The sequence below is a fragment of the Leopardus geoffroyi genome, chromosome X (assembly GCF_018350155.1).
Source record: "Leopardus geoffroyi isolate Oge1 chromosome X, O.geoffroyi_Oge1_pat1.0, whole genome shotgun sequence".
Lineage (NCBI taxonomy): Eukaryota > Metazoa > Chordata > Mammalia > Carnivora > Felidae > Leopardus > Leopardus geoffroyi.
Window position 1 is genome coordinate 90,363,590 of NC_059343.1, and position 72,089 is coordinate 90,435,678.

Sequence of the window (72,089 nt, forward strand, 5' to 3'; positions counted from 1 at the left end):
TACCCTGTTGTAGGGATTAAAGAAGATGGTGCAGGGCACCTTGATGGCTTAGTAGGTAAAGCATGTGACTCTCGGTCTTGGGTTTGCAAGTATGAGCGCTCACAATGGGTGCAGAGACTACTTTAAAAAAATAAAGAAGATAGTGCATATTAACAGTCTGGCACAGGGGTACCAGGGTGGCTCAGTTGGGGGTTAAATGTCCAACTTTAGCTCAGGTCATGATCTCACTGCTTGTGAGTTCGAGCCCCACGTCAGACTCTGCACTGACAGTATGGAGTCTGCTTAGAATTCTCTCTCTACCTCTCTGGCACATAGTAGGTGCTCAAAACATATGCAAGATATTTTAAGACCATGCTAAACACTAAGCACCCTTGCTTTTGGAGATGTCACCCTGCATCTTACCATATATACTTTAACGTGTACCCATATCCTACATTAAATACATCTTTTGCTAAAAATTTGAAGTAAATTTTAAATTTTGTTTTTGACAGTGTAGAAGTTCCTACTGGGTACTCACCCAAAGGATCTGAAAATACTGATTCAAAGGGATACATGCACCCTGGTGTTTATAGTAGCATAATGAACAATAGCCACATTATTGAAAGAGCCCAAATTTCCATCGGCTGATGAATGGATAAAGAATATGTGGTTTTTCTAGATATAAAACGTAATAATTTATAAAAATGTTACATTTTTCGACATTTACTTGAACATTTGTTGACTTTAATTTTGCAGTTATCTTTATGTTTTCAAGCCAGTAATTTTCGTCAAACTTCAGCTACCTTTGTAGGTCCTTGAAGAGTTCATAGGACTTAGGCATTGTGCCCATATTGATCAGTGGATTAAAATAAATGTCTCTGGGAGCACCTGGGCAGCTTCGTCAGTTAAGCATCTGACTTCAGCTCATATTATGATCTCATGGTTCATGGGTTCAAGCCTCGCATCGGGCTCTGACAGTTCAGAGCTTGGAGGCTGCTTTGGATTCTGTCTCCCTCTCTCTTTCTGCCCCTCCCCCACAGGTGCTCCCTCTCTCTCTCTCTCTGTCTCTCTCAAAAATAAATAAATTAACTTAAAGAGAAGAAAAGTCTCTGGTAACATGATCATTTCACTTATGCATTATTTTATGGCTGCAAAACATTTAATTTTGTATCTGTTCCAAAATTTACTTAACCATTCCCTTATTATTATATATAGTTAGGTTGTTTCCAACTTTCCCCATTATAAATGATGCTACAATAAATATCTTTGAATGCAAACCTCTTTTCAGTATATTAGGAATATTACCTTAGGATAGTTTCCCCAAACTGGAATTACTGGGACACAGTATATGACTATGAGTAATGACTCTTGACATATATGGTCTCTTTATTTTCCAAAATATTTGGACAGCTTTATGCTGTCTCCAACAGTAAATAAAAGTGTCCATTTTATTGCTCTGTCACTAGTTTTAAGTTGTGTCTAACTTATATTAATTAATTTTATAAGCCAAAAAGGAGATACCTGATTTTACTACTGATTTTGAATCACCGATGAGTTGTTTAAAAATTCTTCTCCCCTAATCTTGTAAGTCATATGCATTTCCTGTCTTGAGAATTGCCTCTTTGTCTTTTCTCTCACTTCTAAAGTCCAGTGGTAGGCAGTGAATACCCGAACTTAGTGTCTTATCCAGCCTTATGCAGAAGCGGGTAGTCAGTAAAACTACATAATAATCACAGACTGTGCTAATACTATGGATAGGTTTACTCCACTTCCATCCCAATTCTCAATCCCATGGAGCTCGGGTTTTGCATGTGAATTCGAGATCACCAAGTAGATGCACTTAAGTGATGTCTGGCAGGTGGAAGGAAGTGAGCTCACAAGCTAGAAAGAACAGTCCTGTTTGTATACATGAGGTTTTTCTGCAGTGTTTCTCTTCCAGCTTCCTGGGCATCAAAAAAAAAAAAACAAAACAAAACAAAACAAAAACATGAGGGGTTACCCATAGCAAAGGGTTTCTTGATCTGGCTTATAATTGCTGGATCGCGGCGACAGTTTCTTGATCTTGCTTATAATTGCTGGATCGCGGCGACAGATGCTGTTCATCTATCTCCCTGAGTATTTAGAAGTGGCTGCAGCAGGTACAGAGGGGACAATGGCAGGTTCTTGACTCTTGGCAGAGCTCTAGGGGTGACATCAAAGGTAGTAGCTCCCTTGGGTTTTCAGTTCTGTATTTTACTGGACCTGTTCTTTTAAATCTAGCCTATACCCTGCTCTTTTAGAACTTCCGGCAATTTGGTAAGACTTCAATTCTCTGTTTTAAATCTCTTCCCATAAATTGTTATAAACTTTTTGGAACATAATCTAATTCTGTCTGTTACAGTTTAAAAATATTGAGGCGGAGGGGGAACAGGGTTTGGGGCTGGGAGGGCGAGCAGGCAGGCACGGGGCGGGGCAGACCTGGAGGGGCGGGTCCGTGTGGGCCTCGGAGCCTCCCGCCCAGCTTGGGGGAGAGGTCACAGCGGGAGCCTGCCACCGCCTGGGCCGCCGCCACCGCTCTCGCCGCCAGGTCTCAGTGCCGACGCTGCAGCCATGGCCTATTGCCGGCAGGAAGGGAAGGATCGAATCATATTTGTGACCAAAGAAGACCATGAAACTCCAAGCAATGCAGAGATGGTGGCTGATGACCCCAACGATCCGTACGAGGAGCATGGATTGATCCTGCCAAATGGAGACATTAACTGGAACTGCCGGTGCCTTGGGGGAATGGCCAGTGGCCCTTGTGGGGAACAGTTCAAGTCGGCCTTTTCCTGCTTCCACCATAGCACAGAGGATGTCAAGGGGTCAGACTGTGTAGACCAGTTCCTGGCCATGCAGGAATGCATGCAGAAATACCCGGATCTGTATCCCCAGGAGGATGAGGATGAGAAGGAGGAGGAGGAGGAGGAGGAGGAGGAGGAGGAGGAGAAGCCAGCAGAATGTTTAGAAGAGACAGCTCCTACTGAAGCCACTGCAACCAAAGAAGAGGAGAGGTCAAGCTAATGAAGACCATAAGGCACTGGGCTCCAGTCCTCCTTCAGAGTAATATGAACCTTTTGTAAGATGCCTTTTGGTCATTCTTCGAGAAAGTGTCTTTCCCTCTGTTGTTCTGTGCACTATAATGTACAAAATAACTTATTTTGATGATCAGGGGTCTTCGTCCTTTGACATATACACTGGAAAAAATGTATGTGTGCCTCACATAAACCTATCAGCAAATGTAGCTGTCACTTTTGAATGCTCAGATTATCCTGAATTTTTCCTCTTTGAAATAATGTACTGACTATGCTCAGCAACTAAAAATCATTATCTGGGAGTGTCTTGTGAGTGAGCTGATTTATTCTGATTGATTATATGCCCTTGTAGATTTTATACCCCTGTGGGAAACGAAACAAAACCATCTTCCTTTAAAAATGCTGGAGTGGGGCCATTCCCAATACAAGGCTACATGATCAGATACTTATTTCTCATGAACCATCTTGACCTTGAGTATGTGAGGAGTACTATATTTCATTTCTGATGCATTTTGGTTTCCATTTTCACTTTGAGCTGCAGGTTTTCTGTGCTTGGAAATTGGAACTTTGGACCCTCTGATTCACAGTCCCTTTCTAAATGAAGAGAAAGGCTGGTTTTGCTGTTGTTGTTCTTCCACAAGCCCTGGTTTGGGGCCTGTGTTCACACTGGCTCTGTGTCAACCTGTTCAGTGCAATGTTCTTGAGAGGTGGGGACCTAATTGTTACCAAAGTAGCAGCCAAGAGAAGAAACGGTGTGAATTAAGTAGTCAATTAAAAAGAAAATATTATTTTTAATAAATAAATAAATAAATAAATAAATAAATAAATAAATAAATATAAAAATATTGAGGCACCTGGGTGGCTCAATCAGTTGAACGTCCAACTCTTGATTTCAGCTCAGGTCATGATCCCAGGGTAGTGGGATCGAGCTCCGAGTCAGGCTCTCTCCTGAGTGTGGAGCCTGCTAAAGATGTGTGTGTGTGTGTGTGTGTGTGTGTGTGACCCAGCAATCTCACTTAGAAACTTCCACTGCACAGAAATAAAAGTACCAGGACTCACTGTCACAGAGGCATAAAGACATTTACTGTAGTGTTAATTTTAGTGGCAAAAACCCTGGAGACAACATGAGTGTCCATCAATAAGGGAATGGTTAAATTTATTACAAGACATCCACACTATGGAATATTATAGATCAAACTGAAGAATAAGGCTGCATATGTATTGCCCTGAAAGTATGCCATAATACATGATATATTTAATGAAACAAGTTGTATAATTCCATTTTGAAAAAAAAAAGGTAACGGGCATCACTTCTTAAATTTCTGTTTTTTTTAATTTTTTCAATGTTTGTTTACTTTTGAGAGAGAGTGTGAATAGGGGGAGGGGCAGAAAGAGGGAGACACAGAATCCGAAGCAGGTCCAGGCTCCGAGCTTTCAGCACACAGCAGACGCAGGGCTTGAACTCACAAACCATGAGATCATGACCTGAGCCCAAAGCAGACGCTCAACTGACTGAGCCCCCCAGGGGCCCCTCACTTCTTAAATTTCTTAGAGTGGTTTCTATTTCCTGCACTTAATTCTGATACACACAGTGTCATACTCTCATCATAATAACTAAAAATTATATATCTAAGGTATTGCAAATATCTGGTTTCCTATCCAGTTAAGGACCTCATAAATGAGATAAATATACAAGAAAATTCTTGGAGGCCCAATACTTATTAAAGTATTATATGTATACAATGGAATATAAACCATAAAAAGAATGAAATCTTGCCATTCACAACAACATGGTTGGATCCAGAGGGTATTATGCTAAGTGAAATAAGTCAGGCAGAAAAAAACAAATACCGTATGATGTCACTGATATGTGGAGTCTAGAAAAGAAAACGAACAAACAAAAACAGAAATAGACTCATGAATACAGGGATCAAACTGGTGGTTGCCAGAGTGGAGGAGGGTGGGAAGATGAGCAAAACAGGTGAAGGGGACTAACTTCCAGTTATAAAATAAATAACAGGAATGAAAAGTACAACATAGGGAATATAGTCAATGATATTATAATAACTTTGTATGGTGACGGTAACTACACTTATCATGGTGAACACTCATAATATATAGAATCATCTATGCTGTACACCTGAAACTAATATAATAATGTATGTCACCTATACTTCAATTAAAAAATATATTGTAGCACTCAAGGGATTTCTGCTTCAAGATGGAGTAACTTGGTGGCAACCTGCTGGCTCAGTCAGGAGAGCATGTGACTCTGGATCTTGCCGTTGTAAGTTCAAGCCCCACGGGTATAAAGATTATTTTTAAAAATAAAATATTTTTTAAAGTAGATGAAAATTTTTTTTTTAAAAAGGGGGCATCTGGGTGGCTCAGTCAGTTGAGTGCAGACTTTAGCTCAAGTCATGATCTCATGGTTCGTGGGTTCGAGCCCCGCGTTGGGCTCTGTGCTGACAGCTCGGAGCCTGGAGCCTGCTTCAGATTCTGTGTCTCCCTCTCTCTCTTCCCCTCCCCTGATCACGCTCTGTCTCTTTCATCTCAAAAATAAAATAAACATAAAAAAAATTTTTTTAAAGATGGAGTAACATAACCAACGAATGCTGTTCTGAGAACAACTAGAAAAATCAGGTAAAATATGAAAAAGAATTTTCTTTTCTGAAGGCATCAGAGAGCTAGGACTTCAGAGGTGAGATCCCAGAAAGAAGGGAAACTCATCAAAGTAAGACCAACTTCTTGCATGTTGCTTTTTTCCCTTAGAATACCTGCCAATTCTTGGACCAGACACTGAGTAGAAAGTGTCTCTCAAGAGGCAGAGAAGCCACCAGGGTTTTAGGTAATACCACAGAATCCAGGGGACAAAAAATGGAGTTTAAGGTCTGCAAGGCCAGCTAGAATTTGAATGACCAAGATCTAGAGAGTGAAGAAGCACAGAAAAGTGAACCTGACACTCAGCACAGGTTTTCCCCTCCGGGAAATTGCTGATTAAGTGCACAGAGTAACAAATTAGAAGTCAAGGAGAGTGGTCAAAAGTAGAGAGGAGTGTTTGGAAGTTTCACAGAGCTGAAGAGACAAAAATTGGAGTTCAGAACTTCCCAAGGAGGAAAATCCTTAGGAAACATCTACCTCCTGGCTCTCATTTGGGACCTCTTAGAGAGCTGTATCCTAGCAATCAGGTCAACTGAGGATATGATGAGTCTAGCAAATGCTATAAATCAGCCTCAAGTCACCACAGTGGTTGATTGGATTAAGGTAACTTGCGCTTCTGCTGCCTTGGGGAAAACAGGGTGAATCCTCTCTGAAGGGATATAAGGTCATCTAGAGCCTATATGCCTTTTCAGACACAAAGTCTGGTGGTCAATAAAAAAATAACTGATGTACCAAGAAACAAGTCCAAGAAGAAAAAAAACAAAACAATAGAAACAGACTCATAGTGGGGCGCCTGGGTGGCTCAGTCGGTTGGGCGTCCGACTTCAGCTCAGGTCGTGATCTTACGGTTTCTGGGTTCGATCCCCACGTTGGGCTCTGTGCTGACAGCTCAGAGCCTGGAGCCTGCTTCAGATTCTGTGTCTCCCCCTCTCACTGCCCCTCCTCTGCTCATGCTCTGTCTCTATCTCTCAATAATGAATAAACGTTTAAAAAATTAACAAAAAAAGAAACAGACTCATAGTGACCCAGTTATTGCAGTTATATGACATAGACTACAAACATTCAAGAAAATAAGGGACAACATGATCACTTTCACCAGAATGCTAGAATCTATAAAAAAGAATCAAATGAAAATTCTAGAATTGAAAGTACAATAACTGAAATTAAGAATTCAATAGATGGACCACATAAAGCCCAGGATTTACTGCTCCTTTGCTGGACATATCAAGTGCCAGCTATGTCATCCCCTTTGGAAGACTCCCCACCCCCACTGTATGCAGCATTTGGGGACTGCCAGTCAATATTCCCTGCATTCCTCTGGTCAAAAGGTGGGCACAGGTTCTAAGCCAAGTCAATTAGATTCTCCTAGGAATTTGAATCTTGAGCTGAGCGATGCAAAGATGGAAAACAATTAGAGCTGATTGACAGTGCCACTGGTGCCCTGGAAAAGTGATCCATTAGTTCTCTCTATCTAGATCCCAGAAGATGCCTTGTTTCTGAGACCTGGTTGTTTAGTTTTTCCCTCTGTGAGCTAACCCATTGCCTTCCAAATAAATTCCTTTAGCCAGTGTAATAATTTGGGTAAGAAATAAACAAACTCTGAAATATTAGTGGCTCAAAAAATGTTTATTTCTCATTCATGCCCTATCCAAAGTGAGTCAGCAGAAGGACTATGTTCCATAGTTACTCAGGGACCCAGTCTCCTTTCATTCTTTGGCTCTTCTCTCCTCTAGATCTTAGGAGTAGTTATGAATTGGATGTTCCTGTGTCCTCAAAATTTATGTGTAGAAGCTCTAATCCCCAGTGTGATGGTATTTGGAGGTGGGGTCTCTGGGAGGTAATTAAGTCATCAGTGGGGAGCATTCATGAATGGGATCAGTACCCTTATAATAATAGACAAGAGAGATGATTTGTCTCTCCACCATGCAAGAATACAGAAATAAAGTGTCCATCTTCAGACCAGGAAGAGAATCCTCACCAGGAAGTGAATTGGCTGACACTTTGATCTTGGACTTCCAAGCTCCAGAACCATGAGAAATAAATTTCTGTTGTTTAAGTCACTCTGTTTATAGGAGTTTGTCACAGCAGCTTGAACTAACTACAACAGGCAACCTCTGCATTCAGCTGGCAGGATCAGATGTGGGAGGTTTTTATGGAAAAATGGCACATATCACTTTTGTTCATATTCCATTGGCCAGAACTCAGTTACATGGCCACACTTCACTGCAAGGTGGGCTGGAAAATGTAATGTAGGTGGGCGTCCAGAAAAAAAGAACACTGATATTCATGAGCCCCTGCTGTCTATACTACAGCCAAAATCAGTTCTGTTGCTTACAAACAAAGGACCCTAATCAATACACATACATAGGGTTGTAATAGACAGAGCTTGAAGAGGAGGGCAATTCAGATAAAAGAATGAGTGTAAACGAAGAGCATCATATGGTTTGGCTGGAGTGTTTGAATGGGTGATTGATGTTAGAGGAGGTCATCAAGAGGACATGACCACCGGTTAGCTTACAAGTTGGACCTAGGCACTTGGAGGCTCCTCGTCCCCTCCCCTGTCCTTGGAATGTGTGTTCCACTTGCCTCACCCAGGCTAGAAGTTGCCCCAAGGACATAGCCCTGAGATAGTAATGTGTTGAAACCATCTAGATGGTATACATGACTGAACCCAGTCAAGGCCTTTGTAAAAACTTAAAATTCTGGTGGGCAGGTATGGAAATCTACTTGTCTTGTGGCCATCCAAGACAAACCTTGTAAGTAAGCTCCTTGGCTTATTAAACTTGCCATTTACCAATCTGCAGTGGCCTGTCTATTTCTTTGATCTCTCCTCTCCCTCCATGTACAGTTTGTGAACCAACAGTTGGAAGCAGTAGGAGGCAAGACTGTAAGAGGCAGATAGAGTCCTGAATGCCAAACTTAATTCTGTAGGCCAGGAGTTGACAAAATATGGCCTGTGAGCCAAATCCAGCCTTTTCCATGGTTGACTTGGTAAGTTTTATTGGAACACATCTGAATGTGTTTGCTCTACGATGGCAGGAATGAGTAGTAGCAACAGAGAACACATGGCCCACAAAGCCTAAAAATATTTACTATCTGGTCTTTTACATAAAACGTTGGCCTATCACTGCCATAGGCAATTGGGAACCACCAAAGGATTTTGAGCAGGTGACCAGTATGTAAGATCACAATGACACCACTGCGTAGCGGTAAATTGGACTATGTGAGCCAGTTGTTCAGTCTGGGTTGGAGGTGCAGCTGGAGAGGGAGGAGTCATGTAGGCCAGTTAGGAAATTGTTACACTAGCCTAAGAAGTAATAATAGCAGCTTCCATCTACCAAGGGGCTACTACTTGACAGACACTGTGATATGTACTTTGCAAGCAGTATAAAATTGTATCTTCACAACAGCCCTGTGAAGTACACTATTTTTATTTCCACTTCCTGGATGGAAAAACTGAGGTCATGGACATTATATTACTTCTCGGTCTCTTACTAACCCTTCCTCCTCTCTCTTTTCTTGGAGGACAGTTTTCTTCATGGAAGCTAAGAACATGGACTCCAAAACAAGGCTGCTTAAGTACAAATCCCAGTTGTACCGCTTGCTATCTAGATGACGTTTGGTGAGTTACTTAACCTCCCTGTGCCTCAATTTCCTCATCGGTAAAATGATGATAAAGGTCAAAGTGATACCTGTTAGGGTTATAGCAAGGATCGAGGGAATTACTGTATGCAATACACTTAGCACAATATCCGGCACTTAGTAAAAGCCATAAATACGTTTGCTATTATTTTTCCCCACTTCTAAATTTTATCATGTCCCAGAGCATGGCCCAGGACTCTCTTCTCCTCTCTAGCCACACTTCCCTATGATTCTAAGATTTCCTCCTCCCATGACACTTATTTCCCATTACCCCATTTTGTTTTCTTCTGGGCACAATCTGAAATTATTTATTGTTTTGTTCATGTATTTAGAACCTGTGTCCCCATTGGAATGTAAGCCTCATGAAGACAGGGATTTCGTGTTTTTCATTGCTGAATCCTCGGGGCCTAGAACAGTACCTGGCATGAAGCCGATGCTCAATAAATATTCATTGAGTGGAGGGATGAACTTATTCAAGTGAGCAGTAGATAATGGAATTCAAGCCTATGTCTGACTGAGGCCAATGCCCATGCTCTTCATCACCATGCCGTATGGCATAGTAGCCACGGAACTAGAAAGGACAGGGTGGATGGCAGTGGAGGTGAGAGTGGGAGAAGGTTATGAGTCAAATATGATTTTGAGATTTAGGCCTGTATGCCACCAAACTATAGATTCAGGAGTCATCTGCTTAGAGGTCATAGTTGAAATCCTAGTAAATACCTACAGTATTTACAGAAGAGAATTAGAGGAGAAAAGGGATAAAACAGAGAGGAAACAAGAAGGAACATATTGGAGTCCCCAGAGGAGACAGATGACATATTTGAAATAGGAAAATTCAAGGAGGGTTTAAAACAGAATGGTCTACAAGGTATGGGCAGGGTGTAGCAAAACCACACGGGATAACGCTAGGCAATGAGCTGTTAAAACTCCTCTAAGCTAGAAGGAATGAGGGAATGAAGTGATTTTCAGAAATCAAAGATTCATGTAGAATGAACTCTGAAAACAATTGTGACTTTTGGTCGATGGACACAACCAGCTCTAGGTGACCCTACAAGGGCAGAGCTGGGGGTAATAAATAGCCTAATTTTACTCTCTTACCTCTTTATGATATCCTGCCATAGACTCCCAATGGGCAAACCTGACTAGAAACTAAAGGACAAGGAAGCTTATTGATGTAATCCATAAAGGCCAGGCTCCCAGGGATGAAAGCAGGGTGAAACAAAATAGAGGAGTGGATCTGGGGGATCCAAGTCCAAAGGCAGTATGTTGGGAAAATCCTTTCTTGCTTGGGGCAGGTCAGTCTTTTTCTACTTCAGCCTTCCACTGATTAGATGAGGCCCATCCATGTTACATTGGGCATTCTGCTTTATTCAAACTCCACCAATTTAAATGTTAATCTCATTCAAAAAACACTTTCAACAGAAATATCCAGAATAATGTTTGACCAAATGTCTGGGCACAATCAAGTTGACACATTAAAATGAACCATCACAGTGTGTTGGTTCTGGCACAGATAGATTATTCTCTAAATCTTTTAATGATGGCAGTTGGGAAGAAACTTTGTGAACGGGATGGGTAACTCTATATCAGGGTATGTATCTATCCCTGTGGGCACAGGGATGGTGGGAGAAATCTAATGTAATCAACCAGCCACCAGGAAACCGACTGGTCTTCCCAGGGGATGGTGCCATATCAGAGGCTCAGCACTGGCCTATGCTATTGGCAGGTTGGACATCCAGCAGGAGCAGTAGCCAGAATCAACGTTACTAAGCTTTACAATGCCAGGCTCAGGCTGAACCTCTAACCCTGCTTGCATGTCCTTTCTAGTCGTGAGTCAATCAGGCAAGCACCGGGGTGTCTGAGGAGAGAATCCAGTTGATATCCACAAGCTCAGTCTTCTTTCTCACCTGATCACTGAGAACCTCCTCTGGACAAATGCCCTCTGGCAGGCATTTATATAGGGCATGACCATCTTCACACTCTGTGCCCATTGTGAGAGGTCCATCTACATTTCTTGTCCCTAGATCTTGTGTCGTCAGTTGTCCAGTTATGGTCTTTCCACATCCCTGACCAGCAAGTACATACCTCCGGCCATTTCTCCTTCCACACCAAGGGGATAACTTGGTGCTTCACTGTATTTCAAGGCCACTCAGAGTGGGCTTATAGTGCAGTGATATCCACTTCTAGCTGGTGATGTCCTACTGTGCCGATCCATGCATAAATCAGGCTTGTACTTCCTCTTTGACCTTTACCTGTTCATAGGGAGCTCCCCATGAGGCCATAGGAAGGGCTTGAAGGGACATGGTGAAGGAGTGAAAGCAAGTACCATAGGATTATTGGATCACCTGCTCAAGCAGTTGCCTTTCAGACCTGATTGTGTTCAGTCCTGTATATAGCGCATCAATTTTATGGTGGAATACTGATGCCTATATTCATTTTATGATCCAGTGAATCAGTTAAATATGATCCAGTGAGTCAGTTAAAATATCCAGTTCATGATGGGAAATTTCAAGTCACATGATCTCCGTGTGCTGCATCATCAGAACTTCAGTCCCTCCAGGGCTTAGTAATGAGCCAGGAGCTCCCTTTCAAATGGGGAATTTTTGTCAGTCAGGGAGATCATGGCCTTACTCCAAACCCTTATGGTCTGTGATGTGATTGTATTTTTTTTTCAAAAAAAGTTTTATTGATTGACATATAAGCATTATATATATTTAAGGCATGCAATGTGATTTTTTATATGTATGCATTGTGAAATGATCACCACAATCAAGGTAATTCATATATCTATTACCTCCTCATAGTTACAATTCTGTGTGTGTGTGTGTGGTGAGACCACTTAAGATCTACTTTGTTAGCAATAGATAATACAGTATTGTTAATTATAGTCACTGCTGCATATTAAATCTTAAGAACTTCTCATCTTGCGGTTCATGGCTTCGAGCCCTCCATTGGGCTCGGTGCTAACAGCTCAGAACTTGGAATCTGCTTCAGATTCTGTGTCTCCCTCTCTCTCTGCCCCTCCCCTGCTTGCACTCTGTCTCTCTCCCTCTCAAAAATAAATAAACATTACAAATTTTTTAAATAAAAAAGAACATATTCATCTTGCATTACTAAAACTTTGTGCTTTTTGACCAACACCACCCACTTCTCCCTCCCCACCCCCCGGCACCAGCACCTGGCACCCACCATTCTACTCTCTGCTTTTTATGCGATGTGATTTTCTCTTTTTCTAATGTTTATTTATTTTGGGGGAGAGAGAGAGCACATGTGGGGGAGGAGCAGAGAGAGAGGGAGACAGAGGATCCAAAGCAGATTCTGCACTGACAGCAGAGAGTCTGATGAGGGGCTCAAACCCACAAACCGCGAAATCATGACCTGAGCCAAAGTCAGACACTTAAATGACCAAGCCACCCAGGTGCCCCTGAGATGTGATTTTCTTATGGGTACTCGCCAGAGGCTTCATTCAGAAATTACATTTTCCACAGCCCTTCCTTATGACCCTCTATTTGTCATAAGGCCTAAGTGGTGGACAGCTTACCCCACACTCTGGACCCTTTTCTGTTCTGGGACCTACCTCCAAATAGGCAAGAATATCATACTCAAATATAGTTGGTGTATATTGCCTTCAAAATCCAAACGGGCCCACCAAGCATTGAGCCTCTTCCTTTAAGATGGACATTGGGAAGTACAGCAACTTTTCTCTTCTTTTAGAAGGATCCCTCAGGTGCACCAGATTGGATCCCTAGAAACATCACCTATTTGGCAGGATCCTGAGCCATCTCCCACCCTATCTATGGATATGTCTTCCCTAGGTATCTATGTTTCTTTCTACCTAGCGATCATCACATCTAATAGGTATAATATTGGCAATTTAATGGAACCGCGTGATCTTCTGTGAGATATAAAGATGATCAACCTCCCCCCCCCCAAAAAAAAAAAACTATATTGTGACCAAGAACAGGAAAATTTGATTCACTCTGGGGTTAAGGCAGTAAAAATGCATAATCATACCTACTTCTGATTTTCATCACTGAGAGGATGGGAGGAAGAAGCATTTTCCGGGTCAATGGCTGGATACAAAGGGCCCAGAGTTGTGTTCATTTGCCTTCGCAAAAACACTACATGCAGAACTACACCTGTGGTTGATATGACCAGTAGATTAAGTTTGTAACCATTTGTTGTCATTCCCCTGAACCTATCTGACTTTTGTACTGGTCAAGCAGATAAGTTAAATGGTGATGTGGTAGACATCACCACAGCTGCTTCTCTGTAGCCTTATCTCTGTAAATCCTTCAGGGATGCAGTATTGCTTTTGGTTTAGCCTGGATGTGGGATGGAGGAAACTTCCAGGGGCTTTTACTTGCCTACTTCCTAGCATAAGAGTGCTCATCCCTCAGGTCAGTGAACTAATGTGTGGATTCTATCAGCTACTAGGTATATCTAGTCATACTCTACATTCTGTGGCTATGGGAGAGAAAAAAAAACACACAGAATGGATCTCTCGTCCCACTGTAGCAAAGCCAGTATTTAATAGACAATCCAAACGTCGGGCATTTTCCCTTTCCCACTGCACAGTCACTTCCCCCCTGGAGAAGGCTTAGGTAAACACTGACAGTATATAACTGTGGTCATGTTGTGGGGTACCTTTTCTTTCTTTTTTTTTTATGATTTTAATGAGGGTTTTATTTTTTATTTTTTTTAATGTATGAAATTTATTGTCAAATTGGTTTCCATACAACACCCAGTGCTCATCCCAAAAAGTGCCCTCCTCAATACCCATCACCCACCCTCCCCTCCCTCCCACCCCCCATCAACCCTCAGTTTGTTCTCAGTTTTTAAGAGTCTCTTATGCTTTGGCTCTCTCCCACTCTAACCTCTTTTTTTTTTTCCTTCCCCTCCCCCATGGGTTTCTGTTAAGTTTCTCAGGATCCACATAAGAGTGAAACCATATGGTATCTGTCTTTCTCTGTATGGCTTATTTCACTTAGCATCACACTCTCCAGTTCCATCCACGTTGCTACAAAAGGCCATATTTCATTTTTTTCTCATTGTCATGTAGTAGTCCATTGTGTATATAAACCACAATTTCTTTATCCATTCATCAGTTGATGGACATTTAGGCTCTTTCCATAATTTGGCTATTGTTCAGAGTGCTGCTATAAACATTGGGGTACAAGTGCCCCTATGCATCAGTACTCCTGTATCCCTTGGATAAATTCCTAGCAGTGCTATTGCTGGGTCATATGGTAGGTCAATTTTTAATTTTCTGAGGAACCTCCACACTGCTTTCCAGAGTGGCTGCACCAGTTTGCATTCCCACCAACAGTGCAAGAGGGTTCCCGTTTCTCCACATCCTCTCCAGAATCTATAGTCTCCTGATTTGTTCATTTTGGCCACTCTGACTGGCGTGAGGTGATATCTGAGTGTGGTTTTGATTTGTATTTCCCTGATGAGGAGCGACGTTGAACATCTTTTCATGTGCCTGTTGGCCATCCGGATGTCTTCTTTAGAGAAGTGTCTATTCATGTTTTCTGCCCATTTCTTCACTGGGTTATTTGTTTTTCGGGTGTGGAGTTTGGTGAGCTCTTTATAGATTTTGGATACTAGCCCTTTGTCCGATATGTCATTTGCAAATATCTTTTCCCATTCCGTTGGGTGCCTTTTAGTTTTGTTGGTTGTTTCCTTTGCTGTGCAGAAGCTTTTTATCTTCATAAGTTCCCAGTAATTCACTTTTGCTTTTAATTCCCTTGCCTTTGGGGATGTGTCGAGTAAGAGATTGCTACGGCTGAGGTCAGAGAGGTCTTTTCCTGCTTTCTCCTCTAAGGTTTTGATGGTTTCCTGTCTCACATTCAGGTCCTTTATCCATTTTGAGTTTATTTTTGTGAATGGTGTGAGAAAGTGGTCTAGTTTCAACCTTCTGCATGTTGCTGTCCAGTTCTCCCAGCACCATTTGTTAAAGAGGCTGTCTTTTTTCCGTTGGATGTTCTTTCCTGCTTTGTCAAAGATGAGTTGGCCATACGTTTGTGGGTCTAGTTCTGGGGTTTCTATTCTATTCCATTGGTCTATGTGTCTGTTTTTGTGCCAATACCATGCTGTCTTGATGATGACAGCTTTGTAGTAGAGGCTAAAGTCTGGGAATGTGATGCCTCCTGCTTTGGTCTTCTTCTTCAAAATTATTTTGGCTATTCGGGGCCTTTTGTGGTTCCATATGAATTTTAGGATTGCTTGTTCTAGTTTCGAGAAGAATGCTGCTGCAATTTTGATTGGGATTGCATTGAATGTGTAGATAACCTTGGGTAGTATTGACATTTTGACAATATTTATTCTTCCAATCCATGAACACGGAATGTTTTTCCATTTCTTTAAATCTTCTTCAATTACCTTCATAAGCTTTCTATAGTTTTCAGCATACAGATCTTTTACATCTTTGGTGAGATTCATTCCTAGGTATTTTACGCTTCTTGGTGCAATTGTGAATGGGGTCAGTTTCTTTATTTGTCTTTCTGTTGCTTCATTGTTAGTGTATAAGAATGCAACTGATTTCTGTACATTGATTTTGTATCCTGCAACTTTGCCGAATTCATGTATCAGTTCTAGCAGACTTTTGGTGGAGTCTATCGGATTTTCCATGTATAATATCATGTCATCTGCAAAAAGCGAAAGCTTGACTTCATCTTTGCCAATTTTGATGCCTTTGATTTCCTTTTGTTGTCTGATTGCTGATGTTAGAACTTCCAGCACTATGTTAAACAACAGCAGTGAGAGTGGGCATCCCTGTCGTGTTCCTGATCTCAGGGAAAAAGCTCTCAGTTTTTCCCCGTTGAGGATGATGTTAGCTGTGGGCTTTTCATAAATGGCTTTTATGATCTTTAAGTATGTTCCTTCTATCCCGACTTTCTCGAGGGTTTTTATTAAGAAAGGGTGCTGGATTTTGTCAAAAGCCTTTTCTGCATCAATTGACAGGATCATATGGTTCTTCTCTTTTTTTTTGTTAATGTGATGTATCACGTTGATTGATTTGCAAATGTTGAACCAGCCCTGCATCCCAGGAATGAATCCCACTTGATCATGGTGAATAAATCTTTTTATATGCCGTTGAATTCGATTTGCTAGTATCTTATTGAGAATTTTTGCATCCATATTCATCAGGGATATTGGCCTGTAGTTCTCTTTTTTTACTGGGTCTCTGTCTGGTTTGGGAATCAAAGTCATACTGGCTTCATAGAATGAGTCTGGAAGTTTTCCTTCCCTTTCTATTTCTTGGAATAGCTTCAGAAGGATAGGTATTATCTCTGCTTTAAACGTCTGGTAGAACTCCCCTGGGAAGCCATCTGGTCCTGGACTCTTATTTGTTGGGAGATTTTTGATAACCGATTCAATTTCTTCGCTGGTTATGGGTCTGTTCAAGCTTTCTCTTTCCTCCTGATTGAGTTTTGGAAGAGTGTGGGTGTTTAGGAATTTGTCCATTTCTTCCAGGTTGTCCAATTTGTTGGCATATAATTTTTCATAGTATTCCCTGATAATTGTTTGTATCTCTGAGGGATTGGTTGTAATCATTCCATTTTCATTCATGATTTTATCTATTTGGGTCATCTCCCTTTTCTTTTTGAGAAGCCTGCCTAGAGGTTTGTCAATTTTGTTTATTTTTTCAAAAAACCAACTCTTGGTTTCGTTGATCTGCTCTACAGTTTTTTTAGATTCTATATTGTTTATTTCTGTTCTGATCTTTATTATTTCTCTTCTTCTGCTGGGTTTAGGCTGCCTTTGCTGTTCTGCTTCTATTTCCTTTAGGTGTGGTGTTAGATTTTGTATTTGGGATTTTTCTTGTTTCTTCAGATAGGCCTGGATTGCAATGTATTTTCCCCTCAGGACTGCCTTCACTGCGTCCCAAAGCGTTTGGATTGTTGTATTTTCATTTTCGTTTGTTTCCATATATTTTTTTAATTTCTTCTCTAATTGCCTGGTTGACCCACTCATTCGTTAGTAGGGTGTTCTTTAACCTCCATGCTTTTGGAGGTTTTCCAGACTTTTTCCTGTGGTTGATTTCAAGCTTCATAGCATTGTGGTCTGAAAGTATGCATGGTATAATTTCAATTCTTGTAAACTTATGAAGGGCTGTTTTGTGACCCAGTATATGATCTATCTTGGAGAATGTTCCATGTGCACTCGAGAAGAAAGTATATTCTGTTGCTTTGGGATGCAGAGTTCTAAATATATCTGTCAAGTCCATCTGATCCAATGTCTCATTCAGGGCCCTTGTTTCTTTATTGACCATGTGTCTAGATGATCTATCCATTTCTGTAAGTGGAGTGTTAAAGTCCCCTGCAATTACCACATTCTTATCAATAAGGTTGCTTATGTTTGTGAGTAATTGTTTTATATATTTGGGGGCTCCGGTATTCGGCGCATAGACATTTATAATTGTTAGCTCTTCCTGATGGATAGACCCTGCAATTATTATATAATGCCCTTCTTCATCTCTTGTTACAGCCTTTAATTTAAAGTCTAGTGTGTCTGATATAAGTATGGCTACTCCAGCTTTCTTTTGGCTTCCAGTAGCATGATAAATAGTTCTCCATCCCCTCACTCTCAATCTAAAGGTGTCCTCAGGTCTAAAATGAGTCTCTTGTAGACAGCAAATAGATGGGTCTTGTTTTTTTATCCATTCTGATACCCTATGTCTTTTGGTTGGCGCATTTAATCCATTTACATTCAGTGTTATTATAGAAAGATACGGGTTTAGAGTCATTGTGATGTCTGTATGTTTTATGCTTGTAGTGATGTCTCTGGTACTTTGTCTCACAGGATCCCCCTTAGGATCTCTTGTAGGGCTGGTTTAGTGGTGACAAATTCCTTCAGTTTTTGTTTGTTTGGGAAGACCTTTATCTCTCCTTCTATTCTAAATGACAGACTTGCTGGATAAAGGATTCTCGGCTGCATATTTTTTCTGTTTAGCACACTGAAGATATCGTGCCAATTCTTTCTGGCCTGACAAGTTTCAAAAGAGTTCAGTCACGAGTCTTATAGGTCTCCCTTTATATGTGAGGGCACGTTTACCCCTTGCTGCTTTCAGAATTTTCTCTTTATCCTTGTATTTTGCCAGTTTGACTATGATATGTCGTGCAGAAGATCGATTCAAGTTCCGTCTGAAGGGAGTTCTCTGTGCCTCTTGGATTTCAATGCCTTTTTCCTTCCCCAGTTCAGGGAAGTTCTCAGCTATAATTTCTTCAAGTACCCCTTCAGCACCTTTCCCTCTCTCTTCCTCCTCTGGGATACCAATTATGCATATATTATTTCTTTTTAGTGTATCACTTAGTTCTCTAATTTTCCCCTCATACTCCTGGATTTTTTTATCTCTCTTTCTCTCAGCTTCCTCTTTTTCCATAACTTTATCTTCTAGTTCACCTATTCTCTCCTCTGCCTCTTCAATCCGAGCTGTCGTCGTTTCCATTTTGTTTTGCGTTTCGTTTAAAGCGCTTTTCAGCTCCTAGTGACTGTTCGTTAGTCCCTTGATCTCTGTAGCAAGAGATTCTCTGCTGTCCTCTATACTGTTTTCAAGCCCAGCGATTAATTTCATGACTATTATTCTAAATTCACTTTCTGTTATATTATTTAAATCCTTTTTGATCAGTTCATTAGCTGTTGTTATTTCCTGGAGATTCTTCTGAGGGGAATTCTTCCGTTTGGTCATTTTGGATAGTCCCTGGCGTGGTGAGGACCTGCAGGGCACTTCCCCTGTGCTGTGGTGTATAACTGGAGTTGGTGGGTGGGGCCGCAGTCAGTCCTGATGTCTGCCCCCAGCCCACTGCTGGGGCCACAGTCAAACTGGTGTGTGCCTTCTCTTCCCCTCTCCTAGGGGCGGGATTCACTGTGGGGTGGCGTGGCCCGTCTGGGCTACTTGCACGCTGCCAGGCTTGTGGTGCTGGGGATCTGGCGTATTAGCTGGGGTAGGTAGGCAAGGTGCACAGGGGCAGGAGGGGCAGGCTTAGCTCGCTTCTCCTTAGGTGATCCACTTCAGGAGGGGCCCTGTGGCAGCGGGAGGGAGTCAGATCCGCTGCAGGAGGTTTGGCTCTGCAGAAGCACAGCGTTGGGTGTTTGCGCGGAGCAAGCAAGTTCCCTGGCAGGAACTGGTTCCCTTTGGGATTTTGGCTGGGGGATGGGCGGGGGAGATGGCGCTGGTGAGCGCCTTTGTTCCCCACCAAACTGAGCTCTGTCGTCCGGGGGCTCAGCAGCTCTCCCTCCCTTTGTCCTCCAGCCTTCCCGCTTTCTGAGCAGAGCTGTTAACTTATGACCTCCCAGACGCTAAGTCGCGCTTGCTGTCGGAACACAGTCCGTCAGGCCCCTCCGCTTTTGCCAGCCAGACTCGGGGGCTCTGCCTGGCCGGCGAGCCGTCTCTCCGCCCCGGCTCCCTCCCACCAGTCGGTGGAGCGCGCACCGCCTCGCCGCCCTTCCTACGCTCTTCCGGGGGCCTCTAGTCTGCGCTTGGCTCCGGAGACTCCGTTCTGCTAATCCTCTGGCGGTTTTCTGGGTTATTTAGGCAGGTGTAGGTGGAATCTAAGTGATCAGCAGGACGCGCGGTGAGCCCAGCGTCCTCCTACGCTGCCATCTTCCCTCCGACTCTGTGGGGTACCTTTTCAAATAGGTCCAACAGCCTCCTTGGTTGAGAAGCCCTAGGTCTATTAACAAGTGTAAAAACTGAGTAAGAGGTTGTGATTCCCCACTTTGGTGACTCGTGTTACATTTTTTTCCAACAGATCTAAAATTTGTACACCTATATAGAACAAGAAGCACTATAGTAAGCTGTCCATATATTTCATTTTGAGGGATTCTATTATCAATTAGCCACCACCACATTTCCTTCCATTCCAAAACACTCCAGTTGCCATTCCATCCCTGTGGTTCTCTGTAATGATCTGTTTCTGGTGGTTGTTACCGTTAGGGATCTATCACGCTGGAAATCCATTATTCCCAATGTGATCAGGGAATCCAGCTGCACACCAATGTGGACTCCTTCCTCTATAGTGCATCAAGGAAGTTCAAATGTTTCTACCTTAATAATTAGGCCATCATTGAGACATTGAGACCAAGGCTTGATTAGTAGACTACTAGTGCCAGTCCCCAGTACTTGAGTCCCATTCAATCTTGAATCCTGGGAGAGTGCACTTCCATCAATATATTTCCTTCAGCCAATCTTAGGTTTCCTCCTCTTTGATCTAACACATTTGGCAAGTGGTAAAGGGGTGCCTGGGTGGCTCAGTTGGTTAAGTGTCTGGCTTCGGCTCAGGTCATGATCTCACATTTTGTGAGTTCGAGCGCTGTGTCTGGCTCTGTGCTGACAGCTCAGAGCCTGGAGCCTGCTTCGGATTCTATGTCTCCCTCTCTCTCTGCCCGCCCCCTGCTAATGCTTTGTCTCACTCTGTCTCTCTCTCTCAAAAATAAATAAACATTTAAAAAGGGTAAATATGTGAGTAAGCCAAAATACACATGGACTCCATAAAACAATAATAATGTCTGATTTGTGGTATCAAAAAATGATAGATAATAAATATATACAAATAAGAACAGAGTGATCAGAGTTATAGTGTTCTATGCTCCTTGGGAGGATGGAAAATATATTGATTTACTTTAAACTTTATTAAATAAGCATGCTAATATTTCTAGGATAAGCATTAAAAGAATAGAAACATGGCATTTAACTTCTAAAGGGAAAAAGAAAAAGTGAGACAAACAGACACATATTTTTAAATATCAGTACAAATGGAAGCAAAAAGTGAGGTAGAGGAAGAGAAACAAGATTAGTAAGATAATGAGAAAGATCAAAATTAGATGTTATAATGTAGAAGTAAATCCAAATATACTAGTAACCACAGTAAACATAATAGACTAACCTCTTCAGTGAAAGCCAAAGACTGGATGTGAGAAAAGACTTCCAATTCCAGGTGTAAAGGAGTAGCATTTAGCAGACTAATTCTCCCCCAGGAAAAAGTTATAAAAATTACACAAAATATATACCTTAAAAAGTGTTTGGAGATACTAATAAGCAACCAACAAGAAAGTGTCAGCAGTTCTGGGATAAAGAGACAGATGTAGAGTTCAGGGCTACCCAAGTCTCTGAAAGTTGGGGAGCAAAAATCACAGAAAGAAAGGAATCACAGAGAAATGAGTTCCAAAATATGCATACGAATTCCCCTCAAACTGTTGGGAGACTCCTAAGCTACACATGTGCAGAGGGAGACTCCAAGAAACAAGCGATATTTTGGAGCCAATTCTCACCAGATGTGTGATTGTGCACATATCTTCCCAATTTCGCATTCCACTATGTCACATTGGTAACTTCACATTACCCATGGTGGGTGTATGTATGCCATGTAAATCAGAAAATACTACAAATCAAGGTTTCTTCAACCCCTGGAGAGCTGACTTCTCAGAACACAAAGGCATCCAACAATATATAGCCCTCTGGTAAAGATAAATATGTGGACAAATACACAATCCTGTAATAATGCAATCATAGTGCAAAAATAACCTTTAACTCAGGTATGGAATTTAAAAGATAAAACTATAAAACATAACTATAATTATAAAACTATGTTAATGGATACAAAAAATAAAAAGATATATTTTATGACATCAACCATAACACAATAAAACTAGAAATCACTACCAGGAGGAAAACTGAAAAATACACACGTATGTGGAAATTCAACAACACACTCTTGAACAACCAATGGATCAAAGAAGAAATCACAAGTGGAGTTAGAAAATATCTTGAGACAAAGGAAAATAAAAACAAAGCATATCAAAACTCATGGGATGCAGCAAAAACAGTGCTAAGAAGAAAATTTATAGCATTAAATGTGTACATTAATGACGAAGAAATATCTGGTCAATATCATAACTTTACACCATAAGGAATTAGAAAAAGAAGAACAAACTAAACCCACAGCCAGCAGAATAAAGGAAATTGTAAAAATTAGAGTAAAAATCAATGAAAGAGAACAGAAAAATTAGATCCAAAGAAAGCTCCAGGCTCTGAGCTGTCAGCACAGAGCCCGACATGGGGCTCAAACTCAAGAACTGCAAGATCATGACCTGAGCCGAAGTCAGAGGCTTAACCTACTGAGCCACCCAGGCACCCCAATAAGGGGGATTAATAAACTAAAAAGTTGTCTCCTTGAAAAGAGTGATAAAATTGGCAAATCTTTAGCTAGACTGACAACGAAAAAAGAAAGAACAAAGGTCTACTCTCATAGCAACTTTCAAGTATACAATACAGTATTGTTAACCAGAGTCACCATACTGTTCACTTTTAAAATGGTTAATTTTGTGTATGTGAATTTCAACTCAATTGAAAGAGATATTTTCTTTTTTATAATTTTAGAGAGGGAGAGAGAGAGCACATGTGGAGGAGAGGTGCAGAGGGAGAGAGAGAATCTTAAGCAGGCTCCATGCTGAGCAGGGAGCCCGACATGGGGCTCAATCCCAAGACCCTGGGATCATGACCTGAGCTGAAATCAAAAGTCAGACGCTTAACCAGCTGAGCCACCCAGGTGCCCTGCAAAAAGAGATATTTTCAAATAAATGGGTTTTTGCTTGTTTTGGTTTGGTTTTGCCAGCAGATGTGCACTACAAGAAACATGAAGGGGGACAACTTTAGGCTGAAGAAAATGATCCAGATGGAAGCAGGAAACTGCAGGAAGGAACAAAGAGCACTATTTACAACAACGATAATAATATCCTGTAAGGTTCTTTTATTGTAATATAATATACATAACATAAAAACCAACTCCCATACAAATGTAAACACACATAGAAATACAATATATAATAACAGCACAAAAGTTGAGAGATCAGCAAATGGAGTGAAATTGTTATATGGTTCTTACATGTTCGGGAAATGGTGAAAGTATGAATTTAAGATCAACTGGAATAAGTCAAAGACACATATAATAATCTGTGGGATAACCACAAAAGGAATTTTAAAAGAATGAATAACTAAGAAGTTATACGTGATAAAATGGGGTAATAAAAATACTTGAATAATAAAAAGAAGGCAAGAATGGAAAAATAAAGGATATGGCAAATGCACAAGTAGCAAGATGGTAGCTAGAAACCCAACTGTATTCAAGAGTTACTTAAAATGTAAATGGACTAAGCACTTCAACTAAAATACAGAGACTAGGGGTCCCTGGGTGACTCAGTCTGTGCTATCAGCACAGTGCCTACTTGGGATTCTCTCTCTCCCTCTCTCTCTGCTCCTCCCCCTCTATCTCTAAATAAATAAACTTAAAAAATAACTAAATAAAATAAGGGTGACTGGGTGGCTCAATGAGTTAAGCATCTGACTCAATTTCAGCTCAGGTCATGATCCCACAGTTTGTAGAATTGAGCCCCGTGTCCGGATCTCTGCTGACAGTGAGGAGCCCGCTTGGGATTCTCTCTCCCCGTCTCTCTCTGACCCCCTCTGCCACTCACGTTCTCTCTGTGTCTCTCAAAAATAAATAAACATTAAAATAAATAAATAAATAGATAGATAGATAGATAGATAAAATACAAAGATTATCAGACTAGTTTTTCTTTTTCTATTTTAGAGAAAGAGAGAGAACATGACTGGGGGAGAGGGGCAGAGGGAGAGAGCAAGAGAAAGAGAATCTCAAGCAGGCTCCATGCTCAATGTGGAGCCTGACTTGGGGCTCAATCCCATGACGGTGGGATCATGACCCAAACTGAAATCAAGAGTCAGATGCTTAACCAACTGTGCCACCCAGGAACCCCTCCTTTCTTTTTTTTTTTTTTAATGTTTATTTATTTTGAGGGGGTGGGGCAGAGAGATATGGAGAGAGAAAAACCAATGCAGGTTCCATGCTGTCAGTGTAGAGTCCAATATAGGGCTCGATCTCACAAACCGTGAGATCATGACCTAAGCCCACATCAAGAGTCTGACGCTTAACTGACTGAGCCACCCAGGCACCCCCTGCCATTTTACTTTTATAGAAAACAAAATGCAACTACATACTGCTTAAAACTCAAATTATGGGCACCTGGGTGGCTCAGTCGGTTAAGCATCCGACTTTGGCTCAGGTCATGATCTCACAGTTTGTGGGTTCCAGCCCCATATCAGGCTCTCTGCTGTCGACACAGAACCTGCTCAGGATCCTCAGTCCCCTCAGTCTCTGCCCCTCCCCTGCTGTTCTTTCTCTGTCAAACAAATAAATACACTTTAAAAAACCTCAAATTAGGGGCTCCTGAGTGGCTCAGTTGACTAAATATCTGACTCTAGATTGTGGCTCTGGTCATTATCTGATGGTTTGTGAGTTCTAGCCCTGCATCGGGCTCTGCAATGGCAGTGTGGAGCCTGCTTGGGATTCTCTCTCCCTTTCTCTCTACCCCTCCCAGCTCGTGCTCTCTTTCAAAAAAAAAGTAAATAAAAATAAACTTAAAATTTTTTTTAACTCAGATTAAATAAAAGGATACAGAAAAGTTGAAAGTAAAAAGGGTATTACTATATTGTATATATTATATGTATGTACTATATATTACTATATACAATGCAAATAGTAAAAAAGAAAGCAGTGCAGTTATATTCAAAGAGGCCAGCAGAACCCTGATACCAAAACCTAACAAGGATATACCAAGAAAGTAAAATTGCAGGCCAATGTCTGTCCTGAACATAGATGCAAAAATCTTAAACCAAACACTAAGAAATGAATCCAGCAATGTATAAAATGAATTATGACTAAGTGAGGTTTAGCCCAGTAATGGAATCTTCATTAAATACTTGAAAGTCATCCAATGTAATTTATTATATTGGCTGAATAAAGGAGAAAGCTGCCAATAGATGCATAAAGGACATTTGATAAAATTTGACACCTGTTCATGATTTAAAAAAAAAAAACACATCAAACTAGGAATCGAAAAGAACTCCTCTAATCTAATAAGGGATTTTTTTTAAAGCTAGGATCATACTTAATGGGAAAATAGTGAATTATTTTCCCCTGAGATCAATTTATTTGTCCATTATCCCATTGATTGACATGTGCATTGTTTCCAGTTTGCAGCTATTATAAATAAAAAATGCTTAAAATGCTTAAGCCAGGGGCGCCTGGGTGGCTCAGTCAGTTAAGCGTCTGATTCTTGGTTTTGGCTCAGGTCATGATCTCTCAGCTTCATGGGTTCGAGCCCCACATAGGGCTCTGTGCTGACAGTATGGAACCTACTTGGGATTCTCTCTCTCTCTCCTCTCTCTCTGCCCCTTCCCCACTTGTGCTATCTCCATCTCTCTCAAAATAAATAAATAAACTTAAAAAATAAAAAAAATGCTTAAAGCCACTGCTACAATGCAATAATATGGGTGACTCTCACACTATTTTTGAGTGAATGAAGGCAGATGTTAACGAGTACATACTCTATGAATCCTTTTATATGAAGTTATATAACTGGCACAAACTACCCATGATCTTAAAAGTCATTATAGTGGCTACCTTTTGGAAGTACTGACCGGGAGAGAATAAGAAAGAGCCCTCTGGCACAGGAAATAGTCTCTGTTGCGATGCAGTTAGTGGTTATATGGGTGTATACTTTTTGAAATCCATCATGCAGTACACTTAAACTTTTTGGACATTAGGTAAATTATATACCATTAAAAAAAATAGATATCAGGGGCACCTGAGTGGCTCAGTTGGTGAAGCGTCTGACTCTTGACTTCAGCTCAGGTCACGATCTCACAGTTCATGAGATCAAGCTCTGCATCGGGCTCTGCTCTGACAGCATGAAGCTTGCTTGGGATTCTCTCTCTCCCTCCCTCTCCCCTGAACTCTCTCTCATTCTCTCTAAATAGACATTTTTAAAATAAAATACAAATGCAAATATTAAAAAAAACAGATACCAGGCCCAAAAAAAAAAAATCCACCTACATACAATTTACAAAAGACACAGCTCAGCATAAAAACTCAAAACATTGAAAGTAAAATGATGGAAGGGCACCTGGGTGGCTCAGTCAGTTAAGCGCCCGACTTCGGCTCAGATCATCATCTCACGGTTTGTGGGTTCGAGCCCGGCATCCAGCTCTGTGCTGACAGCTCAGAGCCTGGAGCCTACTTCAGATTCTGTGTCTCCCTCTCTTTCTCTGCCCCTCCTCCACTCACGCTCTGTCTCTCTGTCTCTCTGTCTCTCTCGAAAATAAATAAACATTAAAAAAAGGAAGTAAAATGATGGAGTAAAAGTTTCACAAAGCAAATACTAGCAAAAATTTGTGGAGATCTATGTTAATATCAGGAAAACATATACATAGGGGCGCCTGGGTGGCGCAGTCGGTTAAGCGTCCGACTTCACCCAGGTCACGATCTCGCGGTCCGTGAGTTTGAGCCCCGCGTCAGGCTCTGGGCTGATAGCTCCGAGCCTGGAGCCTGTTTCCGATTCTGTGTCTCCCACTCTCTCTCTGCCCCTCCCCCGTTCATGCTCTGTCTCTCTCTGTCCCAAAAATAAATAAACGTTAAAAAAAAAATTTAAAAAAAAAAAAAAAAAACATATACATAAAGGTAAAAAGAATAGAGAAAAACTAAATGACTACAGGAAGCCCCTAACATTTTCCTTCTTTTTTTTTTTTTTTTTTTTTTGGAGGGGGCACTTTTTGGTTTGCTTATTTTGGTTTGCTTATTTTGCTTATTATGGTGGGAGCAGGAGAAAGGTTGGAACTAGATGGGAGGGAGAAGTTAAGGAAGAAATAGATGTTTAGTATGAAGGTGACTTCTCAGATAGAGCCAAGTGGGACAAGGAGATTTTCAGATTTTAGTTTCTCATCTTGCTAATTAAATGTATGCCCCTGTATGAACCTTACATTATGATGTTCTGACAATGATAACTCACATTTGTCTAAGAAATTTGCCGAGTGGTTGAGCCAGGGTCTTAGTGGAACTTCCCCAAACTTGAGAGTTCAACCAATACAAAAGCCTTATTGTACGTTTTGCTTCTGGAAATAATTACTTAAAGAAAAAGAAGTTTCCAGCAGAGTTGAAAGAATTGTTCTCCCCTGAATATAAGACTTGTGAATACCCCATAGAGGAGGCAATTGAAAAGTAATGAGGTGAAAATGGATTATTTTCTCACTTCTTTCCTGAAAGGAAGAAAAAGTTCCTTCATAAGAAATTAGTTCACACCTTCACTTCCTTCAGAACTGATTCGGAATGGGGATAAAAGCAAGCTAAAAGGAGGAGAAATTTTCATTTGGTCATTCTCTTTTGACTACTTACTTTGCGTAAGTTTTTTTTACTCAGTGCCAGTGGTATGAGTAAATGTTTAATATATGAGAAGCACATAAAGTTAGCCCCTTAAAATCCAGTAAATATATAAATAATAAAAGGCATACCATAACAGTGTCTTTCAAAAGGTATACTAGAGTGGTATCTAGACAGAGCTCTGGAATGGCAGAGTTGAGGACCTCTGTAAATTCACTCCTCCATAAAAGCAACGAAAACACTGACAAACATTGACAAAATTAAGTTTTTCAGAACTCTGGAAATTAAGCAAACACTTGCAAAAGTGTGAGGAGCATGTATTCAAGAAGGACATCAGGGTTTGTAGTGTTGTAACTGGACCTACGCACCCTCTCCACCGCTCTATGGTAGTGAAAAGACAAACCACAGAATGAGACAAAATATTTGCAAATCACATGTCTGATCAGGGACTTGTATCTAGAATATATAAAGAATAACTAAAGCACAATAATAAAAATACCAGTTAATTTTTTAAATAAACAAAGGATCTGAATAGACATTGCTCCAAAGAAAATAAACAAATGGCCAATAAGCTCAGGAGAAGATGCTCTAGATCATCAGGCATCAGGGAGATACAAATTGAAAGCACAGTGAGCTATCACTTCACACCGACCAGGATGGCTATAATAAAAAAGATAAGCAATGGCAAGTACTGGTGAGGAAGTGGAGAAATTAAAACCCTGACACATTGCTGGTGGTGTAAAATGGTGCAGCCACTGTAGAAAACAGTCTGGCAGTTCTCTAAAACATTAAACAGGTTTAAAACAAGACAACAGGCCCCAAATGAGTTGCTTATCCTAAGCCCCACATCATCAAACCAAGACTTAATTATGCTTTTGGCTCTCCCGGAACTGGAGTCTCCAGCTAGTCACCAGGAATCGCCTGATCAACTCTAGCTGGGGAACCAGCACCAGGAATCGCCTGATGAGTTACTACTAGCAAGTAACCTTGGAATAACGAACCTGCTTTTTTGCCTAGTAGAACTTCCTGGTTCCTTTCCCTTTCTGCCTATGAAAGTCTTTCATTTTGCACGGCTCCTCAAAGCTCCTTTCTATCTGCTAGATGGGATGCTGCCCAATTCATGAATTGTTGAATAAAACCAATAAGATCTTCAAAATTTCCTCTGCTGAATTTTATTTTTTTAACATATAAGTTACCATATGACCCAGAAATTCCACTCCAAGACTCTCTATCGAAGAGAACTGGGGACATATATCCACACAAAAAGTCGTACACAAATCTTTATAGAAACATTATTTATAATATCCAAAAATTGGAAACCACCTAAATACCCATTAATGGATGAATGGAAAAATAAAATGCGGTAGATCCATACAACAGAACACTACTCTGCAATTAAAAGAATTGGAGTATGGATAGATGCTACAGCATGGATGAACTTTGAAAACATTATGCTAAGACACATATTGTCTGATTCTATTTATATGAAATGTCCAGAATAAGCAAATCTATAGAAACAAGAAGTACATTGGTGGTTCCAGGAGGTGGGGGGCAAGAGGAGAGGTAACTGACTGCTAATGAGAAGGAAAGGGGTTAGGGGTGCCTGGGTGGCTCAGTCGGTTGAGTGTCCGACTTCAGCTCAGGTCATAGTCTCACAGTTCATGGGTTTGAGTCCCGCATCAGGCTCTGTGCTGACAGCTCAGAGCCAGGAGCCTGCTTCGGATTCTGTGTCTCCCTCTCTCTCTGCCCCTCCCCCACTCACGCTCTGTCTCTCTCTGTCTCAAAAATAAATAAACAGTAAAAAAAATTTTAATGAATAACCATTATATGAAAAAAAAAAGAAGGGAGGGGGTTCTTTCCAGGGCATTGAAAATGTTTTCAAATTTCATGGTGGTGCTTATGTGACTCTGTAAATATACTAAAAACCACTGACCTGTTCACATTGAATGGGTAAAATGTAAGGTATGTTACTTGTATCTCAATCAAGCTGTTTTTAGAAGCACTCTCTGATGTGAACAGGACAAGGGTGACTAGCCAACTTAGTTGGTAGGGCATGAGACTTAATGGGAACAGTCTGGTTGCCAATCAGAGACCCAAGAGGAAGGCCCTGACTGCTCGGATCACTTCCCTGATTGTTCTAAACTAGCCCATCTCAAACTCAGAGCAAAGTGAAGATTCAGATAGGGATGGTAGTAATTCCAAAAGGCCTTAATTCCATTAGGTCTGTGGTTGGCCAGGAAAAATGGCTGCACAGCATAGCCATAAACAATCCAAATCAACCCAGCATATTGTTACTAAAGAGCACCCAACCTTCTCCCAGATTGTACAGGTGCCTCTCAATACACCAAGGCTATCTAATATGTCCCAACTTCATACTCTCGAATAGATGGCTGCATAATCCCTGCTGAGGGTAGAGGAAAATTATATTCCTCGAGCAGGGACTGTATACCCATAACAACAATGTTATGGAGTATGTGTTAATATTATTATTTCTATTTTACAGATTGGTAGACTGAGGCATGGAATGGTTAGGTAATTTGGCCAAGGTCACAGAGCTCCTCAGTGGCATGGCGAGCATTTGAACCCATGCTGGTACCAAGAACAGTATGCTTAACCAGGATGCCATTCTGTGTCCCAAGAAAAGCCTTTTCATACCCTTCCTAGTCAATCTCCCTGCTTTTTACATGTGTGCAATTATCTAGTGAAGAGCTATTCCATGTCTTGTTTGCCTGGTTCCCATTTGTCCCCCTAAACATAGTTTTCATTTGGTTTAAATTCACGGTTTTGAGCAACCAGAACCCAACATTGTTTCCTATGATGTTTGCCCAACGTCCTGCCCTTGTAACACATCAATAAAAGTGCACACAATTCTGTGCAAACACTCAGGGCAAAACTCTGACCCTTACCACCACCTCTAGCTCAGCTTTCCCCTTTCAGTACTCCCAACACTCTAGTTCCCAGCACTATTGTTCCCCCACCAATAGACAACATGGCCATAGAACAGGCCACAGCCTTTGGTGTTCTGGGGACATGAAATGAAGGAAGGCTTCACGGAGAAGGTTGCATCTTCTCTGGTCCCTGAAGGGCAGGTAGAAATGTAGGGAACAAACATTTTATTTTAAATTTTTTTTCAACGTTTATGTATTTTTGGGACAGAGAGAGACAGAGCATGAACGGGGGAGGGGCAGAGAGAGAGGGAGACACAGAATCGGAAACAGGCTCCAGGCTCTGAGCCATCAGCCCAGAGCCCGACGCGGGGCTCGAACTCACGGACCGCGAGATCGTGACCTGGGTGAAGTCGGACGCTTAACCGACTGCGCCACCCAGGCGCCCCGGGAACAAACATTTTAAAAGAAGCATAGTTTAAGCAAATGCATGACTAGCAGAGTGTTCTGAGAGCAAAGAGTTTGGGATCAGACAGCTGTGGGTTGAAAGCTGGGCCATCTTAACCAACTTACTTAACCTCTTTGAACTTCACTTTAAATTCTTAAAAACCTAGATAATAATATGTCTCTCTCCAGGGGTGAGGATTGAATGAACTTATAATAAACACTAGACACATTCTAAGCTCTCAGTTAAGAAATACAATCACCTATAAAGCAGTAAACATGACTCATTTTTGGCAAGCAGTGGTAGTTAACTTTACCAATGTTGGTAAATAATGGCAGAGAAGTCTGGAAAGGCAAATTGAGACCAAACCTTTAAAGATTAGGAAAATCTTGGAAAAACGAAAAGAGTTATAAAGTTTGTATATAAAAGAGAGAAAGAAAGAGAGGAGAGAAGAAGAGACGGGAGGGGAAGGGAAGGGGGGAGGGGAGGGGAGTGGAGAGAGAGAGGTTGCTTGAAAAAAATGACCAGAATCGAGCAAGTTACTTGGAATTCCTCTGCAGTTCATTAATGTTTTATTGTGTAGCCTTCCCATTATATTGTGAACTATGTGAGGATACGAATCATGTCTATTTTGTTTACCACTCTATTCCCAGAACCGTGCACAGTGTCTAATCGATAGTATGTGCTCAATATTTGTTGAATGAACAAATGAATTATGATGATGGGGGTGGTAAAAATAAAGATTACAAGAATTTAAGCACAGATCACTAAACGAATGCATAAGATTGGAAGTGCAGAGGAAATAATGAGTTGAAATTTTGGACTCAAGCAGTTCAAGAAGCCTGTAGTGCATTTTGGTGTTCATATCTAGGGAAGTTCCGTATGTGGCCCTGGAGATCAGAGAAGAGGTGGGGGCTGGAGATGTGTTACTATGTATGATTCATTAGCATACGAGTAGCAATTGACATCACGCGAGAGGAGAGAAGCTTTAAAACGAGACATCCCCCGGAAGTGATGCCACTAAGCGGGGGTGGGGGGGTGCGCAATAGAAGGAAGCTGGTGCGCTGGCAGTTGTAGCTAGTCTGAAGAGGGGAGAGCCGCGGGGGAAAAAAAAACGTTCAAGTATGAGAAGATACAGAAGAGACTGGTCTCGTGAAGATTCACGAAGATACCAAGGAAGGAGGGACTATTATGATGAGGAGCCACAAACCAGTTATGGGTGGTAAGGCTATAGAGATATCTAACTGATTTGATGACCCAGAAGTTGTTGGTGTCTTTGAGGTGAACGGTTTTAAAGGATGCGGGAGAGTGTAGGCAGTGTGTAGTGGTAGTTAAATAGTTTGAACTTGAACCCCAACTAGTTTGTGACCCTGAACAGGTTACTTAATCACACTGTGCCTTAACTATAAAACGGAGATGACTGTCTCATATTGTTATTGAAGTAATAAGTGAAGTAATATGGATTAAAATGCTTAGAAAAGTAACTTTGCTCGTGGTCACCACTCAGTAAAATTTTAGCTGTTAAGAGAGTAGGTTGCAGAAGGCTGGTGAGTGGCGGTGTCTACTAATCTTCATTTGAGGTCTGAGAGACAAAAAAAAAAAGTCTCCCAGAATGAAGGAACTTGATAAGCCTTTCCTTATGAATAGCGCAAAATCAACTGTGAATAATTTCACAAACGCTACAGAGACAGGTAGGATTCAATTCAGTGAGGCTAGATTCTTCCAGAATGTTCCAGAACTTTAAATCTGTCTCCACCAGTCATGCGCAGTGTGATTTCCATCCTTTCCCCAAGCTCCACCCCTTTTTCCTATAGGCTACTGATACAGGTCTCTCTGGGCGTTTCTCATTGGTCTTCGGCCAGCGTTGGCCCCGCCTTCTGAAGCAAAGAAGTCCTCCTATTGGGCCATTCAGATATTTTTAGCTTGTCCCACGTCCTTGGGAAAATGGATACTTTCTGTCAGAGTATCCAATTAACGAAAGCTGAGTGATTTTTCTTCCCGACGAAGTAGAGAAATATCAAACAAGCGAATACAGGAGACGGATGGGAGGGTACGGTCGGAACTGAAGGGAACTGTACTTAAGGTTGGAACGTCGGGCTGCTTTTAACAACGGACCGAGCTACTTCCGGGAGAGAATGGGCGGGTGGAGAATTCGGCGTTTGGCGGGTTTAGCTGTCTCCCTAAATATTTGATCCTCCCGCAGCCGAGGGAGACGGACACGTGAGGAGGCAGTGACGCCGCCACCGCCGGAAAAACCAGCTTCGACCTCCCTGATGGCCACGTCTGTGGTGAGTGCCCGGGCCGCGGCAGGGTGCCGTGGCTCCGCGACTCGGCCGGCTGAGGGGAGGGGCACTGGGCCGGGCTGGCTGGTGGTCACGTGGTCCAGTGGCGAATCAGGGCCTGGCCCGCTGGGCCTCGGGGCGGGGCCCGCTCTCCGTAGCCCCCTTGGGTCCCTATTCCCCCACTCCCCCCCACCGCCCCCGACTCCTGGAGTCTGTGCAGTTGCTTTGGGTTGCTGGAAAGGACCCCGAGATGGGAATTGGTGGGAGGCAGGAATGTTGGGGTTTGTTTATGGCTTGCGATCTTTTTTCTCCATTATCTTTCCATCACCTGGTAGAGAAATGAAACTTAAATCTTAATTCAAATAATAGGGTGGGCTCAGTGAATGGCTGGGGGAAAAGGTACTTAATCTCCCGGCAGGAGAAAACCCCCGACAACATCTCTCTTCTTCGTTTTTACAGTTGTTTACAAATGCCAGTGAATTTTTACGTAATATGAGGAAGTTTCCTGTCTTGTGTTCAAGTATTTTATTGAACTGTATTTGTACCCTGTTTTTTTTCCCACTGAACAACTCCTTGTGGTAACTTCTGGCTTAGAGAACTCAATGCTCCCCCCCTCCTTTTTTAAAGGTTCAGACCACATCATTTTTATTAAAGTGAATGTTTTGTAAAATACTGGAAGCCTAAAAAGCCTTAACAGTACCAGTTACAAAGCAAAGATTGTAAATTCATATTTGAGAAAAACATTCACTAATGAGGGATGAGATGCCCTTAATATATGTATCTTAAAATGGTGAAAAATGTAAAAACTGGAAACTTTTGAGCCCTGAACTTTGCAATGTCCAAATTTATATGGAAAAATGTGAGCTGTGTATAGAGCTACAATCATCAGCTTCTGTTGGTTTTCTGTTTGTTAGGAGTTGGAGGCGGTGGTAATGTACACTTCGAATTTTTTCTTGTAGGATTTTAAAACTCATGTAGATCAGGCATGTAGAGCTGCTGAGGAGTTTGTCAATATTTACTATGAGACAATGGACAGAAGAAGACGGGTGAGTGTTAGAGACTCTATTACTCTTTATTAAGTACCAGGTTTTTTGGTCTTTTCTCAGTCAGTCATTCATCTGACTTGCATAAGCGATGATTGTAGACTTGCTCTTTAATAAAGTGCATTGTTTAGGGAAGGATTGGTGTGATATCATGGAAGTGTGGGCTCTGGAATCCTAACTCAACTTTGAGTTGAGTTTACCTAATTGAGTGACCTTGGGCAAATTGCCAACGTTTCTTAACTTCATTTTATTTTTATGGTGGTAAATGGGAACTAACTTACTGCACTTGACATGGCACCTGACATATTTACTTAAATATGTTACCTTTTTTAATCCCATCATTCAGCCAAGATGGTTAAAATTGTATTATAGTGCTAGTGAAGGAGCTTGGCACTACAGGGACTATTCCTTGATTTGCCCATTTAATTTCGTATATTAGTAATTTCTGATTAAAGCTCATGGCTATAGTTTGGTACTCAGAAATAGGATCCACATGGTTTGGATACTTTTAGTATCCAACAGTGCAAGTTATCACTTCGTCAGCTTTTTTGTTGTGATTTATCCCTGAGCAGTATCTTCTCAGTGATTTTTTTCAGTGTGTGCTCCAGCCTTGCCTAGGTCTTTTATCCACACAGGATTGCCTTAGAGAATGTTCTTTATGCTGCAGATACAGAAGTTAATATCTTATCTCTAAAAATGTCTTTTTTTTTTATAAATTTTTTTTTTCAACGTTTATTTATTTTTGGGACAGAAAGAGACAGAGCATGAACGGGGAAGGGGCAGAGAGAGAGGGAGACACAGAATCGGAAACAGGCTCCAGGCTCTGAGCCATCAGCCCAGAGCCTGACGCGGGGCTCGAACTCACGGACCGCGAGATCGTGACCTGGCTGAAGTCGGACGCTTAACCGACTGCGCCACCCAGGCGCCCCAAAAAATGTCTTTTTTTTTAAGACAGAAGATAAAAGAAGTTTCTGGTACTTGATGTTTGATGACATGGACAGGGGCAAGGGACCTGACAATGGATGTTTTTTGTGTCTTGCTGCTTTCAAAAACAAAGTAGCAAAAAAAAAAAAAAAAAAAAAAAGGCAACATAGTTTATTACCAGAGTCAAGATAATGGGCTTGTGTTTTAATCCAAGTGAAGTTGTAGAATTAAGCAAATAATGTGTCCTGTGAGACACTAAACTCCTGTGACCAGGGAGTTAACTGTTGGATTTTGCCTTATTTCAGCCTTAACTACTTGACTTATCGAGGACTCTGCTTTACCAAGTACTCGTGATTCCTTTGAACAAAATATGCTGTTTGCATAGTAGTAAAAGGAATTCTTCCTAACCTACAACAATAAATGGTTCAAACATTAAATGACTCACACTTACAGGAACCCTAGGGTTGGAATGTATGGGTAGGACCTGATTGGCAACTTTGTTAATTCTCAGAACTAGAAAACTGAGGGAGACTAAAGCTGGTTTGGGGCTGCGTGTGCTTGAAATTTGTGATCGTTTACTTCATTTTAACACAGAAAGCAAAACTTTACATTTAAAACTTTCTTCCAGTTGGGAGGCCAAGTTTTTTTTGTGGCTAAAGTGAAGTATCTATTCAGGCCAAGAGTCTATAGAAGGCAGCCACCTTGCTCACAGTGTCTTCCAGCAACAGGGGTGAGGGGAGTAGAGGTGGAAGTAGCACCGTGGAAATGTTTATCTGCCACCTGTAACCCTTCAACCCATTTCTGTAAAATGCTTCCCCAGAAACAAAAATCCTCATCTTTTTTTCTTTTCTTTCTCTTTAGGCACTAACCAGGCTGTATCTGGACAAGGCCACTTTAATATGGAATGGAAATGTTGTTACAGGGCTAGAAGCCCTAACCAATTTCTTTGATACGTTGCCTTCTAGTGAGTTCCAGGTCAATATGTTAGATTGCCAACCAGTTCATGGTAAGATCATGGTCTTTCTGTGTCTTTTGTCTTCCTCTAGCGAGCACTGAGCTTTAACACCAAAAGCAAACGTGCAACTCTTAGCCACAGAAGTAATTACTTTTTTGAGCAAGTTAAAAATGAAAAATTCAGGGGTACCTGAGTGACTCAGTCAGTTAAGCATCCAACTCTTGGTCTTGGCTCAGGTCATGATTTCACGGTTTGTGAGTTCGAGCCCTGCGTCGGGTTCTATGCTGACAGCTCAGAGCCTGGAGCCTGCTTCAGATTCTGCATCGCCCTCTCTGCCCCTCCCCTGCTCATGCTATGTCTGTCTCTCTCAAAAATAAATAAACATTAAAAAATTTTAAAAAGGAAACAAACTAAGAAACAGCTCTGTTAGAAACCTAATGAAGTATGGATAAATGCAGGAACCAAAGGGTCCTGTGCTAGATATAAGCTCTTCACTTGGAAACTTTAGTGTACCCCAAATCTTTCTGGACTGCAAATAATTTTAATCTGCTTTGAAATGATTATTTAGTTTTCTGCTTTGTGAGAGCACAGGTTCAAGATTGTGCTCAAGGTCGAGAAAGTTGATGAAACTCTTTTGCTGTCAAATTATAAGCATTGTAGTTTAAGCCTGAAAATCTGTTTATTGAGAGAAACTGTACCTCTTCTCTTTTTTTTTTCCTTAATGTGGGTGAAGAGCAAGCTACTCAGGCCCAGACCACAGTTCTCGTTGTGACCAGCGGAACTGTGAAGTTTGATGGAAACAAACAACACTACTTCAACCAGAACTTCCTGCTGACCGCCCAGTCTAATCCTCAAAACACCGTGTGGAAGATTGCAAGCGATTGCTTTCGTTTCCAAGATTGGGCTAGTACTTAAAAGTCCATTCTTCTTTGGTCCATTAGTTCCAGCAACAGAAATTTATGTGAAGTAATTCATTTCATTGTGGAAGCACTAGAAACTAGTATGTGCCGAAACTGTGTTTCTTTAATACTTTTTTTATTCATAGCAGCGCCTTTTCTAGCAGCTGCCAGTTTGGATCGTTGCCCTTAAGAGCTTTAATGCTAGTTTTTTACATGCCTTATATGCATTTCACTCATGACATTCTTACAGTTATATTGTACACATGGTCTCTGTATTAACATACTCACTGTGAGCCCAGCCTATTGCAAAAATGATATTCTTTTATAATATTATCTATGGGATATCAGCACAACATAACTCTCTGGGAGAAAGCGGAGTTTTTCATTGTTATTAGATTAAGTTTTTAGTAAGACATAGAGCTATTGCCAGTGAATGCTGGTAATGCAGTTTTAACCTAAGGCTTTTCCAAATCAGTTCAGTGAAAGTATTACTAATATAGGTTTGCATAGCCGCCCTGATGTACTAGCATATAGAGATGTTCAGTCGTCTTTTTTTCATGTTAAGTATTTGTTTTATGTCGGCCTGTTTCCCTATGGAGTGAATTTATTTACTAAAATGTTCCCAGTTGATACTTGAGCATTAGATATACTCAGTGGTTTTCAAAGTAAAACTACTTAAAAAGATTTTTTGTGGCAGCTCCAAGTTTATAACGTTAGGTACCGAATGGTATAGTAGGACTAATACAGCTTTATTGGGAGAATGGGGAGTGAAAAATGGAGAGATCCAAGGTTGGCCAAAAGTGAAGAAGGGTGGCCAAATGGTACATTTTTGGTACTTGTTTTCTACCTCCTGAAAATATCACCTGTTTTTAGGGTTTAAGTCATAAATTGTCCTTGCCAAATGGTCCCGAGTGTCACTTTTGTTCTAAGAATGATTTTGAAAGGTTCTTCCAGTTCGCCTCATACTTCCCACCAATATTTATCTCAAATGTATTCAAGAACTTATGGGGGTTAAATGTCAGCAATAAGCCTGACCCTGCAGGGTCTGACAGGAAAGTGGGAAACAAAGCCATTGCTATATATTTGGGACACTCTTACCTGCTAAGTCTTCCATGTGAACTTCAGGCCAAACGTCTCCTGTGTATTACCCACCCCCAAAGTAAGGGATTTGTTCTCTGTTGTTTACACTGTCGTCTGCATTTTTTTATTACTTATTTAAAGTTAAAGTTATTTAATTTGACGCGCTGTTCTTCTGTGAAGCAAATGGAACTATTTTTAAACATGTTCCTCTTATGTGGCTAGGTCTCTGTCTTTTTTAAAGAGAGAAAAGAGGAAGGCAGGTTTTCATCAACTCCTAGGCTTCAAAAGAACAGATTGATTCATGTTGCATCTCGACATCTAAAGAGAAAAGGCTAGCGTTGGTTTTTTGTTACACTTTAACATTTTTTCCATTCTTGTGTTTATTGTTTCAGTGTTTTTAAGCTAAACGTGCCAGCTTCATTTCTTCATTGCAACTCAGAGTCCCTGTTTCTCACCACTTACTTTGAAAACAAGCAGTTCATTTACTGTTGCCCCAAACTACACATTTTACTTCTGATAATAGAACCAACTAGGAGAAGGAGGTGGAACAGAAATTTAGACCACACTCCGTTGTGGTACTGAGCAAAGCTTACATGGTATATTCTACTCAAAGTGAGCTTATTCTAATCTGGGGTTGGCCATTTAACGCCTGTATCAGCAAAAGCCAGTGCCCAAACACTGCCCTTTCCCTTGTAGAGAACAGTCTCAAGTAAAAGCTGCATATAACTAGCAATAACTGAATTGAGCAGTTATACTGTATTGTTTTACGATTCCTGTATACATTGCTTTTTCCTTCTGTGTAACTTTTAAATGGCTGGAACTACTCTTCTGTGGACTAAGACTGTATTTTTGACATGCACATATTTTTGTAACTTGAAAAAATAAAATAAAATTTTCCTTGTGACAGGTTTTCTCAAGCTTGTTTTAAGGTCTTTTGGTTTTTCTTTTGAAGACTCCAGAAATGACTACCTGTATAATACAAAGTTTCTGTATGATGCAAAGTTTTCAAATTAAACATACACACACACACACACACACACACACACACACACACACACATTAGAGTGTTGAAAACAATGGTTGACAACCTGGATTTTGTCTCTTCTCTAACCTGTGTTCTTTTCCTACCAAATGTTCACATCCTGATATCACCTGTTTGAGGTAGCAGGATTCTGGTGAGATGTTGAAAATTTTAACCCTGAGAAACTAGCCAAAATGCTGGATTCCATAGGCAGTTAAACCAAAAGAGTTGGTTTCCAAAAAGAATGGTCTCCTTAAATTCAATTCTACATTAAAAATATGTCAACAGAGGGGCGCCTGAGTGGCTCAGTCAAGTGACTCTTGATTATGGCTTATGTCATTGTCCCAAGGTCATGGGATCAAGTGCCATGTTGGGCTCCACAATGAGCATGGAGCCTGCTTGGGATTCTCCCTCTCTTGCCTCTCCCCCTACTCACGCCTGCACTTGCTGTCTCTCTAAAAAATGAAAAAATAATTTAATGTCAACAGACACTTGGAGAGGAGGGAGAAGATGCAACACCCCTTGAAACCAACTACCATTTTTCATCTTCAAAGATGCACATATTTTTCACAAGTTAATATCCCTGAAATTGGTATGGATCATAAACCTGTCAAATCATAGTTTAATCACCTTTTTTCCTTTTCTCAGTAGTACACAAAATACTGCTGAGTCTCAAATTGATGGCATCTTAGATTAGACTGATGAAGTCCAGTAAGGAGTTGCCTAGATAAAAAATGGTTAGGAATCTAATCTACTTAGGTCTAAATTTGTAGGCAGTGGAAGTAATCAGCTATCAGCCTAGGAGGCCTGTAACTCAAGACTCAAATTCTGCCAAGTTACTTGTGTTTCTATATGGCTAGAAGAGCCACAGACCTTATTTAAACATACTTGAGCCTTGGAGAATTGGAGTCATAACATTTTCCTGATTTTTGAAAGTCACCTAGTGATATAAGATGTGTCTAAAAAGATAGTACCAGTGAGATTAAAGGGCACATGTGTTTGGGGAAGGAGCAAGCAGGCAACAAAAGGCAAGAAGATAGCATGTGTTTTACTGTGGAATGTTTCTGGATTAACTTGCTTGAAACTAGTGAGGCAGGAAATTTGGTAGAAGGGGACTTCACTTGCTGATTCTTGTTATAATATGATTTAATACATGGTACAAAGGATAAGGCTGGTATAAAGGATAACCTGTCTAGGGGGGAAATGATAGGGCAGATTTGGCTTTTTGGTTTAACAGTTGGCTTGATACAATGAAAACATTTCATCAAAACACTTGCCTCCCAAACTTCTGTATTCTTTTTTTTCCCAGAGCACCTGGGTGGCTCAGTCTGTTAAGCGTCAGAGTCTTGATTTCAGCACAGGTTGTGCTCTCATGGCTCGTGAGTCCGAGCCCTGCATCCTGCTGTATGCTGACAGCAGGGAGCCTGCTTGGGATTCATTCTCTCCCTCTCTCTGCCCTTCCCCCGCACTCTCTCTCTCTCTCTCTCTCTCTCTCTCTCAAGAATAAGTAAAGAAATATAAATTAGTTAATAAATATTTGCCCTTCTTTGCCAAATGCAGGTTTCTGTACAAAAGAGTTCTCAGTGACTATCAGTGGCCTATATAGATCAGTCTTGCTTCCTAGAGAAACACTAAAAGGAGGAAATATGTTGTTGGAGGGTCTTAGGATACAGCCTGCATCTCAAATTGAGGTGTATATATCCTCTAGATCAGTGGTTTTCAAAGGTTTTGCTCTAACGCACAATAAGTACAAAATAGCACAATCCAGCAGGCAGATGCATAAATGTAACAAACTAATTCAAATGTTATGTCCAAAATAAAACTCATGTTTCCTACCTTCAGGTTGTTTCTGGTACTTTCCATTTCATTGTATTGATTTGATTTGATTTTTATTTTTTTGAAAATTCTGTTCACGGCCACTGAATAGACTTTTTCCAACTTCTTAATGGATTATATCAGCAGTTTGGAAAACACAAAAATAGAGCAAATATATTATTTTCACTATCACTTTCTAGTGTAGGCTGGGGTTGGGTCGGCTTCCAGAAAGTGGTACCGTGGGTCAGCAATGTCACCCTGACTTAGAAATGATCAAAAACTTCCTCCTCCCGGGTGTGTCATATTTGTGGAGGGCAAAGAAGGGGAGCACTGTTTTCCTCCTATTCCTTATCTTGCACCCAAAGTCCAGAGCTAAGAAAGCAACTGTTTAGGCAGAATCTGAGAATAGCATGTGTGGTGATGAAAAGGATTCGAAATGGGGAAGCTGCCCTATTTCAGGTGTCCAAGAAGAGAATGGAGTAGGCATTCCAGCAGAAACACTTTTGAACATGGTTTGAGACTGCATAAACTGTATTTTGGTCTATCTCAAGTCAATTTCGTGTGGGTTTTTTTTTCCTTTCCCTCTCTTCTTGGACATTCCAGACATTTACATTATCAACTCTCTGGTTTAACAAAGGCTGTGGTGTTCCTGGCTGTATAAATCCTGGTCCCAGACCCAAGGAGACCCGTATACTAAGGCTGTTCTGCCCCTGCTGTGCTTTGTGGCCTTTGGTAATTCACTTAGTCTGGGCTTCTGTCTTCAGATGTTGAGAATGGACATTTGCCCTATGTGGCCCACCAGGCAGTTGTGAGGTTCAAATAAGACAACAAATGAGAAAACACTGCACAAAACGGTATGTTTTTGGCTTGGTGATTGGCTTCTCCCTCTCCCCAAATTCTGTTTCTTTTGCAGTAAAATCAGTTGATAGAGACTGCCATCCACAATCACAACTTGCCACTGCCTGTGCAAGACTTCTTCCAGCTCCACAAAAAGGCTAACGTTAGATCCAGATAACAATGACCAATTTACTGTATATTAAAAAAAGGGATTTAGGGGGTGCTGGGGTGGCTCAGTGGGTTAAGCATCCAGACTCTTGATTTCAGCCGAGGTCACGATCTCATGGTTTCATGAGTTTGAGCCCTGCGTCAGGCTCTGCACTGACAGTGCGGAGCCTGCTTGGGATTCTCTCTCTCTCCCTCTCTCTGCCTCTCTCTATCTCCTCTCAAATAGGTGAGACAGATAGATAGATGATAGATAGATTTAGGCCCTTAAAGGGAAGCAAGAATAGCAATTCGCAAATGTATTTTTGAGAGGTCTGTCTGCACCGGGGAAAAAATGGACTGGAACATTATTGATTCCAATTCTCTTACTCAAAGGCAGGAAATCATCGAGAGGTGTCTGCAACACTAACTGCAGGTGCTTCCAGCCCCCCCTTCCTCGTTCCCCACCCCCGCCCCCTGCAGCCCTCAGCTTCTGGAGTGGCCCACATGAACTTTGTTCCCCTTCCCTTTTTGTGCTGTTTCTAAGACAAACAAATCTTTGGGAGACCAGTGACAAAACTAGGAACTAGGGGGCCTCCTACCTCCACACCCCTTCCTCCCATCCTTCTGGGGCTGTACCTCGTTTTGCGTTCCAAGGTCCCCACAGTTGCAGACTCTGGAGTCTCCTGCCCTCTCCTCAAACACCCCTCCCCATCCCATGGGGACATCTTTGCCCTAAGACTCATTCTCTCAGGCCCCACCCTCCATTTTCAAGTTAAGCTTGTTAACTCCTAAACTCAACAGGGAAGTGACTAGCTTCTGTCTCCTGGGGTTTCTGCATTTTGTCTGGAAGCAACTGGAATGATACTATACCTCAAAGATATGGCCCCTCATCGTGGCTCTTGGGACATATGTTTCGTGTGTGAGGGATGAGAGTAATGTGATTGGTGCCCCTCAAACTATACCTTGCAGAAGGCCGACTTCTATATACTATTTATCGTGGGATATAAATGAGCCCAGCATATAACCTCCAACGTATCCTATTGATTAGGCATTCTTTTGACTTCCGTTCACTGTGAGAAATGTCTTCTATTCCACTGCTGCTCTCATCCAGTTGTTAGTGGGCCAAGAACCCTCCCAAACCCCGTTTCTGCCCCATGCTGTTTATCAGCCTGCAGAACCCCTTTGGCACCAGCCTCAGAAAACTCTAGAACATAGCGTGGTGGGAGCTAATGGGCCGGCTTGGAATCAAAGAGACACAGAGGTGGATTGTGGGCTTGCCAATTGCTGACTGCGTGATCCTTTGGCACATTATTAATCCTCTACCAGAGCCTCCACTTCCTCATCTATAAAAGGGAGATAATAATAATTACCTTGTGGGGCGCCTGGGTGGCTCAGTCAGTTAAGTGCCCCACTTCAGCTCAGGTCATGATTTCATGGTTCATGCGTTCAAATCCCACATTGGGCTCTCCACCCTCAGTGAGGAGCCTGCTATAGATCTTCTGTCTCCCTCTCTCGCTCTGCCCCTCCCCCACTGGCTCTCACTCTCTGTCGAAAATAAACATTAAAAAAATGTTTTGGGGGCGCCTGGGTAGCTCAGTCGGTTGAGCGTCCGACTTCGGCTCAGGTCATGATCTCATGGTTTGTGGGTTCGAGCCCCGCGTCGTGCACTGTGCTGACAGCTCAGAGCCTGGAGGCTGCTGCAGATTCTGGGTCTCCCTCTCTCTCTGCCCCTCCTCCGCTCATGCTCCATCTCTCTCAAAAATAAATAAAACATTAAAAAAAACTTAAAAAATTTTTAAATACTAATACTTACCTTGCAAGGTTACTGTGACACTTGAATGAGGAAATAGCTGTACCAAACCTGGCACACGGTAATGACATAGCTAACCGTCATTAAGCACTTACACGTGCCAAGCAACACTAAGCACCTCGCACATTATCTCATTTGACCTCACCGTAACCTTAGGAAATAGGTACCATTTTCATGACCAGTTTGAAAATTAGGAAACTGAGGTTCAGAGAAAGAGTCACTAGTCCAAAGCTACCCCTTGGCAGAAGCAGGGTTCAACAGCAGGCCCTTATGACTCTTAACCATTACAGTAGAATTACAGGCATGTCACGAATGGCAGTGATCGCCATAACTGCTGTGTTGTACATTCTTGGAGCCAAGCCTGAAGGAGACTCCACTGCCCAGATGCCCAGTGTATCTATGTGCACACTCATTGTCTGTCTTCAGCAGAATCTTCTTTACTTCCCTGGCCAGAAGGCTCCTAGAGCTGAGGGTTAAACGTGGAGAAGCATCAGAGGCTGGAACCTGCTTCAGATTCTGTTACTCCTTCTCTCTCTGCTCCTCCCCCACTCATGCTCTGTCTCTGTCTCTCAAAAGTGAATAAAGGTTAAAAAATATATTAAACGTGGAGAAGCATCAGTACATAAGTCACAAGTCGGGGGGAATCTTGAGCTCATGTCTGGAGGGAAAAATACAACAGAACAGGGTGGGAGCCACTCTCACCCCCAACTCCTTATGAGGCTGGGAGCCAGCCCAAAGCTGCAAACCCTGTCTTGGGAGTATCACCGGGTGCTACCTTGCATTAGCACTGATCTGCCTTGACGCAAGGGTGTTGGTCATTTTCTTGGTGGTTAGAAATGGTTAAAGGTGTGGCAGCTTAGGGACACTGTTCAATTTACCTTTCTGGAAAGAACTCACCTTTCGGCTGTGAGGACAGCCGAGAACCTCTATATAGTTGCAGTGGGCTGCAACATCTGAGCCGAGGCCATGCTCCTTTAGGGCAGCCTTGAGCCAGTGACTGAACACAGGAGGGTGCTAAAGCCTGGCCATTTCAGTCCCCTGCTTCACTAAAGATCTATCTTTTCTCTGCAGCTGCCTCCTGGAGCGGTCCAGGCTTCCAGATCCATATCACAGCCTACCTAACTCTGCTTGTGTCCTTCTATCCTCTCACCAATGTTGGATATACAGCAATGTCTGGAGATTTGCTTGCCCAATCCCACTTCCTCCTTCTTCATCTTTCACAGATGTCAACCCCCAATCAACCTTTCTCCCCTAACTCCATCTTGATGTCTGCTTCCTAGAGATTCCAAGCTGACCCAGGAGTTTCTGTCACCTGTCGTTTGTTGAATTGAAGCACTGATCAATATTGAAAGTATCTGATGGTTTCTCCAGCAGGTATCCTAGTAGCTTGCTTGACATGGAACTTTCCACGAGCAAGGAAAAAAAAAAAAGAACAGGAGACAAAGACTCATTGCAAAGCCCTATACCCAGGCTATGGGAGAGGCATCCCAGGCACCTGGGCAGAAAATTAGAGTCCTGGCTGACTGCATTTGGTCTAGGGAGGGTTGGAGTCGAAGAGGGGATGGAGAGATAATTGGGCTGTCCAGGCCTGGCAGGCAGGGAAAAAGATGGGTGACAAGGAGGGGAAAGTTGGGGAATGGGAGTGCATGGCCCAGATAACACTGTTAGTATTCACCAAGGGACCCCAGCATCCTGGTATGTTAGCATCCTGGCAGCAAAATCTACACCTAACCAGTACTTTCCAAATACAAACTGGCCTGCCAGAGATCTCTGTATACCTTGGCCTTCTGTCCCATCCCACCTCCCACTCTTGCCTTCTGTGTCCTCTTGCCCAAGAACAGAGATTCTGAACCTGATCTGGGGTCCACAGAACTCCTGGGGCTTGGGGAGGGTGGGCTGTGATTTCCCAAGCAAATGAACATTTATCTAAGGACAGAAGTTATAGGTTTCACTAGCATCTCAAAGGACAGGAGAACTGAGTGCTAAAGAGATTAGAAACTATTAGTCCGGAGTAAGTGAGTCTATTTTTATGGATTTTGTAGAGAAAACTGGCACAAAGTAGGTGCCCCAAAGTAATTGCTACATGAATGCGTGCCTAGAGAAAGGAAATGACCATGGGTAACAAAAATTCATTCAGAGATAAAACCTAAAACACTTGGCATGGTACCTGATACACAGTAGGGCTTCAGCAAAAAAAATATATATAATTATCACCATCATCACATGGTCAATCTTTTGAACAGGAATCTGGACTCCAGGCTGACTGAACAATAATGTATTTAACCATTTTCTGTCGCTGGGTATACCAATTGTCTCCACTTATTTTCCATCACACACAGTGCAACACTGAACACCTTATATACATACAGTAAAACCTTGGTTTGCAAGGATAATTCATTCCAGAAACATGCTTGTCATCCAAAGCACTTGTATATCAAAGCGAATTTCCCCATAAGAAATAATGGAAACTCAGATGATTTGTTCCACAACCCAAAAATGTTCATATAAAAATGATTACAATACTATAATAGAATACAAATAATAAAGAAAATACAAAATATAAAGAAAAATAAACAAATTAACCTACACTTACCTTTGAAAACCTTCATGGCTAGTGTGAGGGAGACAAGAGACAGGAGGGGTATTATGTAGGATGACTTTCACTATCACTAACAGAATCACTGCTATCTATTGGCTGAGTGGAATCTTTTTCTGCATGGGACCATTAAATACACTCACACCAATGTTGACTAAAGTATAGTATTAATAATCTCTTGTCTTATATTGTATTTAATGTAACTGGCAATAAGGCAGAAGAGGAAAGGGTCTATATCTGCAGGCAGCCTGACCTAGAATGAAGCACAGCATGCCTAAGCTTCCTCTTGTATGGAAAAGCAAAGGACTGTCCATAGGTGCTTTGAAGTGACAACAAATACGCTCGTGCCAGTTGTGGGCACCTTCCAACATTCTGAAAAATCGCTGATTTCTGCCGAACACTGCAGCCTGAGACTGAGCATCTGAGCATGGGAGATGATCACCCACAATCCTGCAGCGAAAGAGAGAGAGAGGGAGAAGAAGAAGAAGAAATAGAAGAAGAAAGAAGAAGAAGAAGGAGGAGGAGGAGGAGGAAGAGGAGAAGGAGAAGGAGAAGAAAAGAAGAAAAGAGAAGAACCACCATTAGCTCAGTTGTGATCATGTGACATTCAGCGTTATGTACTACTCATATTGCAAGACATCACTCATTTATCAAGTTAAAATTTATTGGAACTGTTTGCTCATATTGTGGAACAGTCGCAGAGCAAGTTACTCAGAACCCAAGGTTTTACTGTATTTTTGTACACACCTGTGAGTATATCTAGAAGATTGAATTCTCAAGTGCAATTGTTGGGCTAAAGGATATGCACATTTTAAATCTTGATTAAAACTACCAAATTTCCTTCCAAGAAGGCTCTATCAATTTATACTCTCACAACATGTGTATGAATTCTCATTTTCCCATACCTTTAGCCACATTGGACATTATTAATTTTTAAAAATTTGCCCAAGTTATTAGTGTGAAAATGGTGTTGTGCTTCAGTTTGTAATTCTTCAATTGTTAGCTAATTTGGTAACTCCTAAACTGATACCTCTAGTCATGACCTCCAATGTTGTACTTAAAACCAACAGCCTATTCCAATGTCTAATGGACAACTCTAACATAATTTAGCATGCCCATAATCAAAATCCTTAATTTGGAAATTTTTCTTAAATGTAAAACTAAAGTATAGACAACAAAACATTTAAGATGGGAAGGAGTTAACACGTGTAAATTAAACTCCCCATCTTATCCTCCAACCTGCTGTATCTACACAATGTCCCATCTCTGAAAATGGCAACTCTATTCTTCCAACACTCAGGCGAAAACCCTGAAGCTATCCTTACCTCCTCCCTGTATCTCAAATCCCACAAAGTCTGACAACATGTCACTACTCCACCAATACCATCCTGGTCTATACCAGGATTATTGTTTAAACCTCCAACCTCGTTTTCCTGATCCCATCCCAGTCTATTCTCAACACAACAGCAAGAGTGGTCATTTATTTTTTTACTGTTTATTTTTAGGGGGGGTGGGGCAGAGAGAGAGGGGAGAGAGAATCCCAAGCAGGCTCCATGATCAGCGCAGAGCCCAACATGACCGTGAGATCATGACCCAAGTCAAAATCAAGAATTGGAGGGGCGCCTGGGTGGCGCAGTCGGTTAAGCGTCCGACTTCAGCCAGGTCACGATCTCGCGATCCGTGAGTTCGAGCCCCGCGTCAGGCTCTGGGCTGATGGCTCAGAGCCTGGAGCCTGTTTCCGATTCTGTGTCTCCCTCTCTCTCTGCCCCTCCCCCGTTCATGCTCTGTCCCTCTCTGTCCCAAAAATAAATAAACGTCGAAAAAAATAAATCAAGAATTGGATACTCAACCAACTGATCCACCTGGACATCCCAAGAGTGGTCCTTTAAAAAACACAAGTCAGGTCATGTTACTCCTCTGCTCAAACCCCCCGCCCCCAGTGCCTTCCTAAGTAATTCACAGTAGGAGCCAAAGTCCTATTCAATGGCCTTCCAGGGCCTTATGGTCTGACTCCTGCTCATCATAGTCAAGGTCTCTCTGATCTCATCTGCCTTGTGCTCCCTCCATTCCAGCCACTGGGCCTCTTTGCTAAATGTGGACCACTCTAGGTAAGACTCCTTACAGTTACAGCCTTTGCCCCTGCCCACAACATTGTTTGACCAGATACCTTTGTGCCTCATCCTCATAGTTGAGGTCTCTTCTGTTAAAATGTCATCTACTCAAGAGATCTTCCTTACCCATATGTATTAGTCAGGGTCCTCCAGAGAAACAGAACCAATGTAGAGAGATATAGATACACATATAAACTACATCTATCTATTTATCATCTATCTATCTATCACCTATCTATCATCTATCTATCAAGGGACAGAGAAGGAGAGAAGGAAGAGAGGAAGAGGGAAGCGAGAAGCAAAGCAAAAGAGATGAAGAAAAGGAGAGAGAGACAGAGAGAGAGAGGAAGAAAGAGAGATACTATAATTGGCTCAGAGGCTGAGAAGTTCCAATATTTCCAGTCAGCAAGCTGAAGACCCAGGAGAGCGGATGATGTCAGTTCCAGTCTGAAAGCCAACAAGCTCGAGACCCAAGAAGAACTGATGTTTCAGTTAGGGTTAAAATGCTGGAAAAGACCAAAGTCCAGCTCAAACAGTCAAGCAGGAGGAGTCCCCTCTTTCTCAGGCTTTTTGTTCTATGTGGGCCTTCAACTGATTGGATGATGGCCACCCACATTGGGGAGGGCAATCTGCTTTACTCAGTCTACCAATTCAAATGTTAATCTCATCCAAAAACATCCTCACAGATACCCCCAGGATAATGTTTGAACAAATATATGGGCACCCATGGCCTGGTCAAGCTGACACATAACCGTCACATCATCCTTTCTACAAAAGCACTTTCCACATCACAGTCTATCCCCTACTCTGTTCCAGAGCATTTTTCACCACTAATATATCATATATCTCAGTTTTTACTATTTGTCTCCCTCCACTGTAAGTTCCAAGGCAGAGACTGTATATTTTGTTCACTGCTGAATCCCTAGCACCTATTACAATACTTGGAACATAGTAGCCACTCACAAAATATTTGTTCAATAAATGAGTGTTTGAGGTTGAGCATTAGTGAGTATGACCACTTATAGTGCTTTATCTGTGAACTGCCGCTTCATGTCCTTTGCCAAGTTTCCCACTGAAGTTTCTTTTTCTTTTTGTTGTTGATTTTTATGAGTCTTTTGGAGAAAGTGTATATCAACCCTTTGTTATACATTTTGTTACATGTGTTACAGATATTTTCCTGTCACTTACCTTTTGACTTTCTTTTTTTAAGTTTATTTATTTGGAGAGAGAGAGAGAGAGAGAGCGTGCACAAGGTGGGGGGAGGAGCAGAGAGACAGGGAGAGAGAATTCCAAGCAGGCTCCATGCTGACCCAGTACAGAGCCCAACACGGGGCTTGAACCCATGAACTGTGAGATCATGACCTGAGCCAAAATCAAGAGTCAGACACTTAACTGACTGAGCCACCTAGGCGCCCTTTGACTTTCTTCATACCTTTGGCCATGCAGATATTTTGATTTTTATCCAGTCAAACATGGCACTCTTTTCTTAACTTCTGATGTTCATGGTAAGTTTAGGGCAGTATTCCCTACCCCCAAATTATAAATACTTCCTCTCATATTTTCCTCAAGAACTGATAGAGGTTTGGGGATATTTTATTTTCATGGGCTTTTATAAAGTTTAGATTCATCTGAATTTTTTCAATAGTTATAAACTGTAAGACAGAGTTCCGACTTTATTTTTGCATTCCTATTTTAGGAAAATGTATGTCAAGTTCACTGAAAGAACTGGCCAGCATGCACTGAGTTCGTGATTCCCACAATGGAACTTCCTGCCAATCTGTGCAATGGGGAGAAGGGAGATATCCTCATCCACCACCACTCCCTTCTATAATCAGATGAGAAACCAAGGGGTTATGGAGAAAAGCTTTGAAATTTAACCCTGGACAGAGGAGGGGGCAAGTGCTTTATTACATAACATATGCTGTCTATTCCCAAGAGACTGTCCTTAGACCTGTCCTCTGACTTCCAGTCTCATGTATCCAACTGTCTGGATGGATTTCTTGGACGGATAATTGCCATATCTAACTTATGTTCAAAATTGATCTCACCATCTCCCCTATACCCCTGTTCCTCTCAGTGTATGACACCATTGTTGACTTAGTGGCCTTATTCAGAAACCTGGCAGTGCACCTGAACACCTTCTTCACCCTCACTTCCCACATTTAATCCATCATGAAATCCTGTCAGTTTCCATATGCAGACCATATAAAACATCTACAGTCAATCCTTACTGTTCACAGATTCCATATCTGTGGATTTTTCTACTCGCTAAAATGTAACCCCGAAATCAATACTTGCATGGAGTGGTGAAAAATAAAAGTCAAGCAATGTGCACATTCCCAACTGAGGTCAAATGAGGCGATGCCCTGCCTTCTTTTTTCTGTTCTCATACTGTAAATAAATGTCCTTTTCACGGTCTACTTAGTGAAATGTTTTTCACATTTTTGTGCCTTTTGTTGACAATCTCACTGTTTGAAATGGCCCCCAAGTGTAGTGCTGAAGTGCTTTCTAGTATTGCTAAGTGCAAGAAGGCTATGATGTGCCTTTCAGAAAAAAACACGTGTTACATAAGCTTTGTTCGGGTATGAATTATAGTGCTGTTGGCCATGAGTTCAATGTGAATGAATCAATATTATATATTAAATAAGATCTCTTTAAACAAAACATACATATGAGGTGATTGGGTGGCTCAGTTGGTTAAGCGTCCGAATCTTGAAATCAGCTCAGGTCTTGATCTCAGAGTCGTGAGTTCAAGCCCTGCATTGGGCACCCAGTGCAAAGCCTACTTAAAAAAAAAACACTTAAATAAAACATGATCAACTGATATTCATCAGTTGATGAAAATGTTATTTCCAGAGGCTTGCAGAAACCAAATCCTGTATTTCCCCTAGGAGCAATGGTTCAATCTTCATTAATGCAGTGTTCATGGTGACTTTATAGAACATAACTACCACTAATAATGAGAATCAACTGTACTTTACTCAATTTCCAGTCTTCACCCTAGACCAAGCCACTATGCCATCATCTCTTGGGTATGCTGCTGTAATATCTTCTTGCATATCTTTGCTTCTACTCTCGCCTCATTAGAGCCCATTCTCCACCATACAACAGCCAAAGTGAACTTCTGAAACAGTAAATCAGGTGATGTTACATCCCTCATAAAACCACTGGGGATTTTCTTCTAAGTTTCTGCTCACAACCTGGAAGCTTTTCACCTCTACAAATCAGTTGTTCCCAGGCCCTGGAGCAATGTGTCAGAAACTAGTTGTCTCTCAATATATATTCTTCACTTTTTCTTTTAATAATAGAAACTCCAAGTTTTAGCTGGGTATTGACCTCCCAGCTGAAGACAACATTTCCTAATCTCCCTTGCAACTAGGTTGAGGTCATGTGACTGGAAAAAAGCAGAAGTGATATGTGCAATCTTCTGAAAAATACCTTTAAAAGGAAAGGACATATAGATATGATGGTAAGAGCTGCAGAAGCCATCTTGGATCATGAGATGGAAGTTGTGTATTAGAACACTCTACCTCCATTTCCCTTTCTTCTGACCTGTTACTATCATCAAGTACTTTAATAGATGGTGCATATTATTTTGAACTCCACGAGATATTACTTTTATTGTTTTTTAAGTGGATATTTATTTAGATTTATCCTTTCCATTGCTATTCATTCCTTCTTGCACTTTTGTGTTTTCATCTGGGATCATTTGGCTTCTACCAAAGGATGGCCTTTATTATTTCTTTTAGCATGGGTCTGTTGATTTCTCAGGTTTTCTTTGTTTGTAAAAGTATTTTGCCTTCCTGACTGAAGATATTTTTACCATACATAGAATTCAGTATTGGACATTAATCTCTTTTAGCACTAAAGCCAGCACTTTTTTTTCTCACTTCCATTATTTCTATTGAGAAGTCAGCTAATATCTTATTGCTCCTTCAAACATCATGTGTCTTATTTTTCCTTTTGGCTACTTTGGAGATTTTCTCTTTAATTTAGTTTTCAGAAATTTGAATGTGATGTACCTAGGTGTGGGTTTCTATGTATGCTTGGTGCTTGTGGTACTCTTGAGTCTGCAGCTTTACATCTTCAAACAAGTTGTGTTCATTCATCTTCTTTATGTCCAATCTGCTGTTAACCCATCTGTTGATTTGTTTTTATATAATGTACGTTTTAGTTCTAAAATAGTCATTTGGCTTTTTTGTAGATTCCAGTCATCTGGTGATGCTCTCCACACTGTCACCTATTTTATCAGACATATTAATCACATTTATTTTAAAGTCTGTGTCAGATAACTCCAAGGTCTGGGTCACTGAGCTTGTTTCTAGTTCCTGCTTTTTTTTTTTTTCTTTTGGTCTTGTTTCTTTGTATGCCTGGTCATTTCTCATTGAAAGGCTGGAAATTGTGTATGAAAAGTAGTAGAAACTCTGAATTATGCTTTCTCTAGAGAGGGTAACCTTATCCTGCAATAGTCACTGAGGGGGGGGACAGAATTCACCTTAACCAGATCGAGGACTAAGCTGACTTGAAGCTGAGTCTTAGTCTTTGTAAAGTTTAGTCTACCCCTGGTTCACTGCCATTCCCAAGGTGTTGCCCCTTGGTAACTGAGAGTCTGAGGGGTCTTACTAGGGGCTCTCTGCCCATCACAAGTACTGAACTCAAAGGTTTTCCCCTTCAGTATTATAGGGCTTCTGAAAACTCCAGACTACTTCTCAGTGGCTTTCTACTTGGTTCTTTAGCCTCTTGCCCTCCACAGGTTAAGAAGTTAACAATTGTCTTAAGTACAAAAAGCACTGAGGGGCACCTGGGTGGCTCAGTCAGTTAAGCATCCAATTCGTGGTTTCGGCTCAGGTCATGATCTCACAGTTTGTGAGTTCAAGCTCTGCATTGGGCTCTGTGCTGGTAGCATATAGCCTCTTGGGATTCTCTGTCTCTCTCTCTCTCTCTGCCCCTCCCCCGCCGCTCGTGCTGTCTCTCTGTCTCTGTCTCTCTAAATAAATAAATACACTTTTTAAAAAAGCACTGAGTGCCTGGCTACCTTCTTTATGTTTCACCTCTGTCTGGGTTGTTAGCCCTTTGGCAGCTCCAAACTCCAATTTTTATCTCCTCAGCTCCATGAGATTTCTGAAAGTTCCGGTGATTTCTTTGCTTCTTGACAGAGAACTGGGTCCAGATTCTCAGTTTCTTGTCCTGCACCAAGAGTCAACAAATGCCCAGAGGCTTAAGCCAGTGACTCGCTTCTTTTTTGTCTCCTTCTCTCTGGGATCTTGGACACTCTGTCCTTGACTTTATCGGCAGTTCTTGATGCCTTCAAAGAGCCTTTTCTAAGTTGTTTGCATGCATTGTTCTGCAACAATGCGCTCTATCATAGGTAGAAGCAGATATCCCTAATGAATACATGCATTTGTAAAGCCATTAATAAAATATTCTCTAATAGGTTTCTGATGTATGGTCTTTTTTTATGTTTATTTATCTTTGAGCCAGTGGGGGGGGGGGTGTGGTGGGAGCGGCAGAGAGAGGGAGACAGAGGATCCAAAGCAGGCTCTGCATTAGCAGATCTACCCCCCCTCAAATACATAAATAAACTTTAAAAAACATTATTTAATTTTACACTTTGCTCAGGTAAATATTCATGCAAAAATTACAGAACTAGCCACTAAAAAAATCAGAAATAGACTATAAATTCCAAACCAATAGAGGAAAAACAATATAATCTTTAAAATAAATAGAAATAACAGTAAAACCAATCCTTTCTAAAAAGGTGAGAGGAGAAAAGACAGGACATAAGATGATAGAAATAAGCTCAAAATAATCTGAATATCACAATAATGTAAATGGACCTAACCAACTAGGTAAAAGAGATTGTCAAATTGAATTTAATTTTTTAAATGTATTTATATGCTAATTGTGAAAGACCCATCTAAAACAACACAGAAAAGTTGAAAATAAAAGGTCAGGGAAGCAGGGGTGCCTGGCTGGCTCAGTCAGTGGAGTATATGACTCTTGATCCTGGGGTCATGAGTTCAAGCCCCCCATTGGGTGTAGAGGCTACTTAAAATAAAAAATTTTTTACAAGGTTAGGAAAATATATAAAAAACAAATACTAACATTTTCTCTTTCTATATTAATATCAGACAAATTAAGCATCAGAGCAAGAAGCACTATTAGGGGTACAGATTGTCACTATAAAATTACAATTTTTTTTTTTTTTTAGGGGCGCCTGGGTGGCGCAGTCGGTTAGGCGTCCGACTTCAGCCAGGTCACGATCTCGCGGTCTGGGAGTTCGAGCCCCGCGTCAGGCTCTGGGCTGATGGCTCGGAGCCTGGAGCCTGTTTCTGATTCTGTGTCTCCCTCTCTCTCTGCCCCTCCCCTGTTCATGCTCTGTCTCTCTCTGTCCCAAAAATAAATAAACATTGAAAAAAAAAAAATTTTAAAATAAAATTACAATTTTTTTTAATGTTTATTTATTTTGAGAGAGAGAGTGCGAGAGGAGCAGGGGAGGAGCAGAGAGGGAGGAGAGAGAGAATCCCAAGCAGGCTCCACACTGTCAGTGCAGAGCCTGATGTGAGTCTTGAAGTCATGAAACTGTGAGATCATGACCTGGGCCAAGATCAAGAGTCGGACACTTTAAAAAAAAAAAAAAAAGTTGGATGCTTAGTCAACTGAGCTACCCAGGCACTCCGGTCACTATGTAATTATAAAAGATTTGGGGCGCCTGGGTGGCGCAGTCGGTTAAGCGTCCGACTTCAGCCAGGTCACGATCTCGCGGTCCGTGAGTTCGAGCCCCGCGTCGGGCTCTGGGCTGATGGCTCAGAGCCTGGAGCCTGTTTCCGATTCTGTGTCTCCCTCTCTCTCTGCCCCTCCCCCGTTCATGCTCTGTCTCTCTCTGTCCCAAAAATAAATAAACGTTGAAAAAAAAATTAAAAAAAAAAATAAAATTATAAAAGATTAACTTCCCCAGGAAGACACAGCAATCCTAAGCTTGTATATACAAAATTAAGTAGCCTTGAAATATATGAAACAAAAGTTGATAAAATTACAGAAAGAAATAGACATATCCACTATCAAAGTGGAAATTTTCATTCCACCTTTCTCAATTATTGATAGGTCAAGAAGACAAAGAATGAGTAAAGATATAGGACATTTGAAGAATAAAATTAACATGTATTAAGTACATGGAATGTTAAAAAAATAATCACGTTCTAGGCATTTTTAACAACCCCCCAAAATAACTATCATATAAATCACATTTCTTGACCAGCATGCAATTAGTTTTGAAATCAATAACAACAAGAATGGAAAAAAACCTTCCTGCACATGAAAAATTTTTTAAAAGAGCACTTCAAAAGAACATCTTCATAGATCAGGGTTGCCTGGGTGGCTCAGTCAGTTGGGCATTGGACTTCAGCTCAGGTCATGATCTCATAGTTCAGGAGCTTGAGCCCCATGTCGGGCTGTGTGCTGACAGCTCAGAACTTGGAACCTGCTTCGGATTCTGTGTGTGTGTGTCTCTCTCTCTCTGCTTCTCCCCTGCTCACGGTCTGTCTCTCAAAAATAAGTAAACATTAAAAAAATTTTTTTAAATCATTAGATATTAGGGGAATACATAACAAAATCATAATGAGATACCACTTTATACCCCCTAGGATGGCTATAATAAGAAGGACTGACAACAACAAATGTTATACAAGATATAGAGCAATTGGAACTCTCATACATTGCTGTTGGTGCAGCCACTTTGGAAAACAATTTGGTCATTCCTCAAAATGTCAGCATAAAGTTATCATACGATTCAGCAATTCCAGTCCTAGGTATATACCCACAAAAATGGAAAACATGTCCACACAAAAATTTGTGAACAAATGATCATAACAGCATTATTCACAATAGCAAAGGTTCAAAATAACCCATGCCCATCAACTGATGAATGGACAAATAAAATGTGTATCTATTCAGTGGAATATTACTCACCCATAAGAAAGAATGAAATTATGACTCCAAGTTCTATTTTGGGCCACCTTATCAGTACCAATCTGTTAGAGCTGCCCATATCTCATGCAGACGTGAGATCTACCCTATCAGGGTTAGTCTATTAGAATTATCTAATTTGTGTATATGTAAAACTCACAACCACTTGGGGGAGGAAAGGGCAGAGCCATTGTGTGCACTAAATCATATTTAGAACCAATATATTCAGGGGCGCCTGGATGGCGCAGTCTGCTAAGCATCTGACTTCGGCTCAGGTCATGATCTCACGGTTCATGAGTTTGAGCCCCGTGTCAGGCTCTGCGCTGACAGCTCAGAGCCTGGAGCCTGCTTCAGATTCTGTGTCTCCCTCCCTCTCTGCCCCTCCCCTGCTCTTTTAATTTAAGAAAATTAAAAAAAAAAAAAGAACCAACATTTTCAGATTCAGTAACCATTAAAACCCTGAGCTTTCACATGACACTTGCACCCACTGCAGGGATACATGCTGTCCTTCTGCTGTCCTCACACTGTGAAGGCAATTGTCTGGACAGACACTGTAGACTCCTCTCTAAGGACAGCCCTCAGGGTGGGTTACATCCACAAAGAAGGCCTATGCAGCAACTGGGGAGAGATAGAGACAGCATATACCATACCTGCAAGGGAACTCAGGTTATGTGGCCTTCTACCCAGATCCCAAACAATGTGTTTGCATGATGTACAAATTAATAGAAAATTCTCATTTAATAAGATTATATAATTTTATGTTGGAAAATATTCGGGTTACACTGAATAATTTTATAATACCTGCAATTTGAAAAGTTTACCTCTGGTGAATTTCAACTTGATTACATCGAATCTAATGGAATGAATATAATGGGTTTCGCTCAAGGTATCAAGACCTTCCATAACTTGAAAAGCTGGCTACACAAGTGTGTTTACTTTGCAAAAAATTCCTAAAGTTGTACCCTTTTGATTTGTGCACTCTTTGCTTTTCCTTTGATTTTTGTATCTATGTTATAATTTAACAAAATTACACACACACACACACACACACATATAGTCACACACACATGGAAAGATAGATCTCCATGTTCCAAACCAGACAAGAGGACTAGATGATTTTAAATGTTACTTATGCCAAAATTTCAAGGAACAGACTACTCTAACTTCACACGAAGTCTTCCAGAAAATACAAAAAGGGAGGATCCTCCCCAGCTCATTCTGAGGTAGGTATAACCTTGCTATCAAAGCTGAATAAACACGTTTATTTAAGTGATGAATCACGAGAATCTACTCCTGAAGCCAAGAGCAAACCGTATACACTGTATGTTAGCTAACTTAACAATAAATTATATTTAAAAAATAAACTAAAAAAAATCAATTAAAACAAACTGAATAAACACTTTATGAGAAGAACAATATAAGCCACTCTTATTCATGGATATACATGAAAACATTATAAGCAAAAATATTAGCAAACTGAGCTCAGCAGTTGGTAAAAAAGAGAATATACCATAAACAAATTGGGTTTATTACAGGAATGCAAGAGTAGTTTAACATCAAAAATCTACATCAACGCAATCCCTATCAAAGTAACACCAGCATTCTTCACAGAGCTAGAACAAATAATCCTAAAATTTGTATGGAACCAGAAAAGACCCTGAATAGCCAAAGCAATCTTGAAAAAGAAAACCAAAGCAGGAGGCATCATAATCCCAGATTTCAAGCTATACTTCAAAGCTGTAATCATCAAGACAGTATGGTACTGGCACAAGAACAGACACTCAGATCAATGGAATAGAATACAGAACCCAGAAATGGACCCACAAACGTATGGGCAACTAATCTTTGACAAAGCAAGAAAGAATATCCAATGGAATAAAGACAGTCTCTTCAGCAAGTGGTGCTGGGAAAACTGGACAGCAACATGCAGAAGAATGAACCTGGACCACTTTCTTACACCATACACAAAAATAAACTCAAAATGGATGAAAGACTTCAATGTAAGACAGGAAGCCATCAAAATCCTCGAGGAGAAAGCAGGCAAAAACCTCTCTGATCTTGCCCGCAGCAATTTCTTACTCAATGCATCTTCGGAGGCAAGGGAAACAAAAGCAAAAATAAACTACTGGGACCACATCAAAATAAAAAGCTTCTGCACAGCGAAGGAAACAATCATCAAAACTAAAAGGCAACCAACAGAATGGGAGAAGATATTTGCAAATGACATATGAGATAAAAGGTTAGTATCCAAAATCTACAAAGAACTTACCAAACTCAACACCCGAAAAAAATAATCCAGTGAAGAAATGGGCAAAAGACATGAATAGACACTTCTCCAAAGAAGACATCCAGATGGTCAACCTACACATGAAAAAATGCTCAACATCACTCATCATCAGGAAAATACAAATCAAAACCACAATGAGATACCACCTTACACCTGTCAGAATGGTTAACATTAACAACTCAGGCAAGAACAGATGTTGGCGAGGATGTGGAGAAAGAGGATCTCTTTTGCACTGTTGGTGGGAATGCAAGCTGGTACAGCCACTCTGGAAAACAGTATGGAGGTTTCTAAAAAAAGTAAAAATAGAACTACCCTACGACCCAGGAATTGCACCACTAGGCATTTATCCAAGGGATACAGGTGTGTTGTTTCAAAGGGACACATGCACCCCCATGTTTATAGCAGTACTATCAACAATAGCCAAAGTATGGAAAGAGCCCAAATGTCCATCGATGGATGAATGGATAAAGAAGATGTGGTATATATATAAAGTGGAGTATTACTTGGCAATCAAAAAGAATGAAATTTTGCCATTTACAACTACGTGGATGGAACTGGAGGGTATTATGCTAAGTGAAATTAGTCAGTCAGAAAAAGACAAAAATCATATGACTTCACTCATATGAGGACTTTAAGAGAAAAAACAGATGAACACAAGGGAAGGGAAACAAAAATAATATAAAAACAGGGAGGGGGACAAAACAAAAGAGACTCATAAATATGGAGAATAAACTGAGGGTTGCTAGAGGGATTGTCGGAGGCGGGTGGGGCTAAATGGGTAAGGGGCATTAAGGAATCTACTTCTGAAATCATTGCTTCACTATATACTAACTAATTTGGATGTAAATTTTAAAAAATAAAAAATAAAGTTAAATTATAAACAAAAAAATAAAAAATTTAAATTTAAATATCAATCACCAAAATATGCAACAAAAATAATTCTTAAAAATATTTTAAAAAATCTACATATGTCTCGAGCGCCTGGGTGGCTCAGTTGGTTAAGTGTCTGACTTCAGCTCACATCATGATCTCGAAGTTTGTGGGTTTGAGCCCCTCATCGGCCTCTGTGCTGACAGCTCAGAGCCTGGAGCCTGCTTCGGATTCTGTATCTGCCTTTCCTCTGCTCTCTCTCTCTCTCTCTGCCCCCTTTCTCTTTCAAAACTAAATAAATATTAAAAAAGATTTTAGGGGCACCTGGATGGCTCCGTTGGTTAAGCGTCTGACTCTTGGTTTCAGCTCAGGTCATGATCTCACGGTTCCTGAGTTCAAGCCCTGCATCGCGCTCTGTGCTGACAGCACAGAGCCTGCTTGGGATTCTATCTCCCTCTCTCTCTGCTCTTCCCCTGCTTGCTCTCTCTCTCTCTCACACACAATAAATAAATACGCTTAAATTTTTTTTAAATTTAATCTGCAAATGTCATTTACTATAAAACTGACTCAAGGAAAAATAAAACATTACTAATTCAACAAATAGAGAAAAAAGCATTTAATAAAATTCAGTGTATACTCACGATAAAAATACTTAGCAAGCTGGGAAGAGAGCTTCCTTAATATGATAAAGGTAATCTTCTAAAGACACAACAAAACAAGACCAATAGGGGCACCTGGGTGGCTCAGTTGGCTAAGTGTCCAACTTCGCTCAGGTCATGATCTCACAGTTCATGAGTTTGAGCCCCGCGTCGAGCTCTGTGCTGACAGCTTGGAACCTGGAGCCTGCTTCAGATTCTGTGTCTCCCTCTCTCTCTGCCCTTCACCCGCTCACTCTCTCTCTCTCTCAAAAATAAATAAACATTAAAAAAATTAAAAAACAAAACAAAACAAGACCAATAGTGAATATGATTTTTGAAAGGAAAATGTTGGGAATATTTGGTTAAAATCAGAAACAGGACATGGATGTCTACTATCACTGCTTCTATTCATTATTGTACTGAAGAACTAAGTCAGAAAAGTAAAATAAAAATAAATTAACAGTGTATGAATTAGAAAGGAAGAACCTAAGACGTCATTATTTGCAGATGATACAAGCATCTTCATTAAAACACCCTTAGAAATCTACAAAGGATAAATTATAAGAGATTTAGCAAGGTAACCTGCTAAAAGATCAATATTCAAAAATCATTTGCATCTCTATATTAGCAACAAAGAGGTAGACGATTCAGTGATTTTAAAAAACACCACTTATGGGGCACCTGGGTGGCTCGGTCGGTTAAGCATCCAACTTCAGCTCAGGTCATGATCTCGTGGCTCATGAGTTTGAGCCCCACGTCAGGCTCTGTGAGCTTGGAGCCTGGATCCTGCTTCGGATTTTGTCTCCTTCTCTCTCTGCCCCTCGTCCGCTCATGCTCTGTCTCTCTTTCTCTCAAAAATAAATAGACATTTTTTTAAAAAAACACCATTTACAACAGCAATGAAAATATAAGGTACCCAGAACAAAGTAGAGCAAAAGAATGCAAGACCTAATCGAGAAAATTATACCACTTTTCAAAAAGACATTAGAGAAGCTTTAAATAAATGGAGCAAAGTACAATGCTCATAAATAGGCACACTCAGTAACCATCAAAACACCAATTCTTCCCAAATTTATTTCTAGAGCCACTGAAATTCCAATCAAAATCCCTATAGGATTTTTCACTGAATTTGGGAACCGAGTGTAAAACTTATATGGGGTAACAAAGTACCAAGAACTTCCAAGAATCCTAGAGAAGAATAAAAACGTGGGGAGATTTGCCTGAACAGATATTAAGACTTATGATAAAGTTATAGTAATTAAGACAGTATGCTACCAATGCAGGAATTGACAAGTTAACCAATGGAAGTAAATGAGGGCTCAGAAATAGACCAAGACATATATGGAACTGTGATATATGAGAGAGGTAGCACTGCAGACCATTGAAGAAGCAGCGGTTACTTAATAACTGGTCTGGATCAAGTGGTTCTCCACATGCCAAAAAAAGAAACTAGATCCTTGTTATACACCATACACAAAATGAAGTCCAGATGCATTAAAGACCTAGATGTGAAAAGCTAAACTTTTAAAACATAACAGAATATCTCTGTGACTTTAAGGTAGTAATGGATTTCTTTTTCTTTCTTTCTTTTTCTTTTTATTTAAAAAAAATTACATTTATTTATTTTTGAGAGACAGACAGAGACAGAGCACAAGTGGAGGAGGGGCAGGGAGAGAAGGAGACGCAGAATCCGAAGCAGGCTCCGGGCTCCCAGCTGTCAGCACAGAGCCCGACTGGGGCTCAAACTCACAAACCGTGAGATCATGACATGAGCCGAAGTCAGACGCTTAACTGACTGAACCACCCAGGTGCCCCCTTATTTTCTTTCTTTCGTTGTTTTATTGAGGTATAGCTGACATATGATGTGCCATTAGTTTCACGTGTACACCATAGTGATTTGACAACTTTATATGCCATGCTATACTCCCCGCAAGTATAGGGGGGTAGTAATGGTTTCTTGAAAAACACACAGAAAAACACTAACCATAAAAAAAAAGACTGATGAGGGGCACCTGAGTGATTTTGGCTCAGGTCTTGACCTCACAGTTTGTAAGCTCAAGCCCAGTGTCGACTGAGGCCGCAGAGCTGTGAGCACAGAACCTGCTTGGGATTCTCTCTCTCCCTTTCTCTCTTCCCCTCTGCAGCTCATGCACACGTACGCTCTCTCTCTCAAAACAAATAAATAAGCTTTTTAAAAAATGACAAATTAGACTATATTAACACTGAGAACTTCTAGTTGTCAAAACAGACCATAAAGAAAATGAAAACGTAAGCAACAAATTTGGAGATATTTACAATATATACAACCAAAAAAGGGTTCTTAACGAGAAATATAAAGAAATACAGAATTGTTGAATCACGATATTGTATGCCTGAAACTAATGTAACACTGTATGTTAATTACATTAGCAATACATACATACATACGTACATACATACATGTATACATAAAACAGATATAAAGATGGGCTAAGGCCATGAACGGTCATTTGACTGAAGAAACACAAATGGTTGGCAAGCCTAGGAAAAGAGGCTAAGCTTCATTAGCAATAAGGACAATGCAAATTAAGGCCACAGTGAAACAATATTTTAAGCTCATGGCAAAAATTAAGATGTCTGATACTATCAACTGTTGAAGAAGATGTGGGTCAATAAGAACTCTTATACATTTCTTGTGTGATTGTCAATGGTCCAACCACTTTAGGAAACTATTTGGCATTACTTTGTATTTGCATACTCTATAATCCGGCAATTCCACTTTTTGGTCTACTCTCTTGCACACGTGTATCAGGAGTCAAAAATAGAAATGCTCAGGGGTACGTGGGAGGCTCAGTGTGTTAAGCATCAGACTTCGGCTCAGGTCATGATCTCATGGTTCATGAGTTCAAGCCCTGCATCAGGTGAGCCCCAGTTCTCTATGTCTCCCTCTCTGCCCCTGGTGGGATTCTCTCTCCCTCTCTCTCTGCCCCTCACTCATTTGTGCCTTATCAAAAAAAATTTTTTAATTAAATAAATAAAATTTTTAAAAAATGTTCATAGTGGGGCGCCTGGGTGGCGCAGTCGGTTAAGCGTCCGACTTCAGCCAGGTCACGATCTCGCGGTCCGTGAGTTCGAGCCCCGCGTCGGGCTCTGGGCTGATGGCTCAGAGCCTGGAGCCTGTTTCCGATTCTGTGTCTCCCTCTCTCTCTGCCCCTCCCCCGTTCATGCTCTGTCTCTCTCTGTCCCAAAAATAAATAAACGTTGAAAAAAAAAATTAAAAAAAAAATGTTCATAGAAGTACTGTTGAGAAAAGCAAATATTTGGTAGCAACCCAAAGATTTATGAACAAGGAAATGGATAAGTATATTACGGAATATCATGCAGAGTAAGAATGAATGAAATACAGTTACACTAAACAACATGGATGGATCTTAGTAACATTATGTTCAGGATGAAAGAAAGTCCAAGAAAAAGACCATATCCAGGAGGATATAATTTATATACTTCAAGATACATTCTTTAGGCATGCATAAATATGTAACAAAACTATTCTTTAAAGCAAAGTATGAAAACACAAAATTCAGGATACTGATTACCTCTAGATTTGAGAAGAGAGTAGGATGGCATAGATAGGTATAAATCATTAACAATCTTCTATTTCTTGAGTGGTGAATTCATGGGCACTTTCTATATTATTATGAATTTTTTAATGTTTATTTATTTATTTTTGATAGAGACAGGGTGCAAGCAGGGGAGGGGCAGACAGAGGAAGAGAGAGAATCCCAAGCAGGCTCCTCGCCCTCAGCACAGAGCCTGACGCGGGGCTGGAACTCACAAACTGTGAGATCATGACCTGAGCTGAAACCACGAGCTTAACTGACTGAGCCACCCAGGTGCCCTTTATGAATTTTAATATACATGTGTGTTGTGTTTATAGCTATATGTATCAAATAATACACTGAAAGCAATAAAGAAAAATTAAGTGTGAGAAATAAAATAATTCATGCTTCAATATGTACATACTTGGTTATGATTTCACTAAAGAAATACTGAAGTAATCAGTTGTTTGCACTTTTATGTCAAAGCAACCATGACTGCAACAGACACAAGTGTAGACTGATAAAAGATTTGTGGTATTTTCAACTCAAATACCACGACTGATCAGTGTTGTGGTTTTCCAAAATGGCAAATAATTCTTGGTAACGTTTCAAACAAAATGTAGCACAATTTTCTCTCAAATTACATGGTAGTTACATTCTTGGAAAATTCAATACATATCGAACCCTTTTAAAACTTCATTTGTATTTGTATTTAACACAGAATTAAGTTCTGGACTCAGATAATCAGATTTTGCACCCACTTAATTATCCAGCAGAACATTAGAAAGTCTTATGGGACAACCTTTCGTTGTGTGGGAAGATTCTGAGTGTTACTGAAGTTGAGTATCCTCAGCCCCCATCCGCTTAATATTGATAATGTTTCCCAATCATTGTGACAACCAAGAGCGCCCTTATAGATTTCTCGATTGTTCCCTAGAAGAGACAGTATCACCAGGACCACTGCCCTAGTGGAAAGGGGGTAAAGGGGGGAAACTAGCAGCTTTTCTGCTATTCAGGTTCTTATTTGAATAAACCAATGGGCTCATCAGAGAAGCTTCCACACCTGACCATTGAGGACTGAAGTGGGTGGTGGGGTAAGAGAGAGAGAGAGAGAATTTGGAATGATAAAATGGGAAGGGAACTGAGGCAGAAAATGGCAGAGAAGAAACATAAGCCTGAATACCAGGTCCCCAAACTGGTAAAGTTATCCAAGAGAGTGCGCTGCAAATCTTTGGTCTAACACTGTAAAACTCCTCCATAAGGGGCCTACCTACCAGGACCACTTTAAGACTCAAGGGGACTTTGTGGCACCTAATAGGGTGAGGGGGAAGAATCTCTACCTGTCTTTGGGGTTGGGGAGGGGTGGAATTGGATCCCAAATATGAGAGTATGCCGATCTGGGTTGGTGGAAAATGGACCTCACAGTTACATAACTTTGTTAAATGCGTGGGGATGTTGTGCCCTGAGCAAAAGGGGCAATGAAGTCAGCATGTGGCTTTCCTGGCAGTGCCCACAAATGACATCAGGAAGGACTCCACACCACCAGCTTTACTCACCCTTTACTGATATTTGCGCAGAAGCCCCAGCTGTCCATTGACCTCAGCTTCGGGGTAGGGGGCAGGGTGAAGAACACAGGCTTAACAGATATGCAATTGAGCCAAAGGATAAGGTGGCCCAGAATAACCTAGCAAGACAAATAAAGCACTTGATATACAGGTGCGGTGCCAGGAGTCAAGGACCGGAGATTGGGTCCAGTTGCGGAAACTGGGCATCCTGAGTCTAAGATAGCTAAGCGTTGGAAGGGCACACAGTATGTGGTAGGGAACAACAAGAATGACTGCCAACATATCAAGTCCAGCCTGGGGGAAGCCAGGAATGGGGGGGAAGCAGCTGTCGAGGTAATATGTTGTAATAATCATCTGCCCCTTAGGCAGCTGGAAGGGAAGGGTCAGGTGAATGCACTGTGAGGCCACAGTTATTGGCTCACAAGAAATAAGTTATAAATTATGTTAAGAGAAGAAATATGAATCTTTCTTACAAACCAGAGGGGGGGATGGGGAGTTGAGAAGAAAATGTATCCTTGTAGAATCCACACTCTAGAGTGGAAGGCTTCCTATCCACACATCAGAGTGCATTCAACCCCACCACTCACAGGATCAAAAGACAATGAACTGGCATATTGTTTGGAGGGGCAAGTTGCAGAGTAATGCATTGGTTATAATCTCATTTAAATATTTTTATCCACCACGGGGAGAACAAACACATGCCCACTTACACACTTGTAAGGAAGTAGAGAAAGATGTGAAATGATATGCGCCAAGCTCTCAGCACTGGTTACTTTAGGGGGAGTGATTTAGTAATGGGGGTGGATAAAGAAGTCGATATTTTTCTTTATATACCTTGATGTCACTTCACTTGTTCAACTAGCATGTGAACATTTTCTTAAAAAAAGGAATCCGATAGAAAGACTTGGGCTCACCCATCCTTTCTGCAGATGCAGCAGACGTTGGGCTGGGGATGGAAATTCATTGACATTCGGCAAACACTGGAGGCAGCAAAAGACAAGAGACATGATCACTTCTGTAGGGAGGGGTGGGTTGGGTTCTCAAAAAAAAAAAAAAAAGGAGAGGTAGGGACGTGGGGGAAGAAATGGGGAAAAAGAAGAGGACTTAAGAAAGGGATAAAGAAGGGGGTAAATCAGAAGGATGGCCAACCTCTGGAGGCCCAGGGAACTTCTCCAGGTGATGCTCCCATGGACCAAGGCAGTGAGGGCTTGTGCCTTTGTGCAGAAATGAGGCAGCTAGGCTAAGGGCACAATGCTTACCCTCACCCTCAGCCTGATGTGACTTTGGATCAGTCATCGGAGCGCTGGTGAGTCCGAGGTACATGGTATACTTTAGAGAAAGGCAAATGTGGCAGCAGAACAGGGAACAGAAGAGGGAAATGGCTGCCTCACTCCCTCTATGGATATCAACAGTACTCTTACTGTGGACTATGGGGAAGCAAGGAATGCCTACCTGCCAACGACTGTGGGTGACAGGGTTTCAAGGATTATCCACCTGTGGATGGTGATCCAGCTGGACAAACAGTAAGGTACATTTCCCCTCTTCCCCCCACCAGTGGTAGCTAGAGACTCACCTTGAGGGTCAAAAAAAATAGAAGAGACCATCACCCCCAGGCAGCTGTGTTTGGAAGCCAACTAGATCCCTAAGTGACCTCTGCCTCATCAAAGAAAAGATTATCTGTTTTAGCACATTCCCAATGATTTTTTTAATTTAATTTTTTGAAAATTATGGGTATGATGTATCAGCACAGTCACTCTCCTCGAGTACAGGGTGTACAGAATTATCTGAGGGTGGGAGTGAGGGCAGAGGGAGTGCTTTTTGAAACCAAGTATCCTGGGGACGCCTGGGTGGCTCAGTCCGTGAAGCGTCCATCTTTGGCTCAGGTCATGATCTCATGGCTTGTGGATTCAAGCCCCACGTCACGCTCTGTGCTGACAGCTCAGAGCCTGGAGCCTGATTCAGATTCTGTGTCTCCCTCTCTCTGTGCTTCTCCCCTGTGTGCGCTCTCTCTCTCTCTCTCTCTCTCTCTCTCTCTCAAAAATAAATAAATGTGAACAAAATTTTTTAAATAAAAAAATAAAACCAGATATCCTAGTCCCCAACCCTAGGTGGGAATCCTTACCTTTGAGAGTCAGTGCTCTGAGCAGAAATGTGTCACAGCACTCAGTTGTGTTGGAACAGAAATGAACAAACAAAAAGGCAAGAACCACTCGACTAGTCCAGTAGTTTTCAAAGTATGGTTCCCAGGCCAGCAACATCAATATTACCTGGCAACTTGGAAAAATGTGTATTATTTTCGCCCTTCCCCAGACCTTACCAAATCAGAAACTCTGGGTTGAGACCCAGCGATATGTCTTTAACAAACCCTCCAGGGGATTCTGATGCATGCTCAAGTTTGAGAATCATTGCTTTAGCCAAATGCCAAGCCTTAAAAAATTATCAACTCCTTGCAGACCATCCACCTCTGCACTCCCCTGTAATAATTGAGCCCATTAGACCACCTCCTTTTGCTTAAATACCTTATCCTTGAGTTTCCCTAATTCCTCCTTTTTTTAAAAAAAAGTTTATTTATTTTTGAGAGAGAGAGCGAATGAGCGCACAAGAGCTGGGGTAGGGCAGAGAGAGGGAGACAGAGGATCCAAAACAGGAACCATGAGATCATGACCTGAGTCAGTCAGATGCTTAACCCACTGAACCACCCAGGCACCCCTCCTCCTGTCTTTTATTTCACCCTTGATGTCTCCCTTTCCCCTTCCCTTTTCCAAAATGTGAATGTATGCCCAATGCTCAGTCATCTACCCCATATGCCTTCTTCTCCATTCTTCTCCCTTAACCCACCATCACGATTTCAATGATCATTTCTTTAAATATTTTTTAACATTTATTTACTTTCGAGAGACATTTAACATTTATTTACTTTCGTGCTCTACAGAGCACGAGTGGGGGAGGGGCAGAGAGAGAGACACGGAATCTGAAACAGGCTCAAGGCTCTGAGCTGTCAGCACAGAGCCCGACACAGGGCTTGAACCCAAGAACTGTGAGATCATGACCTGAGCCAAAGCCGGACGCTTAACCGACTGAGCCGCCCAGGTGCCCCTCACAAGATCATTTCTATGTTGATGTAGCTTGACCTCTAAGCCTTCAGTGACCAAACACATACAGGCTACTATCACATATTTCCCACCAAGCAAATATCCAGTCATCGCTTCAAATCCAACATGTTCAATGTTCCCCATTCTCCACCGTAGCCTCTCCAAACTAAAAAAGCTCATGATTACTTTCTATAGCCCCTTCTTTCTTCTCACCTAATCTATCCAAACATCCTACTGAATGTTTCTTCACCGAGTGTTCTGGCTATGTCACTCTCTATTCCTTGGCACCACCCACGTCTAAATTCTCACCATCTCCAATGCAAACTTCTTAAATGATCTTTGAGATCGTTTTCAGACTCTCCCCCTTCAAACTCTTCCAAACTGTCAGACATCTTATTCACAATAACATTGTTTGCAGCATGTTAACTCCCTGGTTTAAAAGTCTACTGAAGGTCGCCTGAGTGGCTCAGTTGGTTAAGCATCCAACTCTTGGTTTCGGCTCAAGTCATGATCTCACAGTTCATGAGTTTGAGCCCCATGTCGGGTTCTGCACTGACAGAACAGAGCGTGCTTGGGATTGATTCTCTGTCTCCCTCTCTCTCTTCTCCTCCCCAGCTTGTGGTCTCTCTCTCTCTCTCTCTCCCTTTCAAACATAAATAAGTAAACCTTAAAAAAAAGATTAAAAAATTAAAGTCTACTGATAGGTTCCTATTATTCACTGCTTCAAATCTAAATTGCTTGGCCTGATTTTAGAGACCCAGCACAATTTGGCCTTTTTCTTCTCACCCACCCATCCCTCATCCAGTGAGCATGTCCCTATTGTAGGTGCCATATTGTAGCAGACACTTAAATGTTAGCCATGACAATGACAAGCAGTCTCCCTGAACTATTCCTGATTTCTCTTAATCAGCTGCTTCTTTTCTTTCTGGATCTCCAATCCCTGACCCTTGCTCTCAGTATGTTTTTTTAGCCCCTTGGTTTTGATGAATTGGTCCAAATCTCTCTGCTTTACTGGACTCAGCTCCCCACTTGACCCCTGTGTGTGCATACTGCTCTGGCTTCAACATCATACTCCTTCAGCTTCAGGAAAGAAGTCTGTTGCACCACCATTGGTCCTAAAGAATCCTTCCAGCTATACAGCTCATCCTCCACCTCCCACTCCTTCTCCATCAGAGGAACTTTATTTGGACATTGCCTCTACATTAAACCTGCCATTCAAGTAAAGCTGGCTACTCACTGATAGCACCCCACACACATACACACCCTTCTCTCATCTTCATGGCGAGCTCTTTGTTTTTTTGTTCCTCTTATATCTGTCTTTAGAGACTGATCACGTCCAGCCTGTATGAATTCCCCACACGCATAGGGTAGACCGGCCTGGGTACTAGCTAGCATATCAGAGTCTAAAGTCAGGTTCCAAGCGGCCACAAAGGCAGGTACACTCTTCCATGTTGCCCAAATCAGGAAGTGAGGGAGAATGGTAGGTCCAGTCTAAGCCCAAGTCTTGAAAGGGAGAAAACATCAAGAACGAGTGAGACAAGATGCAAACGTTCAGTTCCCAGGATGAGAGCAGGGTTATAAATAAGCTGTTGAGTTTTTAAATTGGATTGTTACATGCTGGAAGTAATAGCAGGCCAGAAAAAAATAAAGAAATATCTTGGAGCCAGAAGAAGGTGGAAATATTTTCCAGGAACAGTGTTGGACATCCATGGCTTACTTTACAGGATGACAGAAGGGTGAGGATGACAAATGGGTTTAAAGTTTCAAGGTGGAAACAGATATCAATTCTACCTCCTTCTTGACTTCCAGGTTATGGCACAGCACTTGTTTTTTCCTGCTCCCGTTGAAGTCTCCCTCTGTATGTTCTTTTATTCCTACGATCTGTTTAATCATCACTGCCTTTTTCAGTTCTGTCCCTCTCTCTAAATATCACTCCATTTTTTCCTGTCTTTGTAACTTTTTTGGGTTTTATTATAAATTTAATGATAAATGCAATTCATATGTATTAGATTTAATTTGAAGACATAGAAGAAGGGTCCCTGGAGGTCACAATAAAATGACTGCCAAATTCAAAACTTTAGGAGAGACATGGTCACCACTGAAAAAAAAATTGGCTTTCCAGAGGATGAACTAGAGAACTAGCCCACAGAGTTAGAGCAAAAGCACAGGGAAATTGAAATTATGACTGAAAAGATAAGAGATATAGATCTAGCCTGACAGCCTGACATAAAAATAAAATAATAAGAGTTCAGGAGTGAGAAAAAATAAACAGGTGTAAAAATGATAATCAAGGAAACGATTGAAGAAAACTTCCTTGCATTTACAAATTCCACAAATAAAGGAGAAAAACCATACAAACCTTCAAAGAATAGGGTGTTTTCCATTTGGTTTTGCGTTTACTAAGGAAAGCAGCAGACTGGAATCAGAATTCCCATCTTCCTCAGTGAAAGCAAGAAAATGATGAAATAATACCTATACACAACTGAGTCAACTATCATTCAATAATTGTATATCAGCCAACATATCACCAGTCTGCCTGAGCAAAAGCCATTTTCAGACACCCACCGACTCAAAAAATTACAGAATAAGAAACTCTAATCAGATATTAAAGTGAAATCAAAATGAAGATTTCAAGATAAGTTAAGATTTAGGGCCCAAGAAACAATGGTTGTAATATTTACAGCTAACTCTAAAAGGATGATAATAAGGTGACAGTTGACTGTAGCGTGTGATAAGAGTACAAACAAAAGATAAATAGATAGATGATAGATAGAAAGATTGATAGATAGATAGATAGATAGATATACTTGAAGAGAAAACTTCTTATCTGAGCTAGAGTAAATTACTGTGCCATTGGTCTCCCCATCTCCTGTTGATTCCTCTCTAATCAATTCACCTTGCAATAGCCACTGATCTTTGTCAAATGTGTGGCAGAATGGGGCAGGGAGGCATGCTCATATTTAATGTTGATATCTAAGAGAACATAGCTTAAATACAGTTGTTAAAAATAAGCATGTAACCACCAGCAGAAATAGAGCTATATTTATAAAACTTCTCAATTCCTTGGGGAGAGGAAGATGGCAAATAAAATGTTTTACAACTTGATACATCTAGCAAAAGGAAGGAAACAAGAAAAAGAGAAACCAGTTTGATGAACAAAACATGAGGGAAGTAATAAGATGAAATACATTTGTTATCAAAGCAAGTGAGGTTGGGTTAAACTATGCTTTCCTCAAGAAAATAAAAAATAAAAGGGACTCTCTCAGTTTGGGTTTTAGAAAAAAAAACCCAACTATATAGTATTTCTAATGAATACTCCTGAAACAAAATAACAAAGGAAGAATTGACAACAAGGCTATAGAAAGACTGTGTCAGACAGTGCAAGCAAAAATAAAGCAATATTAAAATTAGATAAAGTAAAATTCAAGGTCAAGAGAATTAATCAGAACAAGGATACATTCTTGTAAGGATAAAAGGCACATTCACAGAGAATTTATAAGTGAATCTAATGCACTAAACAATATAGTAGTTAATATGTAAGGGAAAACTAAAAGCACAAACACAAACACAACTTAATAGAAAACTGTAATTTCAATGGGAAAAGTTTTTTTACCTCTAAATATTTAACAAAACACAAAAATTAACCAACGGTATAAAGAATCTAAATATTGTAATT

At 41.1% G+C, this 72,089-nt stretch overlaps 2 protein-coding genes across 4 annotated transcripts; both read left to right on the plus strand.

The window, feature by feature from the left end:
- The first annotated feature begins 2,503 nt into the window (after nucleotides 1–2,503).
- On the plus strand, nucleotides 2,504–3,331 carry LOC123594245 (mitochondrial intermembrane space import and assembly protein 40-like). The gene has a single exon (XM_045470999.1). The coding sequence runs from the start codon at nucleotides 2,569–2,571 to the stop codon at nucleotides 3,016–3,018; it is 450 nt and encodes a 149-aa protein (XP_045326955.1). The 5' UTR covers nucleotides 2,504–2,568; the 3' UTR covers nucleotides 3,019–3,331.
- Nucleotides 3,332–31,955: 28,624 nt separating this feature from the next.
- Nucleotides 31,956–38,998, plus strand: NXT2 (nuclear transport factor 2 like export factor 2). 3 transcript variants are annotated; one of them, XM_045471422.1, is made up of 5 exons: nucleotides 31,956–32,120; nucleotides 33,102–33,186; nucleotides 34,140–34,226; nucleotides 36,009–36,153; nucleotides 36,836–38,998. In XM_045471422.1, the coding sequence occupies exons 1-5, from the start codon at nucleotides 32,023–32,025 to the stop codon at nucleotides 37,015–37,017; spliced, it is 597 nt and encodes a 198-aa protein (XP_045327378.1). In that variant the 5' UTR covers nucleotides 31,956–32,022; the 3' UTR covers nucleotides 37,018–38,998. The 3 variants fall into 3 exon arrangements, with proteins under 3 accessions (XP_045327378.1, XP_045327379.1, XP_045327380.1); XM_045471423.1 differs by lacking the exon at nucleotides 31,956–32,120 and adding an exon at nucleotides 32,814–32,948; XM_045471424.1 differs by lacking the exons at nucleotides 31,956–32,120; nucleotides 33,102–33,186 and adding an exon at nucleotides 33,335–33,461.
- The last annotated feature ends 33,091 nt before the right edge of the window (nucleotides 38,999–72,089 follow it).

What these genes read in the sequence shown, in the direction of transcription:
- LOC123594245 (XM_045470999.1), top strand. Translation starts at nt 2,569, where the DNA reads ATGGCCTATTGCCGGCAGGAAGGGAAGGATCGAATCATATTTGTGACC.
- NXT2 (XM_045471422.1), top strand. Translation starts at nt 32,023, where the DNA reads ATGAGAAGATACAGAAGAGACTGGTCTCGTGAAGATTCACGAAGATAC. An exon ending in CAATGGACAGAAGAAGACGG is followed by an intron (nt 34,227 to 36,008) that starts GTGAGTGTTAGA and finishes CTTTCTCTTTAG; the next exon opens with GCACTAACCAGGCTGTATCT. An exon ending in AGATTGCCAACCAGTTCATG is followed by an intron (nt 36,154 to 36,835) that starts GTAAGATCATGG and finishes ATGTGGGTGAAG; the next exon opens with AGCAAGCTACTCAGGCCCAG.